The sequence below is a fragment of the Pongo abelii genome, chromosome 6, assembly GCF_028885655.2.
Source record: "Pongo abelii isolate AG06213 chromosome 6, NHGRI_mPonAbe1-v2.0_pri, whole genome shotgun sequence".
NCBI classification, from domain to species: domain Eukaryota; kingdom Metazoa; phylum Chordata; class Mammalia; order Primates; family Hominidae; genus Pongo; species Pongo abelii.
In genome coordinates this window covers 8,300,653-8,371,521 of record NC_071991.2, presented here as the reverse complement: position 1 = coordinate 8,371,521, position 70,869 = coordinate 8,300,653, and the positions used below count along the sequence as shown (strand labels likewise).

Sequence of the window (70,869 nt, the reverse complement as noted above, 5' to 3'; positions counted from 1 at the left end):
GCCAAAGGACACGAGGGCCTGGCTTTGCTCTGCCCCACAGAACTTCCTAGAGCTCTGAAAATGTTCTCCATGTGTTGCCCAATACAATGGTCACCAGCCGCATGTGGCTATAAGCATTTGGAATTTTAAGTGGCTAGCATGACTGAGGAGCTGAACTTTTCTTTTATAAATTGTGTTTGTTATCAATTCATTTGAATTTTAAGAATGGATGCCAGAGGGAGTTATCAGAAAATGCGTCAAGATGTTTGGAACCACTTAGACGTTTGAATCTGCTTTTTTTCAACTGCAAATTTTTAAAGAAGTCTAAATACGGATCAAGTATTTCTGAGGAAAATTTAGGGTGTGAATGGAGATACGCAGTGAGTGTAAAATACACACCAGATTTCTAAGACTGAGTACCAAAAATGTAAAATATTTCATTCGTAATTCTTATATTGATTATATGTCGGGATGATAAACATTTTAGGTACGTTGGGTTAAAATGGAATATATTCTTAAAATGTATTCCATCTGTTTCATTTTCCTGTTTTAACCCATTTATGTCTGAGGTTGCAATGTTTTGAATTTTTGCAATCAGACCTTGGTGATGACACTGAGCGGTAGGATATAAACAACCCCTGCATTCTTAACGTTCCAATAATGGAACACTAGGCATACGTGGGCTTAATGTGGTTGCTGGAGAATTTAGACCACATGTGTGTTTTATGCAATGGTACTAGCAATCATGTTGATGGCCTGGCCTCAGCTAGGCACTGGATGCAGGGGCAATGACATCTCAGTGTTTGAGGGCTCAGACCTGTAGGGGAAATAGACATGTCAACTAAAGAAAAAAACAAAGAACAAGCTTTTCTTTCTTTTCTTTTTTTTTTGTTTTTTTTTTTTTTGAGGCGGAGTTTCACTTTTGTTGCCCAGGCTGGAGTGCAATGGTGTAATCTCGGCTCACTGAAACCTCTGCCTCCTGGGTTCAATCAATTCTCCTGCCTCAGCCTCCTGAGTAGCGGGGATTACAGGTGCCTGCCACCACTCCCAGCTAATTTTTGTATTTTTAGTAGAGGTGGGGTTTCATCACGTTGGCCAGGCTGGTCTCGAACTCCTGACCTCAAATGATCCACCTGCCTTGGCCTCCCAAAGTGCTGGGATTACAGGCGTAAGCCACCCTGCCTGGCTGAAAAATCAAGCTTTTAAAGAATTAAAGTTCGTTTAAAGTCCTCAGAAGTCTTACTGAGGACTATAGACTGAGGCCCATAGCCCAGGGGCAGCCCTTTAGAGAGGTTCAATCAGACTTCTCTGAAGCAATCAATGTTTCTTAATTTTTTGCTTTTGTGTTTGTTTTTTGTAGTCTGCTTGCTAGGGACCAATTACTGTTTTAATTCACTGCTTACATATAGGTAGTGGAGGTTCAGTACGTGTAAAATCACATCAAAGTTTGAGTGCAAAAGAACAACTGGTTATAGCTTACAGAAGTGTAATCACAACCTTGTTAGATGTCATTTTGTGTGCAGAAAAAGGCAAGGACTAGGGTCATTTAATTTTATTCTTATTATTTTTAAGAGACAGGGTCTTGCTCTGTCACCCAGGCTGGAGTGCAGTTGTGCGATTGGGCTCACTTCAGCCTCCACCTCCTGGGCTCAAGTGATTCTCCTGCCTGAGCCTCCTGAGTAGCTGGGAGTACAGGTGTGCTTTGGCCTCCCCAAATCCTGGGATTACAGGCATGAACCACTGTTCCCAGTCTACGTTTTGAGGAATACAGTGACTCAGGCAAGAGACGTGGTAGGCTGTGTGCTCTGTCTTGTTTTGTCTTTAAAGCATCTTTCGGGAGAGCTGCCCACCTTCACAGAGTCAGGGACTTTATGAAATTCTGATGCTACAAGAAATGAGCAAACCTGGTGTTTTTTGTTTTGTTTCGTTTTGTTTTGTTTGAGACAGAGTTTTGCTCTTGCCACCCTGGCTATAGTGCAATGGCGCTATCTCAGCTCACTGCAACCTCCACCTCCTAGGTTCAAGCGATTCTCCCACCTCAGCCTACCGAGTAGCTGCCACCATGCCCAGCTAATTTTTGTATTTTTTAGTGGAGACCAGATTTCACCATGTTGGCCAGGCTGGTCTCGAACGCCTGATCTCAGGTGATCCACCTGCCTCGGACTCCCAAAGTGCTGGGATTACAGGCGTGAGCCACCGCGCCTGGCCAACCTGGTGTCTTATGTTTGCTACTTTGTCTCAGAGACAGCAAGCAAGAATACAAGCATGAAAATAGCAGGAATGCAAGGATGGTCTGAAGAAACCCGCCATGTGCACAGAGCCTCCCTAGGACCTCAAGTCTGCAACCTGCACAACTATACATGGCAGACCTGCTGCCTTGCTCCCCCTCTTCCCTCTGCAATGCCAGCAGTTCCATAAATCACAGGCAGGGAGCTCAACAGCCCAGGCCCAGGGAGAAACCTTGACACCAGGGACAGCTAGCTGATGCAGACATCAGCAAGGTCACGGTGACATCATTTTCAGAACGAACATCAGTCGCCAGATCAGATACCAAAATCTACAGTTATAGTCTCAGCTCTTCTGGAAGGCACGGATATTGCATGTAAGAGGGTCTGGCACTAGAATACCCACTCCCACCCCCCAGTAGTCTTCCTGACCTGGCAGTGCCCACTATCATCACTGCACACATCACCGTCATCCTGGGCCAATAGCCTGTGTTGGCCCAAGGGTCCCGGTGTGATTCAATGTGGAGGTCCCAGTCTTATTCAGTACAAGGGCCAGTTTGTAATATCAGAAATGTCTGGCCGGGCACAGTGGCTCACACCTGTAATCCCAGCATTTTGGGAGGCCAAGGTGGGTGGATCACCTAAGGTCAGGAGTTCAAGACCAGCCTGGCCAATGTGGTGAAGCCCCGTCTCTACTAAAAATACAAAAATTAACTAGGCATGGTGTTGGGCACTTGTAGTCCCAGCTACTTAGGAGGCTGGGGCAGGAGAATCACTCGAACCCGGGATGTGGAGGTTGCAGTTGAGCCGAGATTGTGCCGCTGCACTCCAGCCTGGGTGACAGAGTGAGACTCTGTCTAAAAACAACAACAACAAAGAAACGTCCACGTAGCAAGGATGGCGAGGATGCTTTGAGATACCAGTGGAGGGCAGAGAGCAGCTATGAATGAACTCAGGCAGTTTTTTGAGACAGGGTCTTGCTCTGTCACCCAGGCTGGAGTGCAGTGGTGTGATCATAGCTCACTGCAGCCTCCATTTCCCAGGCTCAAGCAATCCTCCCACCTCAGCCTCCCAAGTAGCTGGGACCACAGGTGCATGGCACCACACCTGGCTAATTTTTCTTTCCTTTTATTTTTTGTAGAGGTAGGATCTCGCTGCATTGCCCAGGCTGGTCTCGAACTCCTAGGCTCTAGTGATCCTCCCAATTTGGCCTCCCAAAGTGCTGGGATTACAGGTATGAGCCACAGCACCCAGCCCACTCTCATTTTTAAGACTTGGCTCCAAGGCCCCATGTATATGATCTCATTTACCATTTACATATACTCTAAGACAGACAATATCACTATCACTCCCAGTTTACAGAAGGGGAAACTGAGGCACAGGAAGGTAAGTGGCTTATGGATAAGGTCAAGCGGCTGTAAGTATAGAGCTGGAATCACCAGGCTGAGATGAGAAGAGACCTGAAGCATTTGAGAGGGAGGGCAGTGCTAGGAAGAAAGAGCACAGAAGACTGGGTTTAAATCCTGGCACTGACCCATGATGTGGGCTTTGGCAAGTCTATTGGCTTCTGGGTGTCAGTTGTCTCATCTGTAAAATGGGACCCTTTCATCCATCCTAATAATATTTACTGAGGACCTACTATGCACTATGATCTTTTCTAGGTACTGGGGCTACAGGGCTTATCCCCTAGTGGGAGGAGAAGGATGTTATGAGATCATGTCAAGATAAGTGCTGCTAAAGAATAAAGCCTGCAGCCATAAAAAAGAATGAGTTCATGTCGTTTGCAGGGACATGGATGAAGCTGGAAGCCATCATTCTCAGCAAACTAACACAGGAACAGAAAACCAAACACCGCATGTTCTCACTCATAGGTGGGAGTTGAACAATGAGAACACACAGACACAGGGAGGGGAACATCACACACCGCAGCCTGTTGGAGGATGGGGGACAAGGGGAGGGATAGCACTGGGACAAATGTCTCATGCATGCCGGGCTTAAAACCTAGATGACGGGTTGATGGGTGCAGCAAACCACCATGGCACATGTATACCTATGTAACAAACCTGCACATTCTGCACATGTATCCCAGAACTGAAAGTAAAATGAATTAAAAAAAAAAAAAAGGAATAAAACCATGAGGCCAGGCACAGTGGCTCACGCCTATAATCCTAGCAATTTGAGAGACTGAGACGGGAGGATCACATGAGGCTAGGGGTTCGAGTCCATCCTGGGCAACATAGCAAGACCCTCCTCTGTACAAAAATTAAATAAATTAGCCAGGTGTGGGGGCTGCGCCTGTAGTCCCGGCTACTCGAGAGGCTGAGGCAGGAGGATTGCTTGAGCCCAGAAATTTGTAGTTCGAGGCTGCAGTGAGCTATGATGGCACCACGGTGCTGCAGTCTGGGCTACAGAGTGAGACCTTGTCTCTAAAATAAAATTTTAAAAAAGAATAAAACTGTGAGAAAGGCACAGAGCGTGAAGAGTGGCTGGGTGGCTACTCAGCCTTAAGAGGTGACCCCTGCAGAGTGAGAAAGGAGGGGATCTGGCCGCAGAATTGGGAAAAGAGTGTTTCTGCCCAAGGAGATGAGACAGCAGGTGCAAAGGCCCCAAGGCGGGAACGATCTTGGAGGTTAATGAGAAGCTCAAACCAATGGGTCAAGTCAGGGACCTGCTAGGAGGAGGGGTGGGCTGATGGACAGTTATTCCCAGGCCCAGCTTAGCCCAGAGGCCTCAGAAGAGGACACCTGTGTGCCAGGCAGTAGTCCTCCAATTTCCTCCCCAAATCCAACCCCCTTAGGGGAGGCTGATTTCCCAAGAGGGCCAGCTGCTTGGTGTCTAATTGGATTGACCATTTAGGACACCGATACTCCAAATTTAATTTTTCCCTCGTGTCTCTTTCCGATTGACGAACTCTGAGTTATCTCTTAAAAAAAAAAAATCATCCTAGAGGGGAGAAATCAGCAGACTTCAAAGCAAAATCAAGAGCTGCATTCAGCACTTGACTAGGGCTGTCTCTAACACTGGTCTGGCCCAGGGCAGCGCATGCAGTCGGCGCATTATGTATGCTCAATATGCATGAATGGCTTCAGCAGACAGGATATCCTGTTGAGTCTCTCCTAGGCTTCCCTGCTGCCAGAGTACTGGGAAGGAGACAGGCAGCCCCAGGAGGTCACAGGACAGATGGACACTCATGACACTAAGCAGAGTGACACCAGCCAAGCCCGGTCACGCCAGCTCCATACCATCCGTGTGTAGTGTGTGGAGTGGCATCCGGCATCTCCCACCCATTTCTGGGACACCTGTGCTTCCTCAGACATTGTACCAGCTCAAATGACCCACTCGGGACCCAAGGGCTAAGCTGCCCCTGCACAGGGCCCTGGGTCATGCCCACGTGACTTCCCCAAAGCCCAGGACTGATAGGGCTCCTTGGAGATCAGCCCCAAGCAGAACAGTCATGGGGGGTCCCCATGGGGGTCTTGTCCACTCTCCTGCTTGTGGACCACAACCCTCAGAGGCTCTCAGAGGCACCTGGGCTGGTTAAACAAGGGCTGGAACCTCCTTTCTGCAGAAATCTGTCTGCTTGACCTTTCCAGTTTTCATCCCCGTGGGACACCAGGAACTGGGGCATCCCCTGCTGCAGCCCCCAGCTCCAAGGTGAAGCCAGCTCAAGTGCTGGTCCCAGCTCTCAACATCTGCATATTCACCTCGGAGCCCCGGCACCCAGCCTCCAGCTTCCAACCGCTTTCTGTATGCTTAACAACCAAAACAATGCATCAGAGAAGTGGGTGGGGTGGGGAGAGGGTCCCAGCTCCACCGGGGAGAGGGCAGCAGGTGAAAATCTGAGTCATTCCAGTTCTGGGGAGTCCCCATCCTCGCTTGTCCCTGCAGAATCACCATCTCACATGGGCAGAGCAGGGTCCTGACTGTGGTTGACCTCCATCCTTCTTGGTTTATTCCCCCTGATGGGCTCTTCTGACTGGCTCCAAAGAAAACAGATTAGCGATTTCCACCTTCTTCAGCCTCAGGACTCTTCAAGTAAAACTTCAAGCTACCTCCGCAGGGACAGTAGAATATATTTTGGGATATATTACTGTATAATTTGGGATAGTTCAGTAATTTTCCAGAACGACATTAACTGGGGCTGTGCTAGCCTTTTTATGTAAATATTGTTTCCCTATTATAATAATTACAATGAGATTTACCATTTATTAAACACTTACTGTATTCTAGGCACTGCAAGCCTGGGAGGGAGATACTCTTATTGCCCTCATTTTCCAACTGAATAAACTGAAGTTCTAATAAATAATGTGTGCAAAGTCACATTCTAAGTGGTATTGCCAAATCTGCCTGTCTCTGGCAGATGGCAAGGATTGGATGCCCAGTGCCATTTCCAACTCCCTTTTCCTTACCTTCCTCTTCTAGACATGATAGAAACCTTATCTTGCCAGACTTCCTTGCAGGTAGATGTGGCCAACTGACCAGTCTGGGCCATGAAGATGTAAGCCAAAAAGGCAGAGGCTTTGGAACAGATTCAGCCAATCAGATTTCTCCCATTATTCTGCCTGGAATACAGATATGATGATGTCTGGAGGCACAGCAACCATTCTGCGGCCATGAGGCAGTCAGTTCCACATGCTGAGGATGGCAGAGCAAGGAGTTAGAAGTAATCTGGGTTTTGATGACATCAATGGATTGTCTTCCCCCAGGTCATTATTGCATGAGGCAAATAAACTTATTTAATATACCATTCATTGGGTTTTTGGTTTCTCACAGGCAAACACCATTGATATAGTTTGGATATGTGTCCCTTCCAAATCTCATATCAAAATGTGATTCCTAATGTTGGAGATGGAGTCTTGTGGGAGGTGTCTGGGTCCTTAGGGTCAATCCCTCATGAACGGCTTGATGCTGTCCTTGCTGTAATGAGTGAGTTATTGCTGTGTTTCTTACCACGAGATCTGATTGTTAAAAGGAGCCTGGGGCCAGGAACAGTGTTTCACACCTGTAATCCCAGGACTTTGGGAGGCCGAGGCAGGCGGGTCTCTTGAGGTCAGGAATTCATGACCAGTCTGGCCAACATGGCAAAACCCCATCTCTACTAAAAATACAAAAATTAGCCAGGTGTGGTGGCAAGCTCCTGTAATTCAAGCTACTCGGGAGGCTGAGGCAGGAGAATCTCTTGAACCCAAGAGGCGGAGGTTGCAGTGAGCTGAGATCGTGCCATTGCACTCCAGCCTAGGTGACAGAGTGAGATTCTGTCTCAAAAAAAAAAAAAAAAAAAAGGAGCTAGGCATCTCCTTTTGTCTCTCTCTTGCTCCCTGTCTTGCCATGTGACATGCCTGCACTCCCTTTGCCTTCCGCCACGATTGGAAGCTTCCTGAGTATCCTTATAAGAAACACATGCTGGCACCATGCTTCCTGTGCAGCTTGCAGAACCATGAGCCAAAACAAACCTCTTTTCTTTATAAATTACCCAGCCTCGGGTATCTCTTTATAGCAAGGCAGATGGACTAACGCAGCCATCGTAAGTGAGACCTGACCTCCAAAATCCATGGTGTTGGCCCAATTTGGGGGCTGCCCATTGATCAGGGGGCTTTGGGCCGGGCCTTGGGAAACAGCATTAGAATGAACCTTGATTTGTCAAAAGCCAAGGATTCGTACCCACAAACACCACTGGGGTGTCCAGAGAGTTTCAAGAGTGGCAGCGAACATTTCCTCAGTGGGCCAAAATCGTCACTTTTGTTTCAAAGACTTTGAGATCCCCCATGAGTAGCTACTTCCCACAGAACTGGGGGCTCCTGCTTGGAGCACAGTCAACCCACAAATCTTGTCCTGATTTTAGTCTGTGTGCTGGTCGACTGGCTTCATCCCTGTCCCTCTGCCACTTTGGGGAAACTGAGGCAGTACCATACTCTCTGGCCTATCTGGTCCCAACAGACTACAGGAAAATCAGGCACATTACTCAGCAAAGAGAATGCCACGGTGCAGTCCCAGCAAGCTCTGGGAGACGCCAAGAGGCTTGGGGGCTGTTCCCTGTATCCCCATCAATGAGGTTCTCCTGGAGGTAGCACTGGAGGGATGGTTGTGCAGACCTCAGGCAAATCACTTCATTTCTCTGAGTCTCAGTTTCCTCTTCTATAAAATGGGTATGAAAAGAATGCCTGCCTTATAAGATTGCTGTGAGAGTTGAATGATTTAACGTGTGCCATGCTCAGTACAGCACCAGGATGTCAGCAGCCACCAAGAGTGTGCTGTGACTATTATTGTGATTACCAGCTGTGGGAAGCATCAGGACTACTCCCCACCATCCCCACCATCTTCTCTGTCTGGATCCAGGGATCATGGCACCTCCTTCTTCCCTTGAATCGGGCACAGATGGGTGGATTGTTGGAAAAACACCTAGAAGATTGTCCTGAATAGTCACCCAGACCAGCAACAGAATTTACATGAACAAGAAATAGACATCAACTGAGTGAAAGTCATGAGACTTGGGCATTGTTTGTTACTGCAGCAGAGCATAGCTTAACCTGACTAATATGCTCTTTCAGGTCAACTACTCAATAAACTCATAATCAAGATCCACAATCAGGACTGAGTAGCTGCTACAATTGAGAATGAAACTTTGCTCTAAGCCTTTTGCTTAGAGTAAAGGTGGGACAAGATGACCTTCTTTTCCCAAGAGGGAGGGTTGAGGACATGTTGAAAGAGAAATGTTGGTTCTAAGCCTCCCAAGATTCACGTCTGTAATCCCAGCACTTTGAAAGGCTGACTTGGGAGAATTTCTTGAGGCCGGGGGTTTGAGACCAGCCTGGGTAACACAGTGAGCCCCTGTCTCTACAAAAAATAATTCAAAAATTAGCCAGGCATGGTGGCATGCACCTGTAGTCCTAGCTACTGGGGAGGCTAAGGCAGGAGGACTGCTTAAGCCCAGGAATTCAAGGCTGCAGTGAGCCAGGAATGTGCCACTGCACTCCAGCCTGGGTGACAGAGTGAGGCACTGTCTCTAAAGAATAATAATAATAATAATAAGCCTCTCAATAGGGCCCTCCAAGGCACAGAAAAGATGGCAGCTACAATAGGGGCTGATGCCCAAGACACAAACAGCCACTGCCAACAGCCAACCCGGCCAGTGAAGAGCATTGCCCAGGGAGGCTCTTGTGGGTATCCAAACCCAGTAGGCAGATTCTGGTGTCCAGCTCAGGGCAGAGATGGAATTCCTATTCCTGGGAGATGGAGGAACAGGGCTGTGTTGTCTGGGCCAAGGAGCTAGGGGAAGGCAGATGACAGAGGCAAGGGCTCATTGTGCAATTTACTCTCTACACTGAGAAACAGAGACGAGGCAGTTGCTCCTTCTGGGTTTGTAGCATCGTCACTGCGAGGAGTGCAGAGGCTTCGTGATGCTATTGGCAGGCTCCAGGAGCAGCCTTGGCAAAAGGCCCTGTAACAAGGGGCCACACGAAAGGGTGAAACTCCCCTCATGAGGCAGCTCAGATGACGCTCCTGCCTCCTCTTCCCAACCATGATCTCCAGATGAGCACTGAAGGGAAGAAAGGACATCATTGATTACTAATAAGAAGATGAGAGACTATACCAGCATGTATCCTGGCCTCATCTCTGTTCTTTTTTTAGTTGTTGTTTTTTTTTGAAACGGAGTTTCACTCTTGTTGCCTAGGCTAGAGTGCATTGGCGCCATCTTGGCTCACCGCAACCTCCACCTCCTGGGTTCAAGCGATTCTCCTGCCTCAGCCTCCCGAGTAGCTGGGATTACAGGCATGTGCCACCACGCCCGGCTAATTTTATATTTTTAGTAGAGACGGGGTTTCTCCATGTTGGTCAGGCTAGTCTTGAACTCCCAGCCTCAGGTGATCTGCCTGCCTTGGTCTCCCAAGGTGCTGGAATTACAGGTGTGAGGCACCTCACCCAGCCCATATAATTTTTTTAAGAGATAGGGTCTTGCTCTGTTGCTCAGGCTGGAGTGCAGTGGCGCAATCATAGCTCACTGCAGCTTCCAACTCCTGGGCTCAAGCAATCCTCTGGCCTCAGCTTCCCGAGTAGCTGGGACCCACCGAGGCATGGCGCCATGTATGCCACCCAGCAGTGGAAGGGCCCAGCACATGCAGGTGTCAGTATTTCTTTCGATCTCATGACACCCGGTAGCACACTCCACCTTCTCCATTCTACAGATGAGGACGCCAAGACCCAGAGATGCCAAGTCTCTCAACCAAAGTCACATGGGCCATTTTGGAGACTGGAGTGGGGGCTTCCAGATCCAGCCTACTCTCCTTCTAGCCAACAGCTCGTGGGGGTCCAGGCAGATACAGGGCAGCGTCCAGTCAGCCTGACACCAGGCTGGACTGCTGGGGACTTCCTATCTCAGTGGCCCAGGGGCTTGGCGGCAGGTTCAGAGAAATGACCGCGGCCTCAAAGGGGGTCTCAGACAATAGTGCAGGTGTGAGTCCGAAACCCCAGTAGCATCCCCAGGGCTCTAAGTGAGACTTAGTCCTGGGGAGGCAAAGGAAAACCGGGAAGACAGAGTTGAGCAGACCCAGCCCAGGCTCCTGAAATCCTCCCTGCAGGGAAATCCTTGGCTCAGGTGCATGGCAAACCCTCCCTGCCTGGCCCTCCTCCCAGGCCTGCCAGCCGAAGGCAGGACCCATCTCGCCGGGTACCTTGGCATTAAAATATTGTCCACATATGGTGGGAAATTAAAGTCCTCTTTCCTTTTCTTGTTGTTTTAATGACTTAATATGCAACAAAAGGAGAGCTTTTCTCCTGGGAGTTTCCAGCAGATGTTGCTGTTTATCCTGGCTGTGCTTCCCCGTCCAGCTGCGCATCCCAAATCATGCGGATGTTCGAATGGGATGCTCCACATCAGAACACAATTGAGATGTGGCCCAGCCATGCGACAGGGACCATTTGATCCAATCTGGGCTCTTTTGGATGGGGGAGTTCAAGTTTCCATTAAGTATTGCTGATTTTCTCCCAGATTGAAATAACAGTGTAATTAACACGGGTGCCAGCTCATGACAGCCCTCTCAGGGACACTTCATCTGGCTGGAGAAAGCTGAAACAGCCCTTCTGGCTTCCACCCTGGTCCCACCTGCAGCCTGTATCCCAGCCTCATCTCTGTTCATGTATGTATATATATATATATATATATATATATATATTTTTTTTTTTTTTTTTTTTTTCAGATGGAGACTTGCTCTGCCACCCAGGCTAGAGTGCAGTGGCACAATCTCGGCCAACTGCAACCTCCATCTCCTGGGTTCATGCTGATTCTTTCGCCTCAGCTTCTGGAGTAGCTGGTATTACAGGTGCCCGCCACCACGCCCGGCTACTTTTTGTATTTTTTTTAGTAGAGACGAGGTTTTGCTATGTTGGCCAGGCTGGTGTTGAACTCTTGACCTCAGGTGATCCACCCAATCTTGCCTCCCAAAGTGCTGGGATTACAGGCATGAGCCACCGTGCCTGGCCTCATATTTTTTTTAAGAGACAAGGTCTTGCTCTGTTGCTGAGGCTGGAGTGCAGTGGCACAATCAGAGCTCACTGCAGCTTCCAACTTCTGGGCTCAAGCAATCCTCCCGCCTCGGCTTCCCAAGTAGCTGGGACCACAGAGGCACAGCACCATGCATGGCTAATTTTTAATTTTTTTGTAGAGATGAGGTGGATGACATCTTGCTATGTTGCCCTGGCTGGGTCTTGAACTCCTGGCCTGAAGTGATCCTCCCACCTCTGCCTCCCAAAGCACTGGGATTACAGGCTTGAGCCGCTGCAGCTGGCCCCCTGTTTGTATGTTGATATTCTCAGTGACTTCCCCTAAGTTCTTCTCATGTTGCATTAGCAAGTATTTTGCTGCAGAGAGGAAATCTTATCCTATAGCAGCTCAGGGTGAGGGCTCCGAGATGAGCTCACCCAGGTTTCAAGTTCCCAGTGACGTTGCATGAATTCCCGTATCAATCATGTGTTTCAGATGCTTTGACATCTGGAGGCCTTGCTGACCTTGGAGAGACCGCCCCTCCCAGGGCTCCTCAATTCCTAGGGATAGTAAAGTACTGGCCTCTGAGCTTGCCTTTCACATGCAAACCAACCACTCCAGAGCACCCGCCCCACCCCTCCGCTGTGGGACTCTCACACTCTGGGCCACTATTCCCCTGCCCTAATCATTCCAAGCCCAGGCACCAGACAATGATGGGCAGCCCCTAGACTCCGGAGCCCTAGGTTCTGAAATTTTCAGAATAACCAGTCCTAAGCCTTCTTACTCTGCCTTGCCTGTTCCCTCCAGAGGAGGTCACATTAAAGACTCTTGCTCAACAGGCTGGGTGCGATGGCTCACGCCTATAATCCCAGAACTTTGGGAGGCTGAGGCAGGAGGATCACTTGAGCCCAGGAGTCCAAGACCAGCCTGGGCAACACAGTGAGACCCCATCTCTACAAACAATGTGAAAAAATTAGCTGGGCAGGGTGGTACGTGCCTGTAGTCCCAGCTACTTGGGAGGCTGAGACAGGAGGAACACTTGAACCCAGGAGTTCAAGCTGCAGTGAGCTGTGATCACACCACTGCAGTCCAGCCTGGGCAACAGAGCAAGATCCTATCTCAAAATAAAATAAAACAAAATAAAGGCTCTTGTTCATGCTTTTCCCCGTCCTTCTGCCTCCTGCCCAACCCCAGTGCTTCACTACATGGCCCTGTGTGGCGAGGCAGGCCCCTTTCCTCTTGGGATCTGTGAGTAACAAACTATTTATACAATGGCAATCTTCTCCTGATTGGTTGGCCTCATCATACTTGAATAATAATAAAACCTATATTTTTAAACAGTTCCTTATCCATCTGGACCTTAATTTCCTCATCTTTACAATGGTAATAAAAAGAGTATTTGCCTCCTAGGATTGTAACTGGGATCAAATGAGTTAATACCTATAAGTGCTAAGCACACTGCCCCGCACATAGTAAGTGCTTATTAAATGTTAGTGATGTTAATTACAACTGATACAGGCACTGTGGAATTACAATAGAAAGGGCAGGAGTCTAAGGTCAGAGGTTCAGTTCCTGACTCCAACACTCCCTAGCAGGGTGACTGGGTTATTGAACTTTTTAAAAAAATTTTAATTGAGACAAAGTCTCACTGTCACCCAGGCTGGAGTGCAGCGGCACCATCTCAGCTCACTAGAACCTCCGCCTCCCGGGTTCAAATGATTCTCCTGCCTCAGCCTCCCAAGTAGCTGGGGTTACAGGTGCCCGCCACCACACCCGGCTAATTTTTGTATTTTTAGTAGAGACGGGGTTTCGCCATGTTAGCCAGGCTGGTCTCGAACTACTGACCTAAGGTGATCTGCCTGCCTTGGCCTCCCAAAGTGCTGGGATTACAGGTGTGAGCCACTGCGCCCAGCCACGGGTTGCTGAATCTTTTGGAGCCTCAATTCTTATAGGGAAAATGGAGATTAAAAATATCCACTACGTGATATTGCTTAGAGGACTAAGTCATGTAAAGGATGCTGAATGCTAGCACTGAGACTTGTTCTTAGAGTGAATGAGGCACTGGGAACAGGGTCTCTTTTTTGGCAAAAACTGAAGAAGAAGTTTCAAGTCCAAAATATTGATTGAGAAATTATTTGGATATCAGCTCATAAGGAGAAGAGTTGATCTTTCTTTTATCACTGGGCCTGATTTTTGCCACTTGAGATTTTTGAAGCCAGATGGCTAAGGTATGTGATCATTCTCACTTCACAACCCTCTGTGGTTATAAAAAGCTCTCATCTTCTGGAAGAGTGACTTGGCCTGCTTGCTTCAAAAGCACTGGGGCCTGGGTTCAAATGCTACCTCCATCACTCTTCAGAGGGTGCTGCCCTGGAGAAAATGACTTTATCTCACCATGCCTCTGTTTGTTCATCTATAAAATGGGCTCTTGGCCGGGCATGGTGGCTCATGCCTGTAATCCCAGCACTTTGGGAGGCCAAGGCGAGCGGATCACCTGAGATCAGGAGTTCAAGACCAGCCTGGCCAACAAGGCAAAACCCCATCTCTACTAAAAATACAAAAATTAGCTGAGTGTGGTGGTGGCTGCCTGTAATCCCAGCTACTTCGGAGGCTGAGGCAGGAGAATTACTTGAACCTGGGAGGCGGAGGTTGCAGTGAGCTAAGATCATGCCACTGCACTCCAGCCTGGGCGACAGAGTGAGACTCTGTCTCAATAAACAATAAAATAAAATAAAATAAAATAAAATGGGCTCTGGTGAGGATCATACAAGACGGTCCATCCATCGTTATAAAGGCCTCAGTGCAGGACTGGTCTGTTACAGTCCCTTGCAAACACATGTCATCATATTTCTCTGGCTTTCTTGCTGTTCTGCAGAAACTCTAAGCTCAGAGAGCTGCACGGGGCCAACCTGGAGCTCAGCCTCCTGACTTAAGAGGGAAAATGAAGGAACTGGCGGGTATTTAGCCTGGACAGAAAAAAAAAAAAAAAAAAAAAGGCTTCTAGGGGAGATGTTCTCGCCCTCTCACCCCAACCCACAAATATTTGTTGAGCACCTACTATGCACTGAGCACTGTTCTGGGTGCCGCAGATGCAGCAGGGAATAGGATGAGCTCAGTTTCTGCCCACAGGGAGGAAATTTTCTAGTGGGGGAAGACACACAATAAAGAAACAAGTGAAGGCCAGGTGCAGTGGTTCATGCCTGTAATCCCAGCACTCTGGGAGGCCAAGACAGGAGGACTGCTTGAGGCCAGGAGTTTGAGACCAGCCTGAGCAATAGAGTAAGACCCTGTCTCTACCAAAAAAATAAAAATAAATAAATAAATTAGCTGAGTTTGGTGGCAGGTGCCTGTAGTCCCAGCTACTTAAGAGGCTGAGATGGGAGGGTCATTGGAGCCCAGGAGTTGGAGGCTGCAGTGAGTCAAGATTGCACCACTGCGCTACAGCCTGTGCACTGCACTATAAGACCCTGTGAAGGAAGGAAGGAAAGAAAGAAAGAAAGAAAGAAAGAAAGAAAGAAAGAAAGAAAGAAAGAAAGAAAGAAAGAAAGAAAGAGAAAACAGACGAAAGTATCATAATGATTATGAGCTATGGAGAAAAGAAAACCGGATTCTGATAGAAACGTAGAAACGTGGCCCAGTTGAGGGACTTTTGGATGGTGAGATAAGAAAAGAGGATGGCCGGGGGCTGAGGCTGGGACGTCAGCTAGGATCAGGAGTCTGCATTTTATTCTAAGCTTGTCATAGGAGCACTGCAGGACCACGCAGGCCAGAGCAGGGAGGCTGGAAGGTCCTGGGAGAGTGGGGAGAAGCCCCTCAGAACTGTTTTAATTGAAAGATCGCCTCTTCTCTGTGTTCTCTGCAGGCAGCAGGGGCCTTGAATTAAACATGAGCAGTAATTTATTTATCAAGTCTTTGAAAAAGTCTCTCTCTGACTGTGATTCAGCATACTGCTCCAGTTAACCCTTCCCTGCATTTGACCAAGGGTCTTGGAGGATCCAATGCCAAGTCCTAATGTAGACAGCATGTGCTGGGGGCAGGGAGAAGGAGATGGTGCAGACTCACCTGGGCAGGAGGTGAGACGAGGAAGAGGCAGACACGGGATCTGCCCTACTTCCTGCCTACTTGCCCCACCAGTCTCTACCTTCCCTGAGCTTCTGGAGCCTGGATCTGTGGGCTGCTTCACCCCACCCCATAAGCGACTGACTTATTGGTCACAGTTCTGTACACCTCTGTGGTAGATACACATTCACATTCTTGCTACAGCCTGGTAGCAGGTGGAGAGGACGTCACCACCCGATGACTTTGGGGCTTGGCCATGAGGCTTGCTATGACCCATAGGGTATGAATGGACATGAGGCATCAGAGGCCTTGAAATGTGCTTGTGCAGCTGGGTCTGCCATTGGTGTGAGGAGGATGCACCCAGCCTGGCCAGAGAATCAGATATGAGCTATGTGAAGCCAAGCTGCCCCCATGACCCGTGTACCCCTGAGTGTGAGAATAAATGGTTGTTGTTTTAAGCCACTAAATATCAGGGTTGTTTGTGAGCAGCACCATCATGGCAATAGCTAACCAGTAGACCCGGGCTCCATTGGAAGGCACTGGCAGATCCGAGGGCTGGAGGAGAGAGGTCAGAATATTCCTGCCCCATTGTTATAGGACCACCAGGTTTGTATGCCCGCCATGCAGTAACAGGCTCATTATGCTGAGACAACAGGGTTTGCAACAGAGAAAGAGTCTAATGATTGCAGGGCGCCAAGCAAGGAGATGGGAGGAGACCCTCCAATCCGTCTCCCTGAGAAGTTCTGGGCTGGGGTTTTTAAGGGGATCATAAAGGGCAAGAGGCTGGAGAACTGGGGTTGTAGATTGATTGGGGTGAGGGAGATGAAGGCATCAGGATGTGGAAACTGCATTCCTTGGTGGATCAGCTTCTTGTAGGATCCTTTGGACCAACTGATGTCAGTGGGATCTTTCAGACCAGCTTGTGTTGGCAGGGTCCCTGAGACCACTGAAGTCAGTAGTTTCAACAGTATGCAGGACCTGAAGGAATATCTCAAAGGCAAAACTTAACATTTCATAAGGTTCAAGTTGTTATCCACAGAGTAGCTAAGGGGAACTATAATCTTTTAACAAGATCTACATGATTCTAGAACAATAGGCATGAAACTAACAAAGTGGGTCAGAGAGCAGGCTGACCTCATGATGAATGCTGAATGTGATGCGAACTTGGTAAATTTTTACTTTGCCCCCTCTCATATTCCCTGATTAATTTCATAAAGTCGACAGGCACAGTTTCACCATTGCCAATGCCCAACCCACCACCATCACCACTCTGTTTTGCTGTGGTTCTAGAAGCTACAGTTACTGCTGGGCTGCCCCAAACACTCCCTGGGCTCTGCTAACCACCTTCCCTGTCCTTCCCCGTTCGGGCCTAGAGCTTCCCAATCCTGCTCATGTCTGGATAGATCACTACCCCTGGGTGGGAAGCAGGTTCATCACACGCTGCTTACCAACTTGTCTGTGTTCGGTGAGATAGGCCACCCACGTACAAGAAGTGACATGAAGTGGGTTTATTCCTTGCAGATAGACAGCAAGGGATGACAGAAGCCTAGGATTCATTGACAGCCTGTACTCCAGGGCTCAGGAAAGTTCTCTGGGGCAGATGGAGTCTCAAATGCATGTGCTCCACTTGCACTGAGGTTGAGGGACACTGAAAATCAGCCCATCTAGGGTTTTATGCCCTGGAGAAACATGACTCACTGGACAAAAGCATTGAAGAAACTGACACAGGAACAGAAAACCAAACACCGCATGTTCTCACTCATAAGTAGGAGCTGAACAATGAGAACACATGGACACAGGGAGGGGAACATCACACACAGGGGCCTGTAGCAGGGTGGGGGGCTAGGGGAGGGATAGCATTAGGAGAAATACCTAATGTAGATGATGGGTTGCAGCAAACCACCATGGCACGTGTATACCTATGTAACAAACCTGCAGGTTCTGCACATGTATCCCAGAACTTAAAGTATAATAAAAAAAATTAAAAAAAAAAAAAGCACTGAAGGACAACCTGTTTCTAGGGGCTGGGGGTTGGAAGAGAGGCTGGGCTGTGCTAGCTGGTTCCTCCTTGTTTCAGCTGTCTTTCCTGCATTCTGAGTGGGAAAGAGGTTGGGGGGAGAACTGAGACCATCCAAGCCCTCCCAGAGAACTATCCCATACTCGCTGGTTTCTCCATCCGTCCCTCACCTCTGCAAATAACCCCCGCCCCTCCTTAAACAGTCCCTGCAAAAATCCCAGCCTCTAGTGAAACCATCACCCAAATTGTGAACATAGTACCCAATAGTTAGTTTTTCAACCCTCGTCCCCCTGCCTCTCTCTCCCCTTCTGAAGTGAGGGTGTGCCTGTTTCCTGGGAGACCATGAGTCACCCATGTGGTCTGCTGCTCCTCATCTCTGCTCCCCAGCTGCCACTCCACCTGAGGAGTGGTACAGCGGCCAGGGCAGAAAGGGGCCATGCCAGATGTCCTCCCAGACTATGGTGTCCCAGGCCACCCAGAGAGCTCAGGCTGTAGCCAGGGCCTTGGGGGAGCAGTGTGTGACGTTGTCACCCAGTGGTAGCCTTCTCTCCCCCAAAGGAGCCCAAGAGTCAAACCAAGAGTCAAACCAAGAGTCGCACCATCTTGAGGGTGAGAAGGACAAGCATGAAGTTGTCCTGTGCATGTGAGAGGCTCAGGGGATGCTTCACTGGTGGGAGCCCTAGGGGACACTTGTGTTTTCGTCCCTGGAGCTGTCCTCACAGGCTGCAGGACTCACGGGCAGCACTGGCCTGGGGGCCACAGACCAGCTGGGAGACCTCGGGCACATTGCTCTCCCCGGGAGTCTCAAATCCCTCCTCTGTGGAAAAAGCTGAAGTGAAGGAGTGTATCGGGCAGTGCTCTTAAGTTGTAAGGAACTGAAACCTGACGCATAACATCCTTAAATAAAAAGGATCTTTATTAGCTCACAAAACTGAAAATTCCTGAATGGGTGGGCTTCGAAGTTGGGTTCAATTCAACTGTTTGACAACACCAAGGCCCTGGTTTCTTTGGTCCCTCCACGCTACCTCACCAGAGTCAGCTTCACTGAAGGCTGGTTTCCCTCATGGTCACAAAAGGGCTGCCATTGCACTGGGGCTTCACTTCTCCCAAGGCCTTGTAGAACCTCCTGTTGTGCCATCCCAGCTGGAGAAGGTCACCATCCCCATGGCTGGACCAGTAGAATTCAATGAATTGAGTCAGGTCAAAGTCAAACAGGGTCCACCTCAGAGACAGGGGAAGAGGGAGTCCTGGAGCAGAAATCTGGGTTTTTTTGTTGTTGTTTGTTTGTTTGTTGTTTGTTTTTGAGACGGAGTTTCACTCTTGTTGCCCAGGCTGGAGTGCAATGGTGCAATCTCAGCTCACTGCAACCTCTGCCTCCCAGGTTCAACTGATTCTCCTGTCTCAGCCTCCCAAGTGGCTGGGATTACAGGCGCCCACCACCATGCCCAGCTAATTTTTTGTATTTTTGGTAGAGACAGAGTTTCATCATATTGGTCAGGCTGGTCTCGAACTCCTGACCTCAGGTGATCCACCTGCCTCGGCCTCCCAAAGTTTTGGGATTACAGGCGTGAGCCACTGCGCCTGGCCAGAAATCTGGGTATTTTCAGTTGGGTGGCTGGGCGCACAGGCTGGGTAGCACCCCTATGTCTACTGTGGAATCTCAAAAGTCCCTGACAACTTGAATGCCGTTGCCAACATTGTTGAAAGTGCCAACAAAAGAATCATGAAATCTATATTATAAATTTGTTAGGAGACTTTCTTTTTAAAATTAAATTACCTTTTTTTTTTTTTTTTTTTTTTTTGAGACGGAGTCTCACTCTGTCTCCTGCTTTCTGACTCTGAAAGTGAGCCTGCTTTCTGACTCTGGGGTCAAGTGCTCCAGAAAGCATGGGCCTCTGCTATGCCAGTTGAGCAAGTTCTGGATTTACTTAGCACTGGCATCCACAGAGACTGAGACTCGTATCACTCACCCCTACAAATGAGGGGGTTGGGCTTCCAAGAAGCCTGGGGTCAGTGGAGGCCAAGGGCTGGCAGCCCTCTGTCATTGAGCAAATGTGCTCGCTCTCCAAGGTGCACAAAAGCCAATACCATGGCCACAACTTTAGAGAAAAGCCAGGAGACAGGAGGCAGACTCAGATCTGTCTCTCTGATTTGGAGTCTGGGGCAAATTCTAAGGGATCAGAGAGCAAGAGAAAGGATTTAGGAATGTTGGCATGGCAGGGTCTGGTTGGAAGGCTTCAAAATGGACAATTTATAGTCAGGTACGTTGAATTGGATTTTAGCCCCAGATCTTCTGGGCCAACAGACCCTCGCTTGTGGACAAATTTCAGTATTTAGGTTTTTCGTCATGTCCCAGTCTTCTTGGTTCCAAGGGGAGGAATTATTGATTCCCAGTGTTGTTAGAGGTAAAAGCTTTTTCTTTTGTTCCTTCTTTCCCCCACCACCATTTTTTTTTTTTTTTTTTTTGAGACAGTGTCTCACTCTGTTGCCCAGGCTGGAGTGCAATGGTATGATCACAGCTCACTGCAGCCTCAACCTCCTAGGCTCCAGTGATCCTCCTTCCTTAACCTCCCGAGGAACGGAGACTACAAGCATGTGCCACTATGCCCAGCTAATTTTAAAACTTTTTGAGGAGATGGGATCTCACTATGTTGCCCAGGCTGGTCTCAAACTCCTAGACTCAAGCAATCCTCTTGCCTTGAAATCCTCTTGCCTCTGAAAGTGTTGGGATTACAGGCATGAGCCACCATACCCAGCCTCAAAGCTTTTTCTACCATTCATGCCTCGGCTACATGACTTACAGCTTTTAGCTGTTACAGCTACAAGATAAAACTTGACATTTTGCTATCAACAGAGTAGGCCCAGTTTGGGCATGTCCCGTGGCTCCACCTGCAACTGAAGAAGGTGGTCATCCTGCGAGTCCTTGTTTCTTTGCTGATTGTCTCTCTCTGGCTGAAATATGAGCCCTGGGAGGCTGAGGGACTCATCTGGATGAACTGCCACCTGGAACGGCAGCAGGCGCAGAGCATAAGCCCCAGAAATACTGAGCCCTAGAAATACTGGTGAAAGAGCAGGCCTTGCTCAGCCAATGGCGGCTTCTTGGTTCCTCTTCTTTCTTTCTTTTCTTTTTTCCTTCTTTTTTTTTTTTTTTTTTGAGATGGAATTTTGATCTTGTTGCCCAGGCTAGAGTGCAATAGTGCGATCTTGGCTCACTGCAACCTCCGCCTCCCAGGTTCAAGCAATTCTCCTGCCTCAGCCTCTCGAATAGCTGGGATTACAGGCATGCGCCACCACACGTGGCCAATTTTTCGTATTTTTATTAGAGACGGGGTTTCTCCATATTGGTCAGGCTGGTCTCGAGCTCCTGGCCTCAGGTGATCCGCCCGCCTCAACCTCCCAACATGCTGGGATTACAGGCATGAGCCACTGTGCCCAGCCTTGGTTCCTCTTTCTATGTATGTGCAGCTCTAAGAGAAAGGGGTGTGTGTGTGCCAATGGAGGGTCCCAGCCAAAGCTGCCCCTGCCCAGGCACGGGACAATGCATTCCCAGCGCCCCTCAGGGACATGCCAAGCCCTCTCATCCGGTTACCTGGCATCTCCGTGCTGTGACCTCAGAGAAGCCACGGTTACCCCCACTCCCAAACACTTCCTACCTGGAATCATATCGATCAGGTGGGCCAGATGGTTCCCAGAAACAGCAAGACATGGCTGGACAATTTGATTAACTTGCCTAATGAACTCTGAATTCACTCCATTTTTTTTCCATGACAACTGTATTTTCTCTCTAAAATTGTTATTGATTCCTCATATGTGGAGACGTAGGTGGGGCAGGAAAGCACATTTTGCACAGGGAGGACAAGAAACCAAGATGTGGAGGTGGAGAGAGGAGGAGGTGGGCAAGGGCAGGACTCAATGTTTATCTTGAGCCCATGGTGGTCTTACGGCCCCTTCAGAAGACTGTCTTACACCTAGCCATTAGTCATCAGTGGAGGGGGGCCAGCTAAGGGGCGGGTATGGTTGCCAGATTCTGCAAATAAAAATACAAGATACCCAGTTAAATCTGAATCCAGGGCCAGGCATAGTGACTCACGCCTGTATTCCCAGCACTTTGGAAGGCTGCGGCTGGAGAATTGCTTGAGCCCAGGAGTTCGAAACCAGCTTGCCCAATATAGTGAGACCACCATTTCCATTTAAAAAAAGAATTAGCCAGGTGTGGTGGTGCCACCTGTAGTTCCAGCTACTGGGAAGGCTGAGGCGGGAGGAGCCCAGGAGCTCCAGATGGCAGTAAGCTGTGAACGTGCCACTGCACTCCAGCCTGGGCAACAGAGTGAGACCTAGTTTCAAAAAGATTTTTAAAAATCTGAATTTGGATAAACAAATAGTTTACAGAATAAGTCTATCCCATGTAATATTTGGAATATACTTCTAATAAAAAATAATTTGCTGTGTATCTGAAATTCAGATGTTTCTGAGCATCCTGTATTTTATCTGTCAACCCTAAGAGTGGTGAGGTGTTACATCCTCGGGTGCTCAAAACTGGGCTGCAGCCCACAGACACCTACTTCCAGAAAGCTCGTCCAAGCAGGGACTCAGATGCTACAGGACCCGCCAATGCTCTTCTAACTGCTGTTCCTTCTTTCTGTCCACCGCATCCTTCAATGCATAGGTCGGGACTCCCTCCCTGATGGGTTTCACGAATCAAGTTCCCACCTGGGTCGCGTCTCTGAGCCAGGAGTCGAGGGACATAAACGTTGCTATTTACTGCAAGAGCTTATCCTGAGCTTGGCCTGCAGGCAGCAGTGCATGTGCGGATTAAACCCGCACACCTCCGCGATGCTGTCCCGCCCATTTATCCAGGAAGGAAACAAGGCTCCAAGCGGGAAGGCGCTTGCTGGAAAGCGGCAGAGCAGGACTCAAACGCAGTCCCCCGTCCCCGGCCATAGAGGTCACGTCTAGAGATTTCCCCAGGAAAGTCACCAGTTTCCCGGCTCTGATGCGTCAGGGTCGGGGCGAGGACAGAGGGGACTAGGCAGTGTGGGGTCAAGGCCCCAACCCTCTGGCTAAAAGTGGCCTCTAGGGTGGGCTGGGTAACCGGAGAGGGACTCTTAAGTAGCCGTCTGTGTTCATTTGCTAGGGCGGCTGGGACAGAGTACTGCAAGTCGGATGGCTTAAAACACCACCAATGTGTCCTCTCACAGTGCTGGAGGCCAGAAGTCTGATATTGTGATGTCAGTGGGGCCGCGCTCCCTCTGAAGGCCCCGGGGGAGGCCCCTTCCTTGCCTCTTCCAGCTTCTGGCGGCCCCAGGCCATCCCTGGCTTGCAGATACGTGGCTCCCATCTCTGCCTCGGTCTTCACACGGGGCCTCCCGTCTATGTCTCTCTGTGTGTCCCGTCCTCTTTTTACAGGGACACCAGTCATTGGATAAGGGCTAATCATCCTAATCCAGTGTGAGCTCATCTTAATTAATTATATCTGCAAATGCCCCATCTCCAGGTAAGAGCTCATGCTGCAGCTCCAGGTGGACGTGAATTTGAGGGACACTATTCCACACACTGCACCGTCTATCTATCTATCTATCTATCTATCCATTGTCTATCATCTATCTATCCATCCATCCGCCTATCTATTCATCATCTGCTTATCTATCCATCCACCCGTCTATCTATCTATTCATCATCTATCCGTCCATCGACCTATCTATCCATCTTCTATCTGTCCGTCCGTCTATCTGTCCATCCGTCTATCTATCCGTCATCTATCTGTCCATCTGTCTATTCATCTATCTATCCATCTATCTATTCGTCTATCTATCCATCCATCCATCAATCCATTATCTATCTACCTACCTATCCGTATGTCTATATATCTATCTATTGATCTATTATCTATCTGTCTGTCTGTCTATCTATCTATCTAACTATCTATCTATCTGATATGGTTTTGGATTTGTGTCCCTTCCCAAATATCATCTTGAATTGTAGTCCCCAGTGCCAGGGGAGGGGACTGGTGGGAGGTAATTGGATCACGGAGGTGGATTTCTCTCTTGCTATTCTCTTTCTTTTTGAAACGGAGTCTTGCTCTGTCGCCAGGGTTGGAGTGCAGTGGCGCCATCTTGGCTCACCGCAACCTCTGCCTCCTGGATTCAAGCGATTCTCCTGCCTCACCCTCCCAAGTAGCTGGGATTACAGGTTCCCGCCACCACACCCAGCTAATTTTTGTATTTTTAGTAGAGACAGGGTTTCACCATGTGGGCCAGGCTGATGTTGAACTCCTGACCTCAAGTGATCAACCTGCCTTGGCCTCCCAGAGTGCTGGGATACAGGTGTGAGCCACCTCGCCCGGCCGCTGTTCTCATCATAGTGAGTTCTCAGGAGATCTGGTTGTTGAAAAGTGTGTAGCACCTCCCCCTTCCCTCTCTTCCTCCTGCTCTGGCCGTGTAAGACGTGCCTGCTTCCCCTTCTAGCATGACTGTAAGTTTCCTGAGATCTCCCCAGCCATGCTTCCTGTACAGCCTGCAGAACTGTGAGCCCTCTTTGCTTTATAAATTACCTAGTATCGGGTAATTCTTTATAGCAATGTGAGAATGGACTTTATAGCTGTGTGAGATACACAATCGGGTGCTGGCTGGTGGCATCAAATCTGCCTGCTTGCTGAAATGCTCCTGAAGCTTGTTTTCCAGAACTCTATTCTGCACTGACCTTTTGTCATCTGCCACACTTGCATGGTTCCTGCTCCTCTCCTGACCCCTAACCCGGGAGTGTCCAGGCCTGGCACCCTGGCTCTGCTCCCTAGGTGACCTTATGGCTTAAATTCAACTTCCATGCCTGGGCCCTGACATGTTCTTGTCCCCATATCTGACCGCTCTCCCAACTCCAGGCTGATGTGCACACCTGTGCACACCTCCACCTGGTGTTCACAGACACCTACGGCTCCAACATCTAAACCCAAGAATATGTCCCCCAGACTCCCTTTCCCTGGTGCTCCAACTCAGCAAATGGCATTGCCGTCCCCCGGGCTCTGGCCCAAACCCTGAGTCATTCTCATACCTCTCCTCCTCTTGCACCCACGGCCAATCTGCCGGGAACCCCTGTCAGTTCCACTTTCAGAACAAACCCAGAATCCAACCCCTTCTCACCACCTCCACTGCCAGCACCCTGGACTCAGCCCCCACCGTTTCCCTCTTGAATTACTAGAATAGGCTCCTAAGCCTCCTTGCTTTCTTCCAGGGCCTCTACACTCTCTTCCCGCAGCAGCCAGGATGCTGCTGTTACAACCTGAGTCAGATGATCATTGTCTTGACCAACCCTCCAGAGGCTCTCCACAAGCCTAGAGTGAAATCTGAGTCCTGACCCAGGACATCCAGGCCTCAGAAGCTGCAGCTCCAAGACCTGTCTTGTCTCATGTCTCACCATGTTACCTTGGATTATCCTGCCTCATGGACCTTTCCTACCCCGAGTTACTCTGAGAATGTCCCACCCCCGGGTCCTGGCACTTTCGATTCTCTCTACCTATATATATTGTATTAACTCTGTTTCTCTGATACAGTCACCATGTGACTAATACAATCATCAGGTGACTTTCTACACATTTTAGTATCTATGTTACTAAGATGATAGATTGATAGGTAGATAGTGTGTTAGTCCATTCTCACACTGCTACACAGAACTATCTGAGAGTGGGTAATTTATAAAGAAATGAGGTTTAATTGGCTCATGGTTCTGCCGGCTGTACAGGAAGTATGGCCGAGGAGGCCTCAGGAAACTTTGAATCATGGCAGAAGGGGAAGCAGGCATGTCTTACATGGCCAGAGCAGGAGGAAGAGAGAGAAGGGGGAGGTGCTATACACTTTTAAACAACCAGATCTCATAAGAGCTCACTATCATGGGAACAGCAAGGGAGAAATCCACCCCCATGATCCAATCACCTCCCACCAGTCCCCTCCCAGACACTGGGGATTACAATTCAACATGAGATTTGGGCAGGGACACAAATCCAAACCATATCAGATAGATAGACAGATAGATAGATAGATAGATAGATAGAGAGATAGATAGATGATAGGTAGATAGATGACAGACAGATAGATGATAGTTGACTGAATGATTGATAGATTAATAGATGATAGATAAATGACAGATAGATGATAGAGATAGATAGATAGATAGATGACAGATGATAGATAATAGATGATAGATTGGTGATAAATAGATAGATGATAGATAAGTAATAGATAGGTGACAGACAGATGACAGATAATAGACAGATAGATAGATGATAGATAGACAGGTGATAGATAGATGATATATAGATAGAAGATAGATAGATCATAGATAGATCATAGATAGATACATCATAGATAGATGACAGATAGATGATAGATAGGTAATAGATAGATGATAGATAGATCAGTAGATGATAAATGATAGATAGGTGATAGATAGATGACAGATGATAGACAGGTGATAGGTGATAAATGGATAGATGATAGATGATAGACAGATAGATGATAGATAGGTGATAGATAGTTGATAGATAGATGATAGATAGAAGATAGATACATAGACGATAGATAGATAACTATATACATATTAAGTTGCAGAGTCAAACCTATCCTGGTGTCAATCTGCTTTTAGTACTTCCAGATTGGTAAGTCAAGAAATCCTCCTTCCTGCTTGCACCAGTTGGCAGTGGGTTTTCTGGCATTTGTACCTGGTATGTGTAGCAGGTGGGTTGGGTTTGGTGGGAGTTGGTGGTGGGAGTGGGGAATTGTTTGCCTCAATCTGTTCCCCTCGTATGGCTGCAGCTGCTCCAGGCCCTACACCAGTACCCACAAAGTCCAGAAGAGGAGTGAGATGATTTTTATTCCCACACACTGAGTGAGAGCTCCAAGGCTGATTTTGACCGAATGTTCTCAATCCAGGGTAAAGGCCTATGCCTTCCCAAGGTCATACACTTCAAACTTCCTGCATCTGGTGATTGAACCAGGCTAGAGAGGTGTGGCTATGGTATACTCTGACAGGCCATCCTCTCTCCAGGGTCCCTCCCTCCAGGTCAGCCGAAGCTTTGTTGGGCCTGTGGTTATAGCTCCTCTTTTCCTTCAGCTCAGCCCTGCTTTCTCCTCCTCCTTTTCACAGCTGTTGCTTCCTAATGAGACCCTTGTTCCCCAGACTCCATATTAGCACCTGCATCCAGAGAACCCACCTGCTGCATGTGCTTTTTTCTTCCCGCTTTATTGAGGTATAATTGACAAATAAAACTTGCATATATTCAAGGAGTATAACTTGACATTTTGATATATGTATGCATTGTGGGATGATCACCAGCATCAAGCTAATTAACAAAGCCATCGACACTCCCTGTTACTGCCTTTTTTTTCCTTTTTGTGGTTAGAACACTTGAGATCTACATCTTAGTGAATTTCAGGTATACGATACAGAGTATTAACTAATGTCACCATGCCGTACATTAGCTCTCTGGAGCTTTTTAAAATTTCTGAGACAGGGTCTTGTTCTGTCACCCAGGCTGGAGTGCAATGGTGCAATCATACTTCACTGCAGCCTCAAAACCCCAGGCTCAAACAATCCTCCTGCCTCAGCCTCCCAAGTAGCTGGGACCACAGGTATGTGCCACCATGCCTGGCTAATCTGTAAATTATTTGTAGAGATGGGGTCTCCCTATGTTGCACAGGCTGAGCTCTCTGGAACTTGTTTGTCTTGCATTATTGAAAACTTCTACCCTTTGACCACATTCTCCCCATTTATTTCTCTTCCTACCCCCTAGCAACCACCATTCTACTCTCTGTTTGAATGAGTTTGAAACATCCACATCTGATTGAGGTCAATGCCAGTGAACAGAGAGACAGAGGGAAAGAGTTTCAGAATATCCTTCAAAATAGCAGCACCTGGCAGATCCTGCCTCACACCTCGAGGGCCTGTGTGGGGTCCTAGGTTCATCCTTGATCCATCTCAGAGGTGCGGCGATCACTGATCCATCTCGGAGATCTTTGAGCTTGGACCTGACATTTGCCACTTCCTCTCCTCCTCACTGGAGACAGAGTGCAATCTGTTTCTGCAAAGCAAGAGCATTTTAAGAGGGTGGAAGGGCACTCACCTGGTCAGGGTCGTGTCTGTGTGCAAATCCCCCAAGGTCATTGTTGAGAGAAAGGGGACGATGTTGGGGAGGCCAGGCAAGCATGTGCCGGCTACCCTCACACTTGCACATAGCATATGTCAAGTCACCTAAAGGCAACCTGAATGATATGATCAGAGACTCTGCATAGGATTAGTTACTAGCGGTGCCCTGGGTTGAACACAGAGGTTGCCAAAGCAGGGCCAGCCATCATGGCAATAGACGCCCCATGCAGATAAACCCTGTGCATGAAAAACCTAGGATTTTAGAACAAATCGAGAAGGAGGTCAGGTGTTCAAGACCAGCCTGGCCAACATGGTGAAACCCTGTCTCTACTAAAAATACAAAAAGTTAGCCAGACATGGTGGTGGGCACCTGTAATCCCAGAACTTTGGGAGGCCGAGGTGGGCGGATCACCTGAGGTCAGGAGTTCGAGACCAGCCTGGCCAACATGGCAAAACCCCATCTTTACTAAAAATACAAAAATTAGCCGGGTGTGGTGGCGCACTCCTGTAATCCCAGCTACTTGGGAGGCTAAGGCAGGAGAATCCCTTGAACCCAGGAAGCAGAGGTTGCAGTGAGCTGAGGTCGTTCCATTGCACTCCAGCCTGGGCAATAAGAGCGAGACTCTCTCTCAAAAAAAAAAAAAAAAGTTATTTGCAAAAATATCTCTGCCAAGGCAACTGGATTCTTTTTCGGGGTCAGCAGTCTGTATCCACACCAGGGTGGCCATGAACACATGCCTGTTAGACTTCCCATTGCAGAGAGGGTGACTGGCCCACAGCCCCAGCTGCCTGTTCTGAAATCCATCACCAAGTTCACGCCAAGGCCATATGTCCTGCAGGCTACTCCCAGCCTGTGATGGAGTGTGCTGGGGACACTGGGTGAGGCCGGTTCCTGGACCATGCAGGACTCCTCTGATGAATAACTTTGCCGAGGACACCCCATCTGCTTTGGCAAAACTTTCTTAGTCTCAGATTTTTATTTTTTATTTTTTTGAGACAGAGTCTCGCTCTGTTACCCAGGCTGGAGTGCAGTGGCATGATCTTGGCTCACTATAACCTCTGCCTCCTGGGTTCAAGTGATTCTCCTGCCTCAGCCTCCCGAGTAGCTGGGATTACAGGCACCCGCCACCATGCCTGGCTAATTTTTGTATTTTCAGTAGAGATGGGGTTTTACCATGTTGGCTGGGCTGGTCTCGAACTCCTGACCTCAAGTAATTGGCCCGTCTCAGCCTCCCAAAGTGCTGGGATTACAGGTGTGAGCCACCTCACCCCGACCTAAGATTTTTCCTACTTGTATTAGTTTCTTCTAGGTGCTGAAACACATGACCACAAACTGAGTGGCTTCAAACAACAGAAATGTATCATCCCACAGTTAGGAGGCCAGAAATCTGAAATCAGGTTGTGGGCGGGATTGGTTCCCTCTGGAGGCTTTCAGGGAAAATCTGTTCTGTGCCTATCTCCAGCCTCTGGCAGCTGTCCTCCATTCTTGGAGTTTCTTGGCTCCTCTACCTCCATCTTCATATGGCTTTGCCCTTTTGTGTCTGTGTGTCTCACATCTCCCTCTCCTTCCTCTTATAAGGATACCAGTCATCGACCTTAGGGTCCACCCCAAATCCAGGATGATCCCATCTTGAGATTTTTAATTTAATTGCATCTGCAAATAATCTATTTCCAAATAAAGTCATATGCACGGGTACCAGGGATTAGGATTTGGATACATCTTTTTGGAGGGACAATATCCAGCCCACTTTATGACCCAGCCATCCTTCCCCTCACTCCTCCATAGGGACTGTCCGTACCCCCAGCTTCCTCAGCACCCCTCCACCCTGCCATTTTTCCTTGCAGGCATTTTCTGCAATAAATGTCTTGCACATCGAATCCCATGTAATTCCACATTACAGCCTGTTTCTCAGAGGACCTGAGCTGACACAGATTACACAGATGTGATTTTTACTTAAAAGGGATTATATGTATATTGTCCTGAAGCTTGTTTTTATTTTGCTACCGAGTGTCTTGGACATCTTCACATGTCAGTACATGCGGATCTACTGATTGTTTGGAAGAGCTGCAGAATCTGTCATCTTCATTTTTTTGTAATGTTTTTCAGTGCATCTCTCTGTCTAGTTTTTGTGGTGGTTGCCCTGGGTATTACAATACACATATGTAATTTATTATAATCTCCTAGTAAGACCTCATTGTAATTTTGGTCTTTTTCTCTTTCCCACTTTTAAATATCTTGGTTTTGAGTATTGGATGGTTTCATAATTTTTGTTCCAATCATCAAATATGATTATAAAGCTCAGGAGGGGAAGGACAGTCTAATGTATATGACCCAGATCTCTGCCCTCCTCATTGTTCCTTCTCCCTTCTGATGCTCCAAGATTTTTTCTTTCTTTCTTTCTTTCTTTTTTTTTTTTTTTGAGACAGAGTTTCACTCTTGTTGCCCAGGCTGGAGTGCAATGGCATGATCTTGGCTCACTGCAACCTCCACCTTCCAGGTTCAAGTGATTTTCCTGCCTCAGCCTCCTGAGTAGCTGGGATTACAAGCACGCGCCACCATGCCTGGCTAATTTTTGTATCTTTAGTAGAGACAGGGTTTCACCATGTTGGCCAGGATGGTCTCGATCTCTTGACCTCATGATCCACCTGCCTCAGCCTCCCAAAGTGCTGGGATTACAGGCGTGAGCCACCACACGTGGCCAGATTCTCTCTTTTATCATTTTCTTTCTGTTACAGAAACTTCCTTCAGCTAAATGTTAAGGGTAAATCCACTTGCAACACATTCTTTTTATTTTCCTTCATATGAGAATGTCTTTATTTCCCCTTCATTCCCAGAGGATGGCTTCACCAAATATAGAACCAATGGCTCACCTCAGACCTTGTTATTGTTATACCTAGAAGTACAATCTGGACCTTTTTTGGGTATATCACCCATATCTCTACGTAAAATGCTCAATCTTTTCTCCAGCTTCTTGACCACATGGAATATGACCTTTTCTGGCCATTCTACAAATTCTGGCTCAGCATTAATTGGTTGCTTTTTCTCCTCATTTTTGGTTGTATTTCTCTGCTTCTTTGAATGTCTGGTCATTTTTGACTGGGTGCCTGACATTGTGAATTTTACCTCACTGGGTTCTGGATAATTTTGTATTACCACAAATGTTCTGTTTTATTTGGGGATATCTTTAAGTAGTTTGGGGGCTCTGCATGCTGGCTCATGCCTGTAGTCCTAGCACTTTGTGAGGCTGAGATGGGTGGATCATATATATATACAAAAAATTAGCCAGGCATGGTAGTTGCATGCCTGTAGTCCCACCTACTCGGGAAGTTGAGGCCAGAGAATCACTGGAGCCTGGGAGGTTGAGGCTGCAGTGACCTGTGATCATGCCACTGCACTCCAGGCTGGGCGACAGAGCAAGACCCCATCTCAAATAAATAAATAAGTAGTTTGGAAACCATTTTGTTACCAGAAAAAGGGTCTCAATGCAGACCCCAAGAGAGGGTTCTTGGATCTCACATAGGAAAGAATTCAAGGCAAGTTGCAGAGTGCAGTGAGAAGAGAGAGTTTATTGAAACCTACTTCCTTAGGGAGTAGGGCGTCCTCAGGAAGCAAGAGAAGGAAGGCACTGTCCTTGTTTTAAGTTTTTTTATATAGAAGTCTTATCTATGTAAAGACTAAAGCAAGCCGTGTCTACATGTGGGCGAGCAGACAGCATGACAAAATGTATTATTCTATTGATTTAAAGAAAACTATCCTTGACATTTTAGTGGATAAGTACATTAAAGCATAACTATAATTATTTTGAAAGCATGTATTGTTATGGGTATTGGGACATCAGGACTTTCTGTTGTTGTGGGTATTTGTCCTTGCAGGCATTACTAATCTGCTTTCTTAGCTGTAAACATCTTATGACCGTGGGTCATAACTGGCAAGGAATGTGCCTTGTTAGTCTCAAGATGGAGCTGAACTTAAAATGGCGCTACTCTGGCTTTCTGAGGCTCTTGCTTCCCTAACAATTTCATCCTTTCAGGGCTTACTCTTTAAGATTTGGTAGGTAGAATCAGAGAAGTGTTTAGTCGGGGGCTAATTTTCCCCCACTACTGAGGCAAGACCCTTCTGAATATTCTCCCTGTTACCCTGTGAATTATGAGGATTTCTACTCTGGCTGGAGGGAACACAAACTATTCCCATTCCTGCCTGAGCTCCTTGAATTGTTCTTCCTAATCCTTTTGGGTGATTCTTTCCCTGGCCTCAGGTAATTTTTTTTTTTTTTTTTTTTTTTGAGAGAAGTCTCACTCTGTCGCCCAGGCTAGAGTGCAGTGGCATGATCTCGGCTCACTGCAACCTCCGCCTACCCGGTTCCAGTGATTCTCCTGCCTCAGCCTCCCGAGTAGCTGGGATTACAGGCACCTGCCACCATGCCTGGCTAATTTTTGTATTTTCAGTAGAGACGGGGTTTCACCATGTTGGCCAGGCTGGTCTCAAACTCCCGACCTTAGGTGATTCGCCCGCCTTGGCCTCCCAAAGTACTGGGATTACAGGTGTGAGCCACCACGCCCAGCCAGTAATTTTCTCACATACATGTGCTGGCCAGTACTCAGCTAAAGATGGCTAGAATCCCTCCTTTCTTATTTCCTTGTACCTGGCACTGTATTCCCCATGGGAAGGCCCACTTATTTAAGAGACAAAGAATAGCTCTTGGCTGCCTTTGGAACCAAGAAATTGGTCTTTAACTGGAACAAAAACTGAGATCAGGGCAGATAGAGCATTGTCTACCTACTGCGGGTCTGGGAGGTTACTGTGGAAACAAGGAGACCCTCCAATAGGGAGAAGGAGGCTGAATCTGGGCTTTAGAGATCACCCGGTTGCTGGGTTGAGAATGGAAGGTGCACGGATCTGTCCTACAGGCTGTGTATGATGAGTAAACTGTTCCAGAGTTCATCGCTGAATTGCCCAAGGAGACACAGCTGGAGGGGACAGAGTGGGGCCTGACCCAAGCTGCCTCAATCCGGGGCACCTGCTCTCAGTCCCATAGCAGACAACCTCTCCGAGAGTGCACGTTGCCATGCAGCCTTGATATTTCACCAAGCAGCATCTGCTGTCATCCCTATAGCCTGTGGTCTCAGCTATTTGGGAGGCTGAGGTGGGAGGATCGCTTGAGCCTGGGAGTTCAAAGCTGCAGTGAATCAGCATCAGAATCATCTTGGAGTTCATAAACAATGCAGAATCCTGGGCCCCCACAGATTCCCTGAGTCAGAGTCCCCAGGGCGTGGCCTGGAAACCTGTAGGCAGGTTGTTCTGAGCTGCACTTTGATAGCAGCTAGATCTTAGCCAGTGTGCTTCATGGTGCAAAAGACAGAACGCCTGATGCTCCCATGGGGTCGGCTCAGGGCCTTCAACAAGGACCAGGCTGCCGGGCACAGTGGCTTACACCTGTAATCCTAGGACTTTGGGAGGCTAAGGCGGGCTAATTACTTGAGGTCAGGAGTTTGAGACCAGCCTGACCAACAAGGTGAAGTCCCATCTCTACTAAAATACAAAAATTAGCCAGGTGTGGTGGCACATGACTGTAATCCCAGCTACTCAGAGGCTGAGGCAGGAGAATTGCTGGAACTTGGGAGGCAGAGGTTGCAGTGAGCCGAGATTGTACTATTGCACTCCAGCCTGGGCGACAAGAGGGAGACTTCATCTCTAAATAAATGAATAAATAAAATAAAAATTAGACTGGTGTGGTGGCACATACCTGTGGTCCTAGCCACTGGGGAGGCTGAGGCAGGAGGATCACTTGAGCCCAGGAGCTGAGGCGTCAGTGAGCTATGATTGCACCACTGCACTCCAGCCTGGGCAACAGAGTGAGACCCCAACTTTAAAAAGAAAAAAAAGCGAATGTGGAGGCCAATGGTGTCCAGCACACACACGCTATTAATTGCTATGCCAATGTGGGTGAGAAGTCAGCTGGGTGGTCAGCCTGGAGGAGGAGGAATGAGCTGGGGCCTGAGGATGGGAGCAGAGTACAGACAGATGGAGAAGAAAGGGCATCACCATTGGGCCACAGCCTGAGCAGAGACCGATGTCCTGGGATGTTTCCAGGGACCTCCCCCAGCAGCTAGTACACAACAGGCAGTTAATAATTACACAGCTGGCAATGGCACCCACATTGGCAGGGGAGCCCCTTCATTTCTTCTTGCCGAGCCAAGTTGTTGCCCCATATTTACAGTTAATCACTCACATCCACCCAATAGAATAGCCTGGAAACCACTCTTGGAGCAGGGCTCCAAGAAAAGACATGAAAATTTCCATGTTCCTGCAGAAAACATGATTGACATTCCAGTTGGGCTGGCATCAGTCTCATCTTTTCGTTTGCTTCCCAGCTCATTAGAATTTAATATTGGGTTCATCCTTCCCTCAGCCTTCACCTGGGCGTGCTTCTGAATCTAGCCTGATCCGGATCACTGAAGATGGAAATGGGGAGGACATGCTTGTGCTGAAAAGGAAATGTCGTCTGGGTCTGAAATTGTAGCTGGAAAAGCTGACCTGGCCTCTGGTCTCCAGGTGTTGGGGAGTTGGAGCCTTAGGGACTATGCTTGCCTGGGGCTCAAAATAGAATGGCTACTCCAGGCTGGGTGCGGTGGCTTATGCCTGTAATCCCAGTACTTTGGGAGGCCGAGGTGGGCGGATCACTGGCCAACATGGTGAAACTCCCGTCTCTACTAAAAATACAAAAATTAGCTGAGTGTGGTGGCAGGCACCTGTAATCCCAGCTACTCGGGAAGGTGAAGCAGGAGAATCGCTTGAACCCGGGAGGTGGAGGTTTTAGTGAGCTGAGATCGCACCACTGCACTCCAGCCTGGGCAACAGAGCAAGCAAGATTCTGTCTCAAAAATAAAAAAGACTGGCCAGGCACGGTGGCTCACCCCTGTAATCCCAGCACTTTGGGAGGCTGAGGCAGGCGGGTCACGAGGTCAAGAAATCAAGACCATCCTGGCCAACATGGTGAAACCCCGTCTCTACCAAAAATACAAAAATTAGCCAGGTGTGGTGGCAGATGCCTGTGAATCCCAGCTACTCAGGAGGCTGAGGCAGGAGAATTGCTTGAACCCGGGAGGCGGAGGTTGCATTGAGCTGAGATCACGCCACTGCACTCCAGCCTGGCAACAGAGCGAGACTTCGTATCAAAATAAATAAATAAAAAAAAAGACTGGTCACTCCCTCGGGCCTGTTAGATGCTCCCCCAGCTTAGAAAGTGAGTGTCAGCTGGATTGGCTGGGGAGTCATCTTCCCTTCTTCATTATCCTCCACTCACTCTCCAGATATTCATGGGAGAAGCTGCTTAGCCCTGGACCAGGCTGGGCTCAGGGAGTGCACGATGAACAAGGCAGACCCAGTCTCTGCTTTCAGTCCTACATATGGGGACAGAAAATACACAAGCAGGCCAGGAGTGGTGGCTCATGCCTGTAATCCCAGCACTTTGGGAGGCTGAGGCAGGCGGATCACCCGAGGTCAGGAGTTCGAGACCAGCCTGGCCAACACGGAGAAACCCCATCTCTACTAAAAGTACAAAAATTAGCTCGGCGTGGTGGCACATGCCTGTAATCCCAGCTACTCAGGAGGCTGAGGCAGGGGAATTGCTTGAACCAGGGAGGTGGAGGTTGTAGTGAGCCAAGATCACGCCACAGCACTCCAGCCTAGGTGACAGAGTGAGACTTCATCTCAAAAAAAGAAAAAGAAAAAGAAAAAAAAATACACAAGCAGTCAAGAGACACACTAGAGGCCAAGCATCGTGGCTCACTCTTGACATTCAGCATTTTGGGAGGCCACCGTAGGAAGAGTGCTTGAGGCCAGGTGTTCCAGACCAGCCTGGCCAACATAGCAAGACCCCAGCTCTGTAAAAAATACAAAAAAATTGGCTGGGCGCAGTGGTTCACACCTGTAATCCCAGCATTTTGGGAGGCTGAGGCGGGTCTTCAAGACCAGCCTGAGCAACATGGTGAAATCCCGTCTCTACTAAAAATACAAAAATCAGCTGGGCATGGCAGCATACTCCTGTAATCCCAGCTCCTTGGGAGTCTGAGGCAGGAGAATCACTTGAACCTGGGAGGCAGAGGTTGCAGTGAGCCGAGATGGCGCCACTGAGTGTGACACACTGAGACTCCATCTCAAAAAAAAAAATTTAGTTGGATGTGGTGGTGTGCACCTCTGGTCCCAGCTATTTGGGAAGCTGAGGTGGGAGGATTGTTTGAGCCTGGGAGTTCAAAGCTGCAGTGAGCTATGATTGCGACACTGCACTCCAGCCTGAGCTACAAAGGGAGACCCTGTCTCTAAATATAATAATAATAATAAACACACCAGATGATGATGGGAAGTCATTGTGCTCTAGAGATCATAAAGCAGGTGCGGTAATAGGGAGGGAAGGTTGGGGCACAGGAGAGGAGGAGGTCTGGGAAGGCCCCTCTGAGGCTGTGTCCCTTGACCATTTTCCTGGGTGGCAGGAAGGAGGGAGTCAGTGTGTGGAAAGAATCTCATTCTAGGCTCTTTGCACCTTCCAAGTGCTTGGCTCCAAAGCAGGTGAATGAAGCAGTGGGAACCCAGGTGAGTAAGGAGGCACTCGGTAAGGCGCAGCAAAGGAGACAGCTCAGGAAACCCCATAGGGGGTGTGAACAGAGCACGCAGGACTGGATTCTCGCAGGGTGATGGCAGCTTCAGAGGGAAACTCCGAGGACAAGAGCGCCCAGGGTGCCCACTCCACCCATCCCAGATGCCTCCCTGCTCTGTGGGGCAGGGACAGGCAGGGTGCAGGGTTCAGTTGGATTCCTGGCCATTGACTGACCTGGGCTGCCCTGGCTCTGAGCTGGTGACCTGGCTCCTGCAAGCTTGTATCCTCAATGGGGTCCTCCTCCTGCCCCTTCTCCACCTGGCAGGGCAGGGCTGGGTGTCTTTGCCTGGTCTCTTTGCCTGGTCCAGGAAATGTGTCTCCATTGGGGCCTAAAGTCCCACTTCTGGGTCTGGTCTCTTTCCTGCATTTCCTTCTCCAACCCTGAGGCATTCTATGTTCTGGGGTTGTGTACTGTAGAATAACTGTGTCATCTCCCATACATTGAGTATATGCTGCCTGCCGGGCCCTGGGGGAGTCCCTTCCTTACCATGATAGCCAAACTCACAGCAGGAACTGGGGGCCAGAGATGGCCCCAGCCGTCTCTGCCACCTGGTATTCACAGCCTCTCATATATTGCAATAAGCTTAGTCTGTGTGACAAGTACAAGACAGTAGAAGTGAGGGCATGTCTTCAAAGGCTAGGTCGTAAACCACATTACGCTTTCTCAGATCGCTCACCCTGGGAAGCCAGCTGCCCTGTCACGAGCAGCCCTTTGTGTTTTTTTTTTCTTTTTTCTTTTTTTTTTTTTAAGAGACAGGGTCTTTCTCTGCAGCCCAGGCTGGAGTGCAGTGGTGCAATCATGGCTCACTGCAGCCTCAACCTCTGGGCTCAAGCGATCCTCCTACTTCAGCCTCCTGAATAGCTGGGACCACAGGTGCTCCACCATGCCTGGATAATTTTTTACTTTTTGTAGAGACGGGGTCTCCCTGTGTTGCCCAGACTGGTCTGGACCTCCTAAGCTCAAGCAATCCTCTCACCTCAGCCTCCTAAACTGTTGGGATTACAGGCGTGAGCCACTACGCATGGCCGTGAGCAGCCCTTTGGAGAGGCCCACATGGTGAGGAACTGAGGCCTCCTGTCAACAGCTATGCGCAGAAGCCATCATGGAAAGGGCTCCTCCAGCCCAGTTCAGTCTTCAGGACTGCAGCCCTGGCCAACTCTTTTTTTTTTTTTTTTTTTTTTTTTGAAATGGAGTTTCACTCTGTCACTCAGCCTGGAGTGCAGTGGCATAATCTTGGCTCACCACATCCTCCGCCTCCCAGGTTCAAGCAATTCTCGTGCCTAAGCCTCCCGAGTAGCTGGGACTACAGGCATGCCCCACCATGCCTGGTTTATTTTTGTATTTTTTTTTTTTTTTAGAGATGGGTTTTCACCATGTTGGCCAGGCTGGTCTCAAACTCCTGACCTCAAATGATCAACCTGCCTCGGTCTCCCAAAGTGCTGGGATTACAGGCATGAACCAATGCACCTGGTCCTGGCCAACATTTTGATTGTGACTTTATGAAAGACTCCTGTGCCAGAACTACCCAGCGAGGCCACTCCTGGACTTCTGACCCACAGAAACAGTGAGATATTAAACGTTTGTTGTCTTCGGCTGGTAAGTTTTGGAGTTATTCGTCACGTAGCAACAGATAGCTAATACGGTCAGCTCCTTCAGTCCTCAGGAGAAGTCTGCTGTGTAAGACTATTGCTCTCCCCTGGTCCAAGCAGAAAACGGCAGCGCACAATCACCCAAAGAGGAAGTTGTGCAGAGAAATGCAAACTTGAGGGTTTGCATCTGTTGGAGCTGGTGCCGCATCAGACCTCTGGGCTTTCCATCCGTCGGCAACCATACCGCCCTACTCAGCAAGCGTGACCTAGGCTTGGAAGGCTTAACTCCTCAAAATAAGCCCATGAGGGTTCATCGCCCTGATTTCACAGATGACCAAACACGTCAGACCACCACGACTCACTCAGGGTCGCACAGCTGCTGAGGAGGGGTGCCCTGCCGGAACTCAGTCACCTGGGGTTACTGGAGGCTGGCGCCCTGCTGTGCAGGGGTGGCACCTCTTCAGGGCAGGGAGGAATGCTGGGGTGTCTGCCCAAGGCGGGTCTTTGTGGTCTCAGGCTGTCCCCCAACTCCAGGGCTGCTGGGCCCGGTGAAAACCTGAAGATTCCCCTTCCACTTCCCCAAACCCTCAGCTGGCACAGAGCCTACAGCCTGGGGCGATGAGATGTGGTCACCTGCAGGACCCGGGTTTTAAGAAGCAGCTGTTTACTGTGGTCTTGAATTTTAAAGCGGTTTCAAGTCCAACTTGGACCCTCAGCTCCGGGGATGCCTGTAACCATGGCAGCAGCTCACAACAGCAACAGCAAATATTTGCCGAAAGAGAAAGAGCAGGGAGGGAGACAGCGAGGGAAGCAGGAGCAGGGCTCACCCCTGGGCACCTGCAGATGGCTGGGGGGCTATCCCTAGGTTCCCAGGGGACACTCAGATGCCTCCAGTAACAACTTCTCTACTATCCTGTGCCTGGGTGGAGGGTGTGTCTGTGGGGGTGTTGGGAGGTCCCATGCCCTGTCTTAAGCACTCTTTCCCCCAGGTCTCTGCATAAAATATGTCCCCACAACAGCATGTCCAGGACCAGACCTCAGGTGGGCCTCCCTCGACCTAACTGTTCATGTGAACTTAGACAAGTGCTTTCTTTTACCAGAGCCTCAATTTCCTCATCTGTGAAAGGGGAGTAGCAAACTGGCCTGTGTTTTCAGAGGTGTGTGGCTAAAGTGAATTCCAGGCCAGGCACAGTGGCTCACACCTGTAATCTCAGCGCATTGGGAGGCTGAGGCCGGAGGATCGCTTGAGGCTAGGAGTTTGAAACAAGCCTGGGCAGCAAAGTGAGACACTGTCTCTATAAAAAATAAAAATAAATAATTTTTTTTTAAAGAGGGAGTCTCACTCTGTCACCCAGGCTGGAGTGCAGTGGTGCAATCTTGGCTCACTGCAACCTTCACCTCCTGGGTTCAAGTGATTCTCCTGCCTCAGCCTCCCGAGTAGCTGGGATTACAGGTGTGCACCACCAAGCCTGACTAATTTTTGTATTTTTAGTAGAGATGGGGTTTCACCATGCTGGCCAGGCTGGTCTTGAACTCCTGGCCTCAGGTGATCCACTTGTCTCGGCCTCCTAGAGTGCTGGGATTACAGGTGTGAGCCACTGTGTCTGGCCAAAATAAACAAAAATTTAAAAAATAAAATGAATTCCAGCCGTCGCCGTCTAGAGCATCCTGTTGAGGGATTGTTGTAAAGATCCCATTGCTGGCTTCCAGGACAGAGTGATGTCGTGAGCTCCAGGCCACATTCCAGATAGCCCAGAGAGGGAAAGTGGCTTGCCCTGGGCCACACAGCGAGGGCAACGGGACCCAGAACTTAGCTACCTCATCCTGCTGCCTTCTCAGGCCATGAGGGCGCCCCCTGCTCAGCTGTCACCAGCTGTGTGGTTGTGATGGATGGCTGAGCCAGGCTTCCCTGCAGATGTGCTTAGGGCTTAGCTACTATCTGAGTCAGGGCCCTGGGTGAGCCATGTGCATGGACAGTGTCTGCTGAGCAAGTTTCAGCAGAGAGAAGACGGAAATAGAACCCTGTAGGCCTAAGCTGCCAGGAAGGGACCCTGGGTTCTCCCAGTGGGGCGGTCCCTATCACCACAGGTTTCCAGGTTAACTGGTCCACATACAGACTTTGATGTATACATAGGCCAAATGCTGCATTTATATTTAAATTACATCTCAGGGGTAAAAAATAGACTACATCCTATTATTAAGAGAATGAGGTGTGCAGAGCTAGCATGCAGAAATACTACAGAGAGATCCAGGATGGAGCATCTGTTTTTTTCAGAAGTCTGGGGCCTTGGATCCTCACCTCTAAACGGGGGTGGTGTCCATGCTCCACATTCCCCCCAGCTGGGAGTGAGTCCGAATATTCTCATGAGACACTGGCCTGAAAGTCTCCTTGGAGGCATCTCTACCTGCCTCTTCTCAGCTGAATGCTCATATAGATTTATTTTTTTCATTTCCCTGTTTTTGCATGGACATCCCTAAAATAGAACAGGAAGTAGGGCTGTGAGGAGAGGTCCCCAGGCACAGACTCTTCTTGGAGGTCCCCAAGGAATGGTCCAGCCTCCAGGAGCAGGAAGCTGTTTGGTGAGGCTTCAAATTTACCCTCCACATCCATGCCATAAAGAGACCTGCAACAAAGTGGCCCTTTCTGCTGCAGAATTAAACCGAGAGTCCACTAGGGGTGGGATGCCCTCCTCATCTGTGCCACGTCTGGATTCCTCAGCTCTACCAGAGGCCCCTGCTTCTAACAAGCAGCTTGGGGATGAGCTGAAGGGCTGCCCTGGGAAAATGAACACTGTCTGCAGCAACTGAGCTGGTCCTGCACTTCGGGGTTGCTTGCCTAAGGAGAAGATGATAGGCATGGCCATCTCCTGGGACCTCCCTACCACACAAGGCCAGCTCAGAACAGGCAGGAGATCCGGGGCCTATAGATCATGCACCCTGAGGAAGGACATCAGAGAGTTCCTCCACTCGAGCCCATCACCCTTTGGGGCAGACAGCTTGCTCAGTCATTCCACTGTCCCTGGACAGATGTGCAGATGTGGAGTAAAAGATGGCAGACAGACCACACTCAGTTGAGGACTTATCCCAAGACTGGAAGCCACTGAACACTTGCTGGGATAAGGCTCCTGGAAGCCTCTATCAGTCCCCTGGGGCAGGTGGCAGCTGGCAGGCCTCCTCCCTGGTAGGGCTGTGTGGCCTCAGCCAGACCTTCCTTGCCTGCTGGTTGGGGCCTCAGCCCCCATCAGCCAGCTGACCTCAGCCACTTACCACCTGAGAAAGGAACTCTCTCAGCCTATCTCTGCCCCATCCAGCTGTAACACTGACCCAAGCCTTGATCAAAGGCCAACACACATCTTGACAAAGACATCATTATTGATTTGTCCAAAACCAGTAATCAATAGCCACAATAAATGTAAATGGTCTAAATTCCCCAAGTAAAAGGCAGAGTGTATCAGATTTCAACCCAGCCATTGCACTCCTAGGCACTGGCCCTAGAGAAAATTCTTGCACACTGCATTAGTAGATATGCACCATCCAACAGTCCCTGAGTAGGAGAATGGATAGAGAACCATAATATATGCCTTTAGGAAAGACTAGATAGCAGTGAAAATTATCAGCCTGGAGAAATCTCAAAAACTAATATCAAGAAAAAAAAAGCAAGTCACAGAAGAACTCATAGAGTTTGATCAAGCAATGATATGCGTGGCCAATTCCTCTCCGTCACGTCTTGGATCAAATGTCGTCTTCTCAAAGAGGCCTCCTCCATTGCCCTACCTTAAATTGTGAACCCCCAACAACCACATTTCCATTCCCCCTTTCCTGGAGCACTTGTCATCTTCTAACAAATTATATAATTTACTTACTCATCTGTCTAGTAGTTATCATCATTCTTCCTCCGGAATGTTAGATCCGCAAGGTGAGGAGTCTTTTTCTTTTTTGTTCATTGATTTCAACAAAGTTCCCAGCAAAGTACCTGGTATAAAATAGGCATTAACTAAATATTTCTTAAACTGAGTCATTGGTACACAAATATTCATTTATGATTATTCTTTCAACTGTGCATATGCATATACTTGGTCTGTTGTATCTATGATGTCTCATAATAAAATATACTTTAAAGATGATAAATAGGTGTGATATTTCTTGCAAGATCTGAGCTTGAGCTGAGACACAGACTCTCCACAATCTATGCTGCCCTCTTAAGCACAGAAAGCCAGGGTTGACCATATTATTCCCGAAGGGCATGATCGCTTGTGTATGATGATGAGTGACAAGGAAATGTCAACCTGCCCCCCAGCTGTAGTCTTCTGTGATTTATCTCTGCTTGAACAGGGTTTTAAAATGTGCCAGTGAATATTTGCACTGACAACTACAGAGAGCAGAATCGCTTTGTAGAGAAAAGTAAAACAACTTGGTAAATTTGTTTTGTGCTTCTTTGAGAAAACAATGGGAAGCTCGCCATTCGTCAAGGCCAAAGTCATATAACCCAGCCTTGACAAGCTTCTTACCATGTTGAAATTCCCAGGAACAATCAAATTGCTTCTGTGTGACTGCTCAATACTAACCCCTTACAGAGTCATCCAGCTGCTCTGTGAGCCACCAAGGCTGAGGTCAACAACTCTTCTTGACTGGTTCGGTGTGTAGCTGAAGGTAGAGCTATGGATGATTAAAGAAGTCACTATGGAAACTGCCCCTCCCTCAGCCTTAGCCAGGTGAAGGCATTCTGATATAACAATTTGCTTAATTGGCTCCACTCTGTCTCTCATACTAGACTGTAAAGTGAAGACCGTGTCTTATTCATGTAGACACTACACACAGTAGGATAATGCATGTTGAGTTAAATTGGCTTATGCATGAATATGCTTCCTACCAGTGAGGAGTCAATGGTCTAAGTAAGGATGAACATATCTGTTTCTGTACATTTACTTTCAAACAGTAGTGAGGCTGGGAGTACCTAGAGGCAAGGACTATGTTTTTAATCCAATTTTCAAAAATTTATCTTTTATTTGTTTTAGACACAGAGTCTTGCTCTGTTATCCAGGCTGGAGTGCAGTGGTGTAATCACAGCCCACTTCAGCCTTGACCTCCTGGGTCAAGTGATCCTCCTGCCTCAGCCTCCTGAGTAGCTGGGACTACAGGCAGGCATCACCATGCCTAGCTAATTTTTGTATTTTTGTAGAGACAGAGTCTTGAAATGTTGCCCAGGCTGGTCTTGAACTCCTGGCCTCAAGAGATTCTCCTGCCTTGACCTCCCAAAGCACTAGGATTATAGATGTGAGTCACTATGCCCAGCCTAACCCATTTTTTATCTCCAGCCCTGTCCTCTTCCCAAATCCAATTACCCACTTGACAGTTACACTAAAATACGTTCTCACACTGAAGTCCAAAACAGAACTCTTTATTTTCCCCCACCCCAAAACCTGCTTTTTGCCCCCACTCCAACTCCCCATCAGTAAATAGCATCTACCCACCTGGTCCAAAACCTTGTTTTAAAAAATGAGACTGTGTCCAGTGGCCCATGCATGTAATCCTAGTGCTTTGGGAGGCCCAGGCAGGAAGATAATTTGAGGTCGGAAGTTCGAGACCAGCCTGGACAACATGGCAGAGACATGTCTCTACAAAAAATTTTAAAATTTAGCCAAGAGTGGTGGTGCACATGTGTAGTCCCAGCTACTCAGGAGGTTGAGGTGGAAGGATCCCTTGAGCCCAGGAGTTCGAGGCTGCAGTGAGCTTTGATCACATCACTGCACTACAGCCTGGGTATCAGAATGAGAGTCTGTCTTTAAAAACAAACAACAACAACAAAACCTGAGATATAATTTACACACCATCAAATTCACTTTACTTTTAAAATGTATAATTCAGTGGCTTTCAGAATATTCACACCACTCTGGCCCTGTCCCCTAACTACCACAAAAAACCCAAACCAGACTTCTTTTCCTGCTCTCTCAAGCCATTTTTGGACCTTCCTGGGACCCACCTGCTCTATTCAGAAATCCTCATTACGTGAGTGTATTAGTCGGGGTTCTCTAGAGGAACAGGACTCACAGGATAGAAAGGGAGTTTATTAAGGAGTATTGACTCACGCAATCACAAGAAGTCCCACCATAGGCTGCCTGCAAACTGAGGAACAAGGAAGCCAGTCTGAGTCCCAAAACCTCAAAAGTAGGGAAACTGGCAGTGCAGCTTTTAGTCTGTGGCCAAAGACTCGAGAGCCCCTGGCAAACCACTGGTGTAGGTCCAAGAGTCCAAAAGCTGGAGAACTTGGAGTCCGATGTTCGAGGGCAAGAAGCAGCCAGCACAGGAGAAAGATGGAGGCCAGTAGACTCAGGCAGTCTAGTTCTTCCACGTTCTTCTGCCTGCTTTTATCCTAGCTGTGCGGCAGCTGATTAGATAGTGTCCACCCAGAATGAGAGTGGGTCTGCCTCTCCCAGTTCACCGACTTAAATGTTAATCTCCTTTGGCAACACCCTCACAGATAAATCCAGGAACAATACTTTGCATCCTTCAATCCAATCAAGTTGACACTCAATATTAACCATCACAGTGAATAATCAGCTTTTACACACTCTCTTGGTTTGTGTATATGTGCGGTCATCAGACTCAACATCTGAACACACTTTTTTTATCCACTGAGTGTTCACAGCAGCAGTCTTTTTTTTTTTTTTTTTTTTTTTTTTTTTTTTTTTTGAGACAGAGTCTTGTTCTGTCGCCCAGGCTGGAGTGCAGTGGTGCAATCTCGGCTCACCACAACCTTCACCTCCCGGGTTCAAGCAATTATCCTGCCACAGCCTCCCCAGTAGCTGGAATTACAGGCGCATGCCACCATGCCTGGCTAATTTTTGTATTTTTTAGTAGATATGGGGTTTCACCGTGTTGGTCAGGCTGCACACCAGCAGTCTTAATATTAAGTCTCCCAATAAATAAACATGGATAACTTTTCATTTATTTAGGCTTTTAATTCTTTTTAATAATGCTTTATGGCTTTCAGAGTACAAATCTTTCCCTGATTTTATTAAATATATTCCTGGCTGGGTGTGGTGGCTCATTCCTGTAATCCTAGCACTTTGGGAGGCCAAGGCAGGAGGATTGCTGTAACCCAGGAGTTCAAGACCAGCCTGGGAAACATAGCAAGACCCCATCTCTACAAAAAAATTTTTAAAAGTTAGCCAGGCATGGTAGTGCAAACCTGTAGTCGCAGCTACAGGTTTGCTTGAGCCCAAGAGGTCGAGGCTTCAGTGAGCTATGATCACACCACTGCACCCCAGCCTGGGCAATAGAGTGAGATCCTGTCTCAAATATAAATAAATAAATAAATTTATTCATAGGTATTTGAATTTTTGGCACTGTTGCAAATAGAAATGCTTTCTTAAGTTAATTTTAGATTGTTCATTGATCATGTACACAGGAGAAATACAGTAGATTTTTGGCATATTGCCCTTATTTTCTGCATCCTTGATAAACTTATTTGTTAGCTCCAGTGAGTTTTTTTTATGGATTCCTTACGATCTTATAAAGAAGATAGTTTTATTTCCTTTACTTTTACATGACAAGAAGATTGTTTTACTTCTTCCTTACAATCTGGGTGCATTTTATTTTATTTTCTTGCCTAAGTTCCTTGACTAAAACCTCCAATGCAGTAATAAATAGAGGTGATGAGAATAGAAATATCTGGCTAATTCCTGTTCTTTTTTTTTTTTTTTTGAGATGGAGTCTTACTCTGTTGCCCAGGTTGGAGTGCAGTGGCGTGATCTTGGCTCACTGCAACCTCCACCTCCTGGGTTCAAATGATCCTCCTGCCTCAGCCTCCCAAGTAGCTGGGATTACAGGTGCCCACCACCATGCCCAGGTAATTTTTGAATTTTTAGTAGCGACAGGGTCTCACCATGTTGGCCAGGCTGGTTTTGAACTCCTGACCTCAAGTGATCCACCCACCTTGGCCTCCCAAAGTGCTGGGATTACAGGCGTGAGCGACCATGCCCAGCCTCCTGATCTTATGAGGACAGCATCCAGTTTTTCACCGTTAAGTCCAATGTTAGCTTTGGGTTTTTCCATAGATGCCCTTAATCATGTTGAAAAGTATCCTACTCTTCCTAGTTTATTGAGCGCTTTTCCCATGAAAGAGACTTGGATTTTGTCAGATGTTTTTCAGTGTCTGTTGAGATTATCACTTGGTCTTTTTTCCTTCTTTTTATTAATGTAGTGTATTACACTGATTGATTTTCTTATGTTGAACCACCCTTGAATTCCTGGAATAAATCCCACTTGGTCATGATGTATTATCCTAATTCCTATTAGGTTCACTTTGCTAGCATTTCATTAAGGATTTTGTGTCAATAGCCATGAAGGAGGATATTGGTCTAGAATTTTCTTTTTTCTTTTTTTTTTTTTTGCGATGGAGTCTAGCTTTGTTGCCCAGGCTGGCGTGCAGTGGTGCGATCTTGGCTCATTGCAACCTCCGCCTCCTGAGTTCAAGCAATTCTCCTGCCTCAGCGTCCCGAGTAGCTGGGACTATAGGTGCACGCCACCATGCCCAGCTAATTTTTTTTGTATTTTAGTAGAGACCGGGTTTCACCATATTGCCCAGGCTGATAGCGAACTCCTGAGCTCAGGCAATCCGCCTACCTCGGCCTCCCAAAGTGCTGGGATTACAGGTGTGAGCCACCGCGTCCAGCCTAGAATTTTCTTTTTCTTTCTTTTTTTTATTTTTTATTTATTTATTTATTTTTTTTGAGACAGAGTTTCACTCTGTTGCCCAGGCTGAAGTGTAGTGGCATGATCTCAGCTCACTGCAACCTCTGCCTCCCAGGTTCAAGTGATTCTCCTGCCTCAGCCTCCAGAGTAGCTGGGATTACAGGTGCCCACCATCATGCCTGGCTAATTTTTGTATTTTTAGTAGAGACAGGGTTTCACCACGTTAGCCAGACTGGTCTCGAACTCCTGATCTTAGGCAATCCACCCGCCTCGGCCTCCCAGAATGCTGGGATTACAGGCATGAGCCACTGTATCTGGCCTAGTCTAGAGTTTTCTTGTAATATCTTTGGTTTTGGTATCAGGGTAATGATGGCCTCATAGAATGAGTTAGAAAGTCCTAACTGTTCTCTCCTACTTTTCAGAAGACTTTGTGAAGGATTTGTATTAATTCTTTGATTGGTTGAATTCACCAGTGAAAACATCTAGTCCTGGGCTTTTCTTTCTGGGAAGCTTTAAAATTACTAATTCAATTTATTTACTAGGTATATTCAGATTTTTTTTTAAGTCAGTTTCAGTAGTTTATCATTCTTAGAATTTGTCCATTTTATCGAGGTTATCCAATTTGTTGGCCTATAATTATTCATAGTATTCTCTTATAATTCTTTTTATTTCAGTAAGATCAGTAGTACTGCCCCCCATTTTTTCCTTCTGATTTTGGTTGTGTCTTTTTTTCTTTTTCTTTTTGAGGCATTCTTCCTCTGTCACTCAGGCTAGAGTGCAATGGCACTATCTCAGCTCACTGCGACCTCCACCTCCTGGGTTCAAGCGATTCTCCTGCCTCAGCCTCCCAACAGTTGGGATTATAGGCATGCACCACCACACCCGGCTAATTTTTGTATTTTTAGTAGAGATGGGGTTTTGCCATATTGGCCAGGCTGGTCTTAAACTCCCGACCTAAAGTGATCCGCCCATCTTGGCCTCCCAAAGTGCTGGGATTACAGGCGTGGACCACCACGCCCAGCCAGGGTGTGTCTTTTTTCTTGGTCAGTCTAGCCAAAAGTTTGCCAATTTTGTTAAATGTTTTCGAAGAATCAATATTCAGTTTTGGTGTTTTCCTCTATTGTTTTTCTATTTTCTATTTTATTTACCTCTGCTCTAATCTTTATTATTCTCTTCCTTCTGCTAGCATTGGGTTTAGTTTGTTCTTTTTCTAGTTCTTTACTTTCTAAATTAAGGCTGCTGATTTGAGATCTTTCTTCTTTTTAATGTAAGCATTTATAGCTATACATTTCCCTCTTAGCATTGCTTTTGCTACGTTCCATAAGTTTTGGTATGTCGTGTTTTCATTTTCATTTTTCTCTAAGTTTTCTGATTTCCCTTGTGATTTCTTCTTTGACCCATTGGTTATTTAAGAGTTTGTTGTTTAAAGCCAGATGTGATGGCTCACGCCTATAATCCCAGCACTTTGGGAGGCCGAGGTGGGCAGACCACCTGAGGTCAGGAGTTGGAGACCAGCTTGGCCAAAAGTGGTGAAACCCTGGTCTGCCTTTTAATTGGAGTGTTTAATACCTTTACATTTAATGTGATTAATGATAAAAGTAGGGTCTATATCTGCCATTTTGCTATTTTTTATTTGTCTAATTAATGTGTTTTGTGTTCCCTTATTTCCCATTACTGTCTTCTTTCATGTTAAATGAGGAATTTGTGGTGTAGTATTTTAATTCCCTTGTTTCTTTTAATACATTCTTTCAAGTTCTTTTCTTAGTGGTTGCCTGAGGTACAATTAACATCTTAATTTATAATGATTGAATCTAGATTAACACCAACTTCATTATAATAGTAACAAAAAATTTGTTTTTACATAGCTCCATCCCCTCTCCACTTTTTTGTTCTGTTATTGTTGTACAAATTGCGTCTTTATACATTTACGCCCATCAATGCAAATTTATAATTATTGCTTTATTGTCTTTTTTTTTTTTTTTTTTGAGATGGAGTCTTGCTCTGTCACCCAGGCTGGAGTGCAGTGGTGTGATCTCAGCTCACTGCAACCTCTGCCTCCCGGGCTCAACCAATTCTCCTGCCTCAGCCTCCCAAGTAGCTGGGATTACAGGCGTGCGCCACCACACCTGGCTAATTTTTGTATTTTTTAGTAGAGACAGGGTTTCCCCATGTTGGTCAGGCTGGTCTTGAATTCCTAACCTCGTGATCTGTCCACCTCAGCCTCCCAAAGTATTGGGATTACAGGCGTGAGCCACCGCACCCAGCCTACAGTTGTCTTTTAAATCAGATAAAAGAAGAAAAGAGTTATAAACAAAAAAATACACTTATACTTTTATAATTACATATATAGCTACCTCTACCAGTGCTCTTTATTTCTTCAAGTAGATTTGAGTTAACTGTCTAGTCTCTTTCACTTTGGCCTGAAGGACTCCCGTTGGTATTTTTTTGTAGAGCAGATCTACTAGTGTTAAATTGTCAGTTTTTGTTTATTTGGAATGTCTTAATTTTGCCTTCATTTTTGAAGGACAGCTTTGTCAGATATAGGATTCTTGGTTGACAGTCTTTTTCTTTCAGCACTTTGAATGTGTCATCCCTCTGCCTTCTGGCATCCATAGATTCTGATGAGAATTCAGCTATAAATTTTATTGAGGATTCCTTGTACATCTTGAATCTCTTCTCTCTTGCTGCTTTCAAAATTGTCTGTCTTTACTTGGTTTTCAACAGTTTATGATATTTCTAGGTGTGAATCTCTCTCTGTTTATCCTACTTGGAGTTTAGGTTTTTAAAAATTGTATTTTATTTCTCTCCCCAAATTCCAAATATCAGCAAGTCAGGATGACTACTTCTAAGTATATCCTAAATTCTTCCACTTATTTTCTGTCTCCTCTGCTACTTCCCTAGTCCAAGCCATCATGACCTCTTACCTGGACTAGTACAGTAACTTCCTCACGAGTCTCTCTACTTCCCTTTACAATGTTCTACAGTTTATTCTCCATCCACCAGGAAGAGTAGTGGGCTTACTCACATTATCACACTCCTCCCCTTAAAACCTCCAGGCTTCCCATTTCATTGAGATCTCAACACAGGCTTTTTGTCATCTGATCCTACAATCTTTTCATCCCATCCACTCCTCCCCTCTCCTGTGAATGCAGCCAACCTGGCTATTTCTTCTCTTGAACATCCAAGCTCAGTTCTACCTTAGGGCCTTCACACTTCCTGTTCCCTCTGTCTGTGAGGTTCCACCCAAGATTGGTTCCCTCTCTTCATTTAGGTCCCAGCTTAAAGGTGACCCCAGAAAGTAGTTCCCCAGTTACTCCCTATCACATCACCAGCATTTTTCTTGTTTATATATTTGCCTTCTATCTACACTTCCCACTGCAATTAGTCTCCATTTAAAAGGAGAACTTTGCTATGTTGCTCACCATTGCATCTCGAGTGCCTGGAATAGTTGCTGACACAAAGTAGGTGCCCCAGATATTTGTTGATAGAATAAATGATAACATCTGTGCTCAAAAGGAAGTCATCTTTTCTTTCTGAGAGCTTCTGTACAAGGAAAGCTGATGTCAAAGCCCCCAGAGGCTGGGCAGGATCTTGGTCTGCCTTTCCTATTGGTGGAGACCTGGTCCCAGGCTGCCTTTGATTTAGCTGCATTTTATTACTTTTCAATTCATTAATCATTGATCATTTGGCTAGTTTCCATGACAACCCTTAAGCAACCTGAATATTCCATCATCCAGGACAATCTCTACCTCACCCTTCTTGGATAACCCAGTTTGCTATCAGTATTTTTCCAGCCTTGTACAAAAAATAAGAGTCTTGAGGCCAGGTGCGGTGGCTCATGCCTGTAATCCCAGCACTTTGGGAGGCTGAGGCAGACAGATCACGAAGTCAGGAGATCGAGACCATCCTGGCTAACACGGTGAAACCCTATCTCTACTAAATATACAAAAAATTAGTTGGGCGTGGTGGCGGGCGCCTGTAGTGCCAGCTACTCGGGAGGCTGAGGCAGGAGAATGGCATGAACCTGGGAGGCGGAGGTTGCAGTGAACCGAGATCGCACCACTGCACTTCAGCCTGGGCGACAACGCGAGACTCCATCTCAAAAACAAAAACAAAAACAAAAAGTCTTGAGTGGGGGAAACTGAGGCCACAGGTCTCCTTCACATGGGAGGATCAAGGCGTAAGGAACTTGCTGGATTGCATAAATGATTCTTGTTTCTGCTTGTATGTCAGGAGGACCAAACTGCCAACAGGAGGACCGGTGTGTGGCTATGATATGGAGAGGTGGTTCTCTCATCTTCGGGTCAGATCAGCAAGGAGCAGTTTGATCCCATGTTGTGGGCTCAAAGCTCTTCCAGTTGCAGGGAGGAAGTTATCTGGCTCAGCAGGGTTTCCAAAGCCCTGATGCAAAGCGATGCTCTTGGGGGAGGCAGTGCCTGGGAAAAAAGTCGGGCCGGCTCAGCGCCTGGCATGCATATGAAGTGAGGAAACCCCTCAGCACCTTTCAGGGGGAGATCTGAGTAGGTGGTGTTTCCAGCATGAAGGAGATTCAAAACAAACTGCTCTCCACCTGGTCTCAGCACTTCTGGGTTTCAAAGGTCCCCGAGCAGGATATCTGGCCTCATTTCATGTTCTACCCAATACCAGTGGTATTCAGTTCTTGCCAAGTTATACTTCACAACATCAAAAATGGACTCCAGGAACCTCTGTGACCTGCCGGTCTTGGTTTTAGAGGTTATGGCTTCCATTTCAGCCTTGGTATCAAGTATATCTGGCATACGGTGTCAGTTGGCTCCAAGATTAGGCTCTCCTCTGCAATTATAACAGAAATTGACATTGCTACTTGGAAAAGGGACAAAGTTACATTCTGCAGCTACCAAGACAGAGTAAAGCGACAAAAGTGGAAAGAGGTGGTGGCAGGCGGTGGGGGGGATCTAATGCTTGTGAGACCATCAACGCACCAGCCAGGGCCGGGTGAGCACAGAGAGGCGGATCTGGGAGGACACAATGGCACTGGGCCCCTTGGAGTGAGCAGTGGAAGGGATAGAACCCTCGGAGCCACAGGACGGCTTTGAGCCCAGCTCTATCCTCTACCAGCTGCCTGATCCCAAAATAGCTTTAATTGTTGTGTATTCACCTGTAAAATGGGATTAGCTCATTCAGGGAGGATTCAATGAGATGATGTCTAAAGAACACCTACACAGAGTAGACGCTAAGCAGGTACCACACCTGGAAGGCGGCTACAGGTCTTCTAGCTAAGCTGGCTCTCCGGGTTAAGAAGACAGGGGTGGGCTGGGGACAAGGAGCCTGGGCAGAGCCTGCCAGGCACCCACAGCTTGAGCCAGGCATTGAAATAGGAAGGATGGACAGCTGGACCACACCCTCCTCTAACCATCCTCAGTGCCCCCAAACCCACCAGACGCAGGCTGTGGCAAACCAGAGACATCATCCTTCTGCCAGAAGTTGCAAAGCCCTACCCCTTCCCACCTTCAGCCCCAGAACATGAGGAAGACAAACACAGAAGCATCTTTCAGTGCACTTTAATCGAAATTCCATCATCACAAGAGTTCTCGTAGCATACAATGTCAGGATGGGCATGTCGACTTGGTCCTACAAATGGAATATCCACAGATTTGCACTTCAAACATGTATGAAAAATAAAATATATAATATTTAGCTTTATAAATTTCCCCACTTTGTCACTTTATCTTTAAAATAAATTACTACTCCCGTCCAATACAGTGAGTAGCTTGGAGTCACTCAGCCAGTCTCCAGCCAAATGATCTCTGTTTTCTTGAGGAGTTCTGTAGGGAAATACTTGATGAAGACAGTCCAGTGCTTACAAGAATCAACATGAATTTAAAACGAGCACACTCTTCACAGTGGGGCGGAACATCAGAAAATGGGAGCCTTCTTCTAATGGCTGTTCTTTTCTGTTGGGAAAAAAAACCACAAATCCTCCAAACCACACCGGATGGTTGTAAAAAGCTGCAACGGAACCTTTGGCACCAGATGAGAAGAGAGGCCTTTTAATGCCATAGCTAGTGATGATTCAGTCAAAGCATCAGTCTAAGGAAGGATGATGGGGGAAGGGACCAGAGATCACAGCCCTTCTTTCTGAGCCCCTCCCGATGCCCCCTTTCTAGAGACACAGACAGCCCCTCTGCTTTGGGGAAGGCAGGGCTTTGTCTGGACAGGCTGGGCGTTCTTCAGACGGGAAGATTCACAATGTATAGAACACAAAGGGAGAGGCCTTTTTGCAGATCGGGGCGTAGCCGCTTGCTGCGAGCTTAGTCACCAGCGGGGACGCACTCAATGCACAAGGGACATGGCCACTCCAGCTGCACAGCCATGAAAGGGGACAGACAGAAGGGGTGCACAGGACACCAAGGAACTGGAGGGTGGCAGGACTCAGGCTGTGATAGCATTTACAGGGGCTCTGAAGAGGGGCTGCTGGACCTGCCTCCACTTGCAGCAGGAAGGCAGATATCCACCCACTTGTGTCTTGGGGGCATCTTCCCAGGGGACCCTGGCACTACTTCAAACAGCAACAGAATCTTGGTAGGGAACAAACAAGCCAGTGACAGACACTGCCCCAGCCCTGGTCTTAGAGATTCCTGGGGAATGAGCTCTGGGGACCCTGAGCCCAGACCGACAAGAGTTTAAGTGGGGGAGTCAATGGCCCTGAACTTCCATGGCAACAGCCTGATCCCGGCCTCCTGGACAGAGGAGAAGGCGGCTACAAGTCAAGGAGACGCTCCTCACACGTCTCCACGGGCCACTTGGAGGCCCCTCCGAACACATCGACGTTATTGTCCACCCACGGGATGATGTTGCCCGGCATGTTTGTGGAGCAGTTGGCGATGTTGACAATTTCTTGTGCGCGAAGGACGCGGTCCCATATGTTGAACTGGCTGAGCTCCCCGACAAACGCTTGAGTGGCATCAAACCTACCCCCCACGGTGTCCTGGGGAATGGGAACAAGAGAGCTGCGTCAGGGCCGGTTCACAAGTCCCCCTGCACACAGGATGCAGACAGGAGATTTGGGCATTTCTCTGATGCCCCCCAGCTCTGAACAACACTACCTGTTTCTGTAGGTTCTGAAGCTCCCAGGCATGTCAGAACTGGGAGGTGGTATTGCTCAAATCTCCCCATTTTATACAGGGGAAACTGAGGCTGGTAAGGGGAGACACTGCTTAAAGTCCCAAAGCCAGGATCAGAGCCAGGTCTCATGACTCCCAGCCCCTCCCAGCAGAGATGTAGTAGGGGAAATTGAGGGAAGAGTGGGCCAAGAAGGAACCAGACTCAAAGCCCCCCAGTGCACCTGGAGTCTACTCCCCACTGTCCATCATCAAAAACCCAAACACAGACTGAAATGCCAGCGCTTATCTGTCCTAGACCAGCCAGCCACCTTAGCCATTCCCTCCCCTAGATGGTAAGTTTCTTGAGGGCACTTTGAGGTTTCACCCTTTCATCCCTGTCTCCCCCATAGGCTGAGCATCCACTATGGATTACCTAAGTGCCCCTTGCTGGGTATCAGGGCTGAGACCCTGAGCAGGGGGCTCCTGGAAGACACCAGCCCCACAATCCTGAGTCGGTACCATGAGCACCCCAGGAGGGTCCCTCACACAGCGTCCTCCCAGACGGAAGCTGGAGCCTGTGTCACGAGATGACCCATGACCACAGGGACACTCACACCCCTCTGTGCCAGGTTCTACTTGGAATCTGTTTGAACCACACCCACCTGGTCCCTGCCATGCAGGCCATGTCCCCACGCCCAACCTCTAACCACAGGACAGCAAGGGCCAGGCTGTGGGGGTTCTCGCTCCCCCGACCTGGCTGTCAGGACGCTGTGGCCAGGTCTGAGGGGCCAACAGCTGGGGCCAGGAGCAGGAACAGCTGCAGGCCTGGCCTCGTGCATCTCGGTTGGCCCCTCCTCGCACCATCCCTGGAAGGGCGCACGGCCACCCTGTGCCCATCCTGCACCCGCCCTGTGCCCACCTGCACCCGCCCTGCACCCACCTGCTCTTGCCCAAGGATCAGCACGCCCCCAGGCTTGATGGGGTGCCAGGGGGCCAGGTTCTCCCCAGTGCCCAGCTTCTCTCCGTCCTGGAATGCCTCCCACATGCCATCCCGTGTCGTCCAGGTGACACAGATGTGGTGCCACTTGCCGTCACTGACAAACAGGGGCAGCTGCGCAACCTGTGAGCAGCAATGTGCAGGTAAGGACCTGCCTGGCCCACGCCCTCGGGGTCCCCCAGGGCAGGAAGCAGGAAGGACACCCCGCAGTCCCCCTGGGCCACACTGCTCCTCCTGTCACCTGGGGTCATGAGTGGAGAACATGAAAGGGGGCAGCCTTGGTGGAAACCCTGACCCCAGAGCCGCCCTCACATTAATGGGACACCCTTGGTGCCTGGCGTGGCTGAGGACCGAACAGATGTGAGGGTCAACACCCCCACGCTGGCCCTGAGCTCTGCATGCCAGAGAATCTCGGGAAGTCAGGGCTGCATGGGGCCAGTCTCCTTGGAAAACAGACCAGAGATCCTCATTCCTCACGCCAAGTCCCAAACCTCCACAGTGGCACACAGCGATCTGTCTGTGTGCTGCGGGTGTGCCCTGTCCTCCCTGCGCAGCGGCACGTGTATGAGTATCTGTGTGAGCAGGGAGCTCACAGACAGCACGAGGAACTGGGGGGAGGACGCTGCCACTGGCTGGGTCCCTGGCGGTCCTGCAAGCACTTTCCATGCAGGCTCGCCTGTGAACCACCGCGTTGTTGCTGCTGGTCTCCTAGCAACCCGAAGCCTCCCTCCCAGGAATTCGATGTTTACAAGCCATCCAAACCCGGAGGACAACAAGGCTCTCAGCCCCACTGTGTCATAGGGTGTTATTTAGAACAATTAACCTCTGGCTCAGGCAAGGGGGTCTATCTAGGAGCAGCCCAGCAGGCTGATGCCACAGCGTTTTTTAAACTTCGACAGACTCCACCCAGGGCAGTTCAGTGAGAACAAACAGAGTGAGGGGCTGAACTGCCCCCGCCTCCACCAGGGGTGGCCTGGGTGGCAGGGAGTTTGCGTAGCCCTCGAATGCGTTATATGGAGTCTGCCGTTACAATCAAAGTTTGGAAGCAGGGCTGTGAGAGGTCCCCAGGAGGCCCAAAGTGGCCTTTTTTTTTTTTTTTTTTGAGACAGGGTATCGCTCTGTCACCCAGGCTGGAGTACAGTGGTGTGATCATAGTTCACTGCAGCCTCGACATCCTGGGCTCAAAGCTATCTTCCTGCCTCAGCCTTCCGAGTAGCTGGAACTACAGGTGCACACCACCACACCTAGCTAACTTTTTAATTTTTTGTAGAGAAGGGGTCTTGCTATGCTGCCCAGGCTGCTCTTGAACTCCTGGGCTCAAGCGATCCTCCTGCCTCGGCCTCCCAACACGCTGGGATTACAGGCATGAGCTACCACACCCAGCCCTTGGAGCAGATCTCTTGAGAAGAACACTTCTGAATGCCAAAACCAAAAAGTCTATTAAGAAGGGGCATTTGCTCTGGAAAAGGCAAGACTATGGGTATACATAACAGGTCAGCAATGGCCATGGGCTGGTGCTGGGATCAGAGTTAACTATGAAGGGGTATGAGGGGGTTTTGGGGGGCGATGGAACTGTTTTATATTTTTTCATCGTGGTTGTGGTTACACAACTGTGTGCATTTGTTAAAACTTCCTGAATTGTACATTAAAATGCATACACTTTGCTGTAAGTTATATCTCTAGAAACCTGACCCCCACCAAAATATGCTTGTGGGGAGTCTCTTACACTGAGACACACACACCCCCTTAATCAGTGTGGCCCTGGGGAACAGCCCTCACTGACTGGCCTGAGGTCCTCTCTCAATCCAGGCTGCACACGGAGACCTGCTCCTTCTACCCTTCCACGGCCTAGGTGCCTGGACCTTCTGCTGCTTCGTGGTTGGACTCACAGCTCGGCCCCTCCCCACCCCGCCCCTGTGAGCCACCCGGCGTGTGCAAAGCCATCCCCACCTCAAGGAGGACAGCCCCGCAGTCCCATGTCTGGGACGCTGCTGTGTGGCCCGAGGAGGGCGAGGACGGCTGGGGTGGGGGCTGTGGCTCCCTCCACCACATGATGGGTTCCTGGGAGGGTGGCAGTGCAGGCGGGCCTCACCTTGTCGTTGATGAGCAGCTCGATGGGGTTGTTGCCCCACTCAATCAGCACGATCTCGTTGGCCTGCCCCGGCACCGCATAGGAGAAGGGGGTGCCAATGCCTGGCGAGGCGCTGGACCGCAGCCACAGGCAGATGGTGAAGGCGTACAGCTCAGGCAGTGTCTTCTTGATCTTGCCGTACAGGTAGTTTGTGCGGAGCGGGAGGGACACCTTGAAGGCATCTGGTGACTTAAAGGCGCTGTTGCCTGGGGGTGGGGAGGAAGAGAGGCCAGCAGTGTGTTAGGCCACCCCCACCACCCACCAGCACGGCCCAGAGCCACATCTTGCTAGACCCACAAGAAGGTCCCTCACACGGCCTTGATGGACCCTCCAGCAAGCGACCAAAGACCGCTCCACACCAGCCACTGATAAAAGGCTGAAGTCTGGCAGGATTCAGGACACAAGATGGAGTCCTTGTCCTTAGAGAGCTTACATTCGGGCAGGGAAGGTGACATGAAACCAGCAGCAGGTACGCGAGGGAAGTCCAGGCAGTGGCTCCTGCTAAGATGGGGAGTGGCTGGGGGAGGGAAGGCAGAGTACGCAGGGAAGGCCTGGAAAGACTTGCAGAAGAGAACTCCAGACACAGGTGACAGCAAGTACAGGGCCCCAAGGATGCCCAGGAAAGGAAAGAAAAGGAAGATTTTGTGGGCACTGCGTGGGGCACGTTAGAGAATTTAGCTCCATCTTTCAGGACAGGAAAAGAGGCCTCTTGAAATCTAGAAGAAAAAAAGCTCTTGGATGGGTGCAGTGGCTCACACCTATAATATCAGCATTTTGGGAGGCCGAGGCAGGAGGAGTGCTTGAGGCCAAGAGTTCGAGACCAGCCTGTGCAACATAGCAAGACCCTGTCCCTACAAAAAATTTTAAAAATTAGCCAAGTGCAGTGGCTCATGCCTGTAATCCCAGTGCTTTGGGATGCTGAGATGGGAAGACTGCTTGAGCCCAGGAGTTCAAGAACAGCCTGGGCAATACGGCAAGACTTCATCTCTACAAAAAATATAAAAATTAGCTGGGCAGGGTGGCACACACCTGTGGTTCCACCTACTCGGGAGGCTGAGGTGGCTCGCTTGAGCCTAGGAGGTCCAGGCTGCAGTGAGCTATGATTGCATCACTGCACTCCCACCTGGGTGACAGAGGCTCTGTCTCAAAAAAAAAAAAAAAAAAAAAAGAAAAAGAAAAAGAAAAGAAAAAGCTCTGGTTCCTTCTAGTTAATACTCTCTTTTCATAAGTCATATTAGATGACTAGAAAGCTTGAGGAAGGAGCAGAAGAAAGGTAGATTTAATTTTCTTGTGTTAAGCCAGAAACTGCTTCCTTAGCCACATCTTATAACTTCAGATATTTCCTTGAAATCTTTGTAGGATCTAGGAACCCTGGAGACTTGGGCTTAGAAGGAAGTCTTACAGGGACCCAGGCACCCAATAAACACTTGTCAAGTGAGTGAGTCTGTGTCACTCCTCACATGAAAGAACTACCACTGCCGAGGCGAAGCAGTCAGGCTCCCGGGTCTTGACTCCATAACTTAACTCAAAAGTGGCTTTTTGGTTTAAATCCCTGACGAAAAGCACTTTGCTCTTTTCCTCCTCAAGAGAAGATTGAGTTTATTGATCATTTCCCGTAGTCTGGAGCCAGTGGGAGGCAGGGGAACTGCAGGTGTCTCTCCTCATTTAGGGGAACACACCTGGTCAGAGCCTTGGCCCTTCCAGACTTTCCTGGAATTGGTGAGAATCCACCCGCCACCCCTATGTCATTGGCACTTCTAAAATCCTTGAAAACAAACTCTAGAATGGGTTTACAATATTTCCAATGCAGGCTTGGTTGAAGTTCAGAATTAAGCAAACCACAGCAGCAGCCCTTGTCCAGGCATCACGGATTCCAAAGTTTGCAGGACACCATTTGATTGTGCCAGCTGTCATGGCAAAAGCTGCCCTCTTATTTGAGAACCAGACCCTGCTGTTGAAGGAATCTAAACACCCTTCACTCATTCAACAAGTGTTGGTTAAGCATCCACAAGGGCTCAGACAGTGTCTGAGGCCATCAGAGACAGGCAGGCTCTCTGGAGCCAGAGCTGCCTGTGTCACTGTGGAGTTACATCAGTCCCTTCTGCAGAACATGAGCCAGAATAGATAAACCTTTCTCCACCACAATCCTCCGAACTCATTGTCCCTCAGACTGAATAATACACATGAAAGGCTCTTGGGGGCCACAGTTCACATCTATTTAAGGAGGGTTTCTGCAAAGGGGCACAGAAGAACCCCCTATCCCCTTTCTAACCTCTCTGGAACAGGCAGTGTGTACATTCTAGAATCTGGGCTTCTCATGTTGCATGTACTCGTATCTGCCAATGGTGGCCTCCTGATTGCTCCTGACCTCCTAAGGATGGGCACCTCTCGATGCCACTGCGGAGCCGCTGGGCACCTGGCGAGGGCTGGGAAGACCTGCTCCTCCAAGAAGTCAAGGGGCCAGGCCAGAGTGAAGGCTGGGACTAGTCCCTCATTAGGCCGAAAAGCAAAACTGAGAGAGAGAACCAGAATGTCCCTACTCCCCCATTTTTGCAGGTTGCATAGTTGAGGCTCGGAGGTTCAGCGAAGTGAGGTGATGTATCCAAGGTCACACAGCTAGTGAATGACAGGCCAGGGGCCAGAAGTCCCTCTTTCCATGACACGTAGCCACTCACACTTAATCTTCAAGTGGCAAATGACCATGTCCTTAATGAAGGCATCATTGTCTAATAAAAAATGGCTGCTATACTTGCGGGAGGGCAGCCTTGCCAATCTGATACGACTCCGTGTGGGTAATGTTGTTAGCCTGGTGACAACAGATAGGTTTAATTAGAGCTGGGAGAGCCGAGGGGCAGAGGAGGGGGCCTGTACCCTGAGAGCCAGTGCCTTTTATTTAAATAAAACAGCTTGGCGGTTTGGAGGAAACTTGGTTAAAACCAATTAAGGAATTAAAAGGCCTGACCAATAAATCAGACACTGCAGGTGGCGGAGAGGCTCAGCAGGGGGTGGGCAGCCTGGGGCTGGAAGAGAGGCAGCTTTGGTTTTCTCAGCAGCAACATTTATTTCAACACTGAGCCGGGCGGTGCCTGGACAGCTGGCCTGGACTCTGGAGGCCCTTGCAGAGGAACAGGTCTCCCAGCAAAGAAAAGCAAGCAACCCTGGGCCCCAGGCGGCAGGGGCGTCCATATGCCAGGGGTCAGGCACTTGCTGGGGGCTCCAAGGAGCCTCTAACCCAGCAGGGCTGGGGCCCACACACCGCTCCAGGCTGCAGCCTCCATCACTCCTCTGGGGCCCCACCAACTTCACTCCCAGCTCTGCAATCTGCTGGCAACGTGAATGCAGGCATCACTTTAGCTCTCTCACTTGAGTCCCTTGTCTGAACTAATCCCTACCTTGCAAGGTTGTGGCAGGTATTACAGAATGCCAAGTGTGGAACTCACAGCCAAGCATCTGGTCCCTAAGGGGTGGAGGCTGATGGACCAAAGGCCAGAGTTCCCCCACCAAGGCCCCCTGCCTGTCGTGAGGTTAAGGTCTAGCTACTCTGGGTTCAGCTGGATGTGTCTAAGAAACTTGGCATCGTTTCCAATCATAGTACATGTGGAGGGCTGGGCGTTTACTCATCTCTCTACAATTGTCACAAACAGGACACTCAGAATTGCCCAGAAGACAAACTGGTCTGCAAATGATCACTTTCCTTAAAGCACATCCCAGAGCTGAGTTGGTGGAGCTCACAGAAGGATTCTAGAGTTCCCACGGTGGGATGAAGAGAGGCTGAGCTGCCTCTCTAGGGTGCATAAATGGCCAACAGGGTCTTTGCCCTTGTAGAGGTGAGCTTCCCCTCTGTGCCAGACAAGCTCTGAGGGCTTTCTGGGAAACTAAAGGATCAAGAGTCAGGCTGGCGGGGCCTGAGTCCTGACTGTTTCTTTCTGGCTGGTAACGGACAGGCTGGGAATGAAAGGGACAGTCACAAAGTGGCAGCTTCTGGGTGGCCAAAGCTGTGATGATGGCTTACCTTAGAAGTAAGCCCAGTGAAATGACATTGGCCTTGAGTGACAGAAAGAGAAGGGGGAGGTGCAGGTTGATGTGACTGTCACTGTTTGCCAGCTAGTGGCCCAGGCCCCACTTTGGGCCCCTCTCCCCAAAAGATACATGTCCCACTGAGAACGGAGTCTTTTTCTCATCTATGAAATGGGCACACCAGGAGTCTGAGCTCCCGCCTGGCAGGACTGAGGCTCTGGCTCACCATTCTGCTATCTACCCACCTCCTCGTGGCAACTTGGCCACTGTGCAGAGGGAGGTTTACAGCCACCAAGGTCTCTCACGGAGCCCTCCTCTCATTCCACAGCTCCCCTTTCGAGAGGCAAACTACCTTTAGTGTGCCAGCTCCATAGCCCTGGGTGTCCCGAGGATCCACTGTGGCTCAGGCTGGGTCCACGGAGCCACGCTCACCTGTGCCTAGATGCTCCCTCCTCCTGTCATGGGAGGAGGGCCACAGCGACGGCTGCTTTACCTTCAGGGATGGCTCCTGAGGCCACCCAGCAACAAAGGGGAGACAGAGAGGAAGATTTTTTGGAAACTCAAGAATCTAACAGGTAAGCCATACTCACCTTTTTCTGAGAAGGGCAAGGAAGAAAGGCTAGGTTTTTCTGTAGGAAGAGACTAGGAAAGGGATGAAAGAGACCTGTGGTTTGTGGATGCTGGCTGTAAAATGGAACAGTAACACCAGCCCCTTCTCCATCTGCCCCACCTCAGCCAAAGTCATTGCATGTTCTGCTATTGGGCATCCTCCTATCAATGCATGAAATGGAGTCACGGGGAAGTGGCTTCATCAGGTTAGTGCATCTGGGAAAATTCCAGTCTTATAAACACCCACTACGGGCAAACCTACAACTTCACACCCAAGCCACCCAGTGGTTTGGGGGTTGATGATGCCATCTGAATTATCCCCTGATCCCTCCCTCTCTGTCTCCTGTGGGAGAAACTTACTCACCACAGTGTGAGCAGAGAAGAGAAAGATACACAGAATCCACTGCCAGGACTAGTTAAGAAAAGACTGAAACGCCCCTGTGGTTGCTTATTGAAGCTGGTCCTGGACACATTCACTTTTCCCTGGATAATGCCAGTGGGGCTGGGGGCTGGGAGCTGGCAGCTCATTTCTGAGATGACCATGCTCAGTCACCTTTATTATTTGCTCACACACCCGGGAACCAGGCCCATGTGGTGTCACAATCCCTGCTGTCCATCAACCGGAATCACATGTCTGACCACAAGTGGTGAAAATCAGGCCACTCCCAGACAGAGAAACAGGCCAGGCACACACCTCGCTCCAGCTCGGTGACCCTCTGTAGCAGCGCATTCAGGGTGCTCTCGGTCTTCTGCCGGTGAGCCGAGGTCTCATTGTGCAGCAGGGACTTCTCGTCCTCCAGCTCTGCCACCTTGCGCAGAAGCTGCCTCTCCAGCTCCCCCAGCCGCCGCTGGAGCACCTCGCGGAAGTCGCCGGGCAGCCCAGCACTGGACACGTTTGCTCTGAGCTGGTGCTTCCAGCCACCGGGGAGGAGGGAGGAGCACAGAAAGAGTTAAAAAGAAATTGTGAAATGTGGCTGTGATGGCCCGACCACATAGGGAGAAGCTTCCAAAACGCAAGCACTGAATCGTGCCACTGGCAGGCAGGGGAGCATCTCACTGATGCTTTTTTGGTATGGAAAAGATTTCAAAGTCAGATAAGAATTACTTTGCTGCAATATTTGAAACTTGTGAATCTCATTTTCCCTTCTCAAAAAGCCGTTTTTCTCCTCTTACTAAAAAGTCAACATTCTAACCAGCATCTAGAATTCTATGTTGGGTAGAGACCAAAACTCAGCTCTAGGATTTTTTTCTTTTTTAAGAGTAAATCGATGGTTACACAAAGCCAAGGAGCTTTCACCTAGAAATGAAAACAGCCCCCAAGTTCCGGTCTGGCACCAAGGTAAATAACTATGCACGCAGAGATGTTTCTGGAAAATGACAGATCTAAAACGTTGCTATTCTGAACTCCAGCAATCTTTGTTTTTAATGCTGTTTCTAAATCCTCACTTCCTATTTCTCTTTCTCCTCTACCATCATGTGGTTCTGGAGGCTGTGGCAGGCTGCCTACCCATGAGTTCATGGCAAGCTATTTACCTTTCTCCACAAAGTGTTCCAAATTGTGAAATGCACATAATGGGACCTGCCTTGTGCCATTCATTGTTCCAAGGATTAAAAAATTAAATAATGTGCCTGACTCACATTTAGTGCTCCAGAAATGTTAGCTGTTAGCAATCACAATGAATCAGGGGATATACAGATGCTGGAAATACTGTATTCAGCCCTCACGCCAAAAGAAACCCTAGAGTCATTTTTGCAATAATTACCACCTGTAATTTAAACCTCGTTTTGCTGATAAGTATTTTCACAAAGGCTATTAACAGCAATGTCCACACTTCTTAAAAAGGGTGGAGCCTAAAGATGAAAAATAATTGAAGATTTTTCTCTCAAAGTTCCAAACTGCACGCATCTTCAGAGATGGAGATAAGACGGAGGTGGGGGGGGGAGGGGACGGAGGGGGCGGAGGGAGAGGGAGGAGGGACAGAGAGAGAGAGAGAGAGAGAGAGAGAGAGAAGGGAATAAGGTCCCCTCCCCTGAAGCAATCCGGAAGAGCACCTTAAAATGGTCCAACTTGCAGACAGGGGAGTCTTTGAAGTTAACCAGAGGTTGCCCCTCTAAGGCGCGCTCTGGGGTCGCCGGTGACCCCCTGCGCTCGCCTCCCGGCAACCCCCGCCCCCAGACTTCCGCCCCCTCTAGTTCAGCCTGACCTGATTTAAAGAAAGAAACACCAGATGCCCGGGGCAGCTGACCTCCCGCGGCAGCCTCGCAGCAACCCGCACAGCCTGTGGGAGCGCATCTCGGCTCGCGGAGATTTGGAGATTTGCAAGAGGATAGAGGCTACCGCCTCCCCGGGTATTTGGCGCCCGCGGCTTGGCCGTCTGGGTTCGCTAGCCCGGACCTCGGGAAGTGCTCGGCGGATCCCGCGGGCAGTCCCGACGCGCGGGGGTGGAATTTAAACGTTTCCTTCCAGCAAGAGCAACGGTGTGGGAAGGGATACCACGCAGGGGAGTTCCCGAGCAGGAGCTAGATCCCCGCCTTTCACCCTCAAGTCCAGCTCACCCCCACGGACGATCACACCCTCCCCAGGGCCAGGCCCCCTTTCCCCATCCTCCCGAGTCTTCCGCCCCCGACTCGGGAGCGTCCCCATTCCAGGTCCCCCGCGCTCCCCGCGGGCCGCTACCTCGAGGCTCTCCAGGCGGTCCTTGAGGGTCTGCAGCGAGCGGCTGAGCTGCTCCACGACGTGGCCGGGGTCCCGCGGCAGGTCGCCCATAGTGTCCTTGCCCGTGGCCCCCGCGCCGCGCGCCTTGCCGCCTGCCAGCCCTTCGCAGCGCGCTAGCTTGCCCGTGAGCTCGCGGATGGCCTCGCGCTGCGCGCCCAGCGTCTCCTTCTGCTGCACGACGGTCTCGCGCAGCTGCAGCACCGCGGCCCGCAGCTCCTCCTCGGGACTCACCGCGCCGCCCTGCATGGGCATCGCGGGCAGCGGGCAGCCGGCGTGCACCGCCTCCGGGGGCAGTGCCGTGCACACGAAGCGGCTACCGGGCACCGGGCTGTCCTGGGCCCCGGCGGCCACGGCGAGCGCCACGCTGGCGGCCAGCAGCGCCAGCATCCCGCCGCCGCTGCCGCGCTCAGCTCGGCATGGGCGAGCGGGCGCCGTCGGGGCGCTCCGCGGGAGGCGCCTTCGCTGCTGGCAGTAGCCGCTCTGTCGTCTCGAGGGTCGCGTGCACCGCAGGGCAGACGTCTCCTGCCGTCTCACAGCCGCACCCTCCGCGCTGCTCGGCGCTCTGGCCCTGCCCGGTCCGCGCGCCCTTTCTTAAGCTGAGGGGCGGAGGGGGCCGGCGTGTGGGGCGCGCGCCACGAGCTCTGATTGGCTCGGCCGGGTGCGCGTCACGCAGTGGGCGGGGCGGGGCGGGGGCGCTTTCCGTTGCGCGCCCGGCGGCCCGGCGGGCGCGTGGGCCGGAGCCTGAGGCGAGAGCGCGAGGTCCCGGGCCCTGCCTCAGGAAAGGAGGCCTGAGGTGGAAAACGACATTGGGGCTCTCGAGAGCCTCGGCTGGCCGTGCCCAGGCGCCCCTCGAATCCACCCGAGGACGCGGGCGTCACAGGCTGAGGAAAAAGTGGGAACCCCTCGGTGTCCCGGTGCCCCTTCCTCAGGGTGGCTTCCGGCGCGGCGCAGGGCCTCGCTGCGCGTTTGCCGTCGTCCTCAGGGAGGCGTTTTCTCCAGCAGGAGCAAACCCCCAGGCGGGACTCGAACCCCGACTGCCATCGCGAGCCACCCCCGCGGCAGGCGTGGGCCTCCTCGTCAAGGCCCGGCCACCTCACTCTCGAGGCGGGAAGGAGCCGCACGACGGCCGCCTCCGGATGCAACGGTCCCCGGGACGCGCTCCATGGCCCCGCCTCCACCCCCCGCGCCGACTCGGAAAACGCTCGGGAAGAATCCCCGGGGCCTCAGGGACCGGGACCAGGACCAGGCGCCGGACGCTGATGGGAAGGAGGGGACACCCAGAGTTAGGGACAGAGTCACGAGGCCACTCACAGAGCCCTCGCGCGTGTGTTCATCGACTGCCCCCTGGGCGGTGACCTTATTCAGCAAGACCTGAGCTCGGGGGGCGGGGTGACATCTAACTGGAGTCATCGCGATGGAGCCACGTGGTCCAACAGTGCCCCGTCCTTGTAACCAGGAGGGCCCGCAGTGTCACCACTTCCTCAAAGTAAGGCCACTGCTCTCAGCTTCTTGGAGACAGCAGATATGAGCAGAAACCCTCAAAAGTCAGGAGCAAATTTGTTTCAGAATCTCTCCAAATCTGTGGCTTAAAACAAGTTCAGAGGGATTTTGATGCACAGCTACAGACTGAGCTGGTTTACTGCACATTTATAAATGGAAATCTTTATTTCTTTTCCTCTCTATGTTTTTAAGAAATCCTGTTGCAAGGTCATTAATCACGTTATCCATTATACCACAAACAAATGGATTTGTCACTCGTGCGCAGAAGCCGAGGTTGATTCTGAAAGCAAATTGTACCAAAATAAATGAAATTATTATGATAATATAAACTAGACTGCAGTGATTAATCTCTAGAAACCAAATTCTGACCTGCTTTGCACTTCAAACAATAGCTTCTATTATGTAAATAGTTCTGGGGTTTTCAAGGACATTATTGCTAAATTACAAGAAAAGTTCTATTCATGAAAATCTCTTCGTGGATAAAAATGAGAGACAGGAACCTGGTCTACAAGGTATCCAAAGCAGAGGACAATGGAAGTAATGATGGTTCAGGTAAGAATATTCATTAGCAGAAAAAGGTATAGATGGGAGATTTGGGGTGAGTAATGGGCTCATGTTTCTGTTAGCCTGCATCCCCAGGAGGTGTCAGTTTCACCTTGTAAGTATGACCTTGACTGGACTCATTCTTCCCACATCCCTTTTCAGCTGGATGAAAACTCGAAAAAGTTCAAATAAACCTACATATGCACAAATTACAATAATGAAGGCAACAGGGTTGCAAAGCACTTTATGCCTTGTTACATTTCAGATGATTCATAAGGCACCAAATCCAGACGTTTTCAAAATTATTCAGATAACGATGTGACTTTTCCATTTTCACTCATAGCTTTGATGTTCCTCTTTACTTGTAGACCTAGGTGACCCTTAATTGGATGTGACAATAGAGTATTATCGTTCCTGTATTGTTCCATATATCCTTTCTTGACACACAGACTGATACATTCATATTTGCAACTACTTGAAGTAGAAGCTTGTTCCTTTAATAATTAAACAAAATCAAGTGTATTTCCAGAATTCTAATTTCCTCCTGAACAAAGAAAGCAGTGTACAAGAGTAAAAATAGCATATATCCCAATATAATTACTCCTAAACGTCTTAAAAGAGATTCCAGTATGAGAAGTGATCAGTGAAATTGCCAAAGCTCAAATGGAAAGACCCAGACATTTGAAATGTTATTTTCTTTGGAGGCAGTATAATTAGAGGCTTAGTTAACAGAGTACATGCTATTTACAGTTTTATTTTATCTTCCTGGTGCAATGAAAAGCCTGCTGGCTTAGGAATAAGGGACCCAGTGCTAATTCTAACTCTGTCACCAGCTAAGTGGTTTGGGGCAAGTCATTTCTCCTCTGGACTTCAGTTTTCTTGCATATAAGATAAGGGAGGGGGGGTTGGGCGCGGTGGTTCACACCTGTAATCCCAGCACTTTGGGAGACCAAGGCGGGCAGATCACGAGGTCAAGAGATCGAGACCATCCTGGCCAACATGGTGAAACCCCGTCTCTACTAAAAATACAAAATTTAGCTGGGTGTGGTGGCACCCACCTGTAGTCCCAGCTACTCGGGAGGCTGAGGCAGGAGAATCGCTTGAACCCAGGAGGCAGAGGTTGCAGTGAGCCGAGATCACGCCACTGCACTCCAGCCTGGTGACAGAGCGTGACTCCGTCTCAAAATAATAATAATAATAATCATCATCATCATCATCATCATAATTTTAAAAAGATACGGGGATTAGACTCAACTGTCTAAAGGTGCTTTGGCTGTACTCAAGAGCATGATAGTTTGAAAAAGAAGGAATCACTGTTGGTGTGAGGAACGTTTCAGAAACTTGTTTTTTCTGTGTGTGTTATGAACCACCTGTAGCCACAGGTGAATGTGGAAAGGCAGAGTCGTTTTGTAGTACAGCAGGTAAACCATACACGGAGACGCCGTAGCGGTGGTTAAAACCTGCTCTCGACAACACGAAAGCTCATACTGGGTTTACTCACAGCACAACAACTTTGTCTACCTGAAAGATCCTGCATGTATGACTCATGCTACCCATGAGGATGGTTATGTGAGTGGCAGAGACCAGGGCCCACAGATTTTCCTCCACTTGAAAAGTCGTGCAGATCTGCAGCAGTGAATCAGCTCCACCTAATCTCTTAGTGTAACTGATGCTGCAGCATAGTAACCACCCACTCATTCACTATGTCGGCTGGTCCCAGGTCAGCTGTGAGCCCAGTATGGACTTAAACCGTGTGCTGGGAATCCTGATGAGCTCATTCCGCCTCCATTTTATTGCCCCATCTGTTTGGTTCTCTTGTTCTTCTCACATGCATTTTTATCTTGGTCTTCTGGGAAATGTGCTAATTTCCACCATGGTGTGAGAGGATCCCATCTCATACTTTCTTACATTTCCTTCTCTCTTTCTCAGTGCCACTTGGAAAGTCAAGAATGAGAGTGTGAGCTCTAACAGAATCCAAGGACAGCTTCCTGCAAACATGATTCGGGAACTGTCCTCGGTGCTGAATTTCAATAGGAAGGGGGGAAATAAGAGAGAGGTGTGTGTGTGTGTGTGTGTAAAATTCAGTGCAGATAAAACAGAATTTGGAAGCTCCAGGGGATCCCTACTAACACACTTTTATGCTAAAAATGCTAAGACGCTTTCAAGAGTGGATTTTTTTTCCCACTAGATTGAACTGCATGGTAGTGTGGAAAGAGCTTGAGCTTCGGAGTCAGACAGCTTTAGTTTCAGTCCTAGTTTTATGACTTGCCACTTTACCTTGAGAGAATGATTTAACCTCTCCCAGCCTCAGTTTCCTCATCTCTAAAATCAAAGCTAAATTTACTACAAAATGTTGTTAGGCTTGAGTGAGATAATGTAAGTGAACATGTTTGACATATAGCCAGTGCACAATAGATGATAATTGTCCTTTTCTTCCCCTTTTCTCCACTGAATTTAGACCTGTATTATGTAAGTCCTTTTAAAAACAAAGTTGAAAAAAATTCTTCACTTTCTGCAGTATTCTTTAGAGTTAAATAAGGCAAGAATACTTAAGAAAGAACAGGCCAGCCTCCCAAGAGGAATGACAAGGGATGAAAACTTCAGGAAAATATACTGGTGTCTCAGCAAGATGAAGATATACTACTTTGTGGGTTTTTTTTTTTTAAAGATAAAGCATGTTATTATTGAGCTTTAATCAGAGGATTCAGTCAAAGTGAACTGTTTCACACCTACACTTGGGATATACCACCAGACTGTGTGCCTGGACCCAACTAAAAGATTTGTAATATTTAACATCTCAATGATTCTGAATTTGTGCTGCTACAGGACCCAAATAGATATAAGCCCCTCAGATAAAGCAAAATGTTCTTGCTTCAGTGCATCTGGGTTCTTCTTGAGTAACATATTTCTGGCTAAATTTTGGGAGCATGTGAGATGAGACACAGAGTTTCAGGAAGTGGTGTCCCTGTACAAGTATATTATCACATTTAGCTAGAGAGCCGTGATTTAGGGGAATTGGTTGTTCATATTACTCAACTGATTTCAACAAACCAAAAAAGGCTTTTGGTGGCATCCTCTGATTTCAAGCAATAGAACAAGTCACCGGATATACCAGGGATAATGTCTTACCTCAGTTTTTAAAAGTAAGGGATAATAGACTGGGAGTGGGAGGAGGCTGAAGGAAGGAACATCATCAACTTAGTTTGCTTTGAGAAAATCTTCTATGAATGTAGTCTCAATTTCTCTATATTAGGAAACACTAAGAAAGTGCCCCACTTTCACATAAGTTACAAGTGGTGAAACTGGCCTATTTCTGATAAAGACATGTGGCTCAATATCTCTGTATGATTCAGGCACACAGGTAGCTTGTATGAATCTTTGAAGGTGAGAGTTTGAAGATATTTTATAGAATTTTGAAGACTAGGAAACAGTTTTAGAAAGGTTAAAAAGTCATATGGCAGCTAGATAGGAAGACTAGGTTCTGGTGTTCTACAGCACTGTAGGGTCAGTATAGCTAACATAGTTTATTATATATTCTCAAATAGCTAGAAGAGAGGATTTTGAATATACCCAACACAAAGAAATGATAAATGTTTGAGGTGATGGATATGCTAGTTACCCTGACTTGATCATTATACATTGTATGCATGCATTGAAATATCACTCTGTGTCCTATAGATATGTACAATTATTACATGTCAATTAAAATTATTTTAAAGTAAAGATTTCCCCTCCCCATAAAATAAGTTCAAAACCATGCTAAAAAGATCATATGACTACTTAACAGCAGGGCCATGCTGGAACTCAGGCCCTCTGGTTTCCAGTAAGGGCTCTTTTCTCTGTATCACTCCCTAACATACTCATTAACCTATTAGAATGCTTGGTTTCTTCTTCAATAACTGCTTTCTTAAAAATCAATAATTTGCCATTAATTCCAATGACCCTTTTCTGTCATTCTCCTGGAACTCATTGGCATTGAACATTGTTGGCTAAGTCTTTTTTATTAGAATTTTCCAACATTGGTTTCTATGATATTGTATTCTTCTGGTTTTCTTCTTTGATTTCTAAACATTTTTTCCTTTCTTTCTTCTTTTCTGGATCTTCTTTCATTACTTGCCTCCTCAATACACATATTCAAAGTTGAACTGTCCATAGCTCTCTCCTTTTTCTCACTGTACTCTCTACCTTAACAGTTTTAAGTTTTTAAGTTATATTAGTGATTCTGTCTTAGTTCATTTGCTGCTTCTATTACAGAATACCACAGGCTCAGTAACTTGTAAATAAAAGAAGTTTATTTGGCTCATGGTTCTGGAGGCTGGGAAGTCCAAGAGTATGGTGCTGGTATCTGGCCCATAGTGGAAAGGTGGAGGGCAGAAACAAGTGAACATATCTGGGAGCTACTGTGGGAGAGAAAGCACCAAGGACTGGGCTTGCTTTTATAACC

The 70,869-nt window shown here is 48.6% G+C and overlaps 1 protein-coding gene and 2 long non-coding RNA genes across 4 annotated transcripts; 1 reads left to right on the top strand and 2 right to left on the bottom strand.

The window, feature by feature from the left end:
- Positions 1-23,051: 23,051 nt before the first annotated feature.
- Positions 23,052-29,780, top strand: LOC129060288 (uncharacterized). Of its 2 annotated transcripts, none has more exons than XR_008526859.2 (5): positions 23,052-23,252; positions 26,353-26,471; positions 27,281-27,378; positions 27,540-27,730; positions 29,193-29,780. It is a non-coding gene; the product is annotated as an uncharacterized LOC129060288 (long non-coding RNA). The 2 variants fall into 2 exon arrangements; XR_008526858.2 differs by having other exon boundaries at positions 26,353-26,484.
- Positions 26,762-42,232, bottom strand: LOC129060289 (uncharacterized). The gene is made up of 3 exons (XR_008526860.1): positions 42,000-42,232; positions 40,436-40,610; positions 26,762-27,827 (listed from the first exon to the last, which is right to left on the bottom strand). It is a non-coding gene; the product is annotated as an uncharacterized LOC129060289 (long non-coding RNA).
- A 10,122-nt stretch (positions 42,233-52,354) lies between these two features.
- On the bottom strand, positions 52,355-65,827 carry NPTX2 (neuronal pentraxin 2). Its single transcript, XM_002817705.6, has 5 exons — positions 64,344-65,827; positions 62,361-62,577; positions 57,002-57,246; positions 54,853-55,032; positions 52,355-53,797 (listed from the first exon to the last, which is right to left on the bottom strand). The coding sequence occupies exons 1-5, from the start codon at positions 64,767-64,769 to the stop codon at positions 53,570-53,572; spliced, it is 1,296 nt and encodes a 431-aa protein (XP_002817751.2). The 5' UTR covers positions 64,770-65,827; the 3' UTR covers positions 52,355-53,569.
- Between the last annotated feature and the right edge of the window lie 5,042 nt (positions 65,828-70,869).

Bases quoted from the DNA above. Each gene is read 5' to 3' on its own strand.
- NPTX2 (XM_002817705.6), bottom strand. From the start codon at position 64,769: ATGCTGGCGCTGCTGGCCGCCAGCGTGGCGCTCGCCGTGGCCGCCGGG. The intron at 55,033-57,001 runs GTGAGGCCCGCC...TGCTGCTCACAG, and splicing joins AGCTGCTCATCAACGACAAG to GTTGCGCAGCTGCCCCTGTT. The intron at 53,798-54,852 runs GTGGGTGCAGGG...CCCATTCCCCAG, and splicing joins TGATCCTTGGGCAAGAGCAG to GACACCGTGGGGGGTAGGTT.